At 44.9% G+C, this 60948-nt stretch overlaps 3 protein-coding genes across 3 annotated transcripts; all 3 read right to left on the minus strand.

Annotated features, from left to right (window-relative positions):
• Positions 1-37325: 37325 nt before the first annotated feature.
• Positions 37326-40672, minus strand: CCL16 (C-C motif chemokine ligand 16). Its single transcript, XM_014790946.2, has 3 exons — positions 40606-40672; positions 37866-37986; positions 37326-37437 (listed from the first exon to the last, which is right to left on the minus strand). The coding sequence occupies exons 1-3, from the start codon at positions 40670-40672 to the stop codon at positions 37326-37328; spliced, it is 300 nt and encodes a 99-aa protein (XP_014646432.2).
• Positions 40673-43148: 2476 nt separating this feature from the next.
• Positions 43149-45945, minus strand: LOC101396300 (C-C motif chemokine 14). Its single transcript, XM_087440197.1, has 3 exons — positions 45754-45945; positions 43809-43998; positions 43149-43365 (listed from the first exon to the last, which is right to left on the minus strand). Exons 1-3 carry the CDS (start codon positions 45836-45838, stop codon positions 43245-43247), a joined length of 396 nt encoding a protein of 131 aa, XP_087296323.1. The 5' UTR covers positions 45839-45945; the 3' UTR covers positions 43149-43244.
• A 7053-nt stretch (positions 45946-52998) lies between these two features.
• LOC147914954 (C-C motif chemokine 23-like) lies at positions 52999-56609 on the minus strand. The gene is made up of 4 exons (XM_087440198.1): positions 56379-56609; positions 54233-54280; positions 53660-53771; positions 52999-53283 (listed from the first exon to the last, which is right to left on the minus strand). Exons 1-4 carry the CDS (start codon positions 56452-56454, stop codon positions 53184-53186), a joined length of 336 nt encoding a protein of 111 aa, XP_087296324.1. The 5' UTR covers positions 56455-56609; the 3' UTR covers positions 52999-53183.
• Between the last annotated feature and the right edge of the window lie 4339 nt (positions 56610-60948).

Raw genomic sequence — 60948 nt, forward strand, 5'->3', positions numbered from 1 at the left:
CTGTTTTAATTGTTCCTTCACATAGCCCCATTAGTTACCAAACACGTGGGAGGCTGTGAAGCCTGGTGGTTAAGAGGAGGGGCTTTGGTGTTTCTTCTATTTACTAGCCTGGTTGCCTCCGGCAAGGCACTTAACCTCTCTGGTCTCAGTTTCCTCATCTATAAATCAGGGATGATATTAATGGCCCCTCCCACAGCTGTTGAGACAATTAAGTCCCCATAAATGTGCTTGTGCTTGTAAAGCTCTTAGTACAATGCCTGACACAAGTTAAGTACTTAATAACATTGGCTATTGTTATCATGTTATCATTAAGAGTAAGAAAATGGCAGTCCTTTTTAAGGATATTCTATACTTCAGGCTTTTCAGCAATCTATACCAGATCTCCAATTAATATGGATGAGTGAACTTTATTACAAAAAGTCTTTATTTTTAAGCAGATGGGTCAATTGAGGTTTAGAGAGGTTAAGTGCTTCAAGTCACATAGTCTAAAGTGGTAGAACTCAAAATTGAATCCAAGTCTATCTGGGTTCATGGACTTTCTACCACACTGCATTGCTCTATAGAAATCCCAAAACTTTTGCTAAGGCTCAATTTTTCCATGTGAGCTCTGTTCTGGTTCCTTTCTTTGATCTCAGTTTCCCTCTTTAAGGAAGCAAGGAAGGTATTTTCCTGGATACTAAATGTGCTGAGTTGGAACACTAGCTGAGGACGGCGGTAAGGGGACCCACAGATAGACCAACATGATCCTCATCTTTAAATTCTGGTGAACCTTTCTGCTGTGTGTGTGTGTGTCTGTGTACAAGTGGTAGTGGGGATGAGGGGGTAGGATGGTGGGGTTGCTGAGCAGGAATAGGCAATGGGTATGTCATTTTTTGATGAAAAAAGAGAGTCTTTTTCTTCCCTTTTTTGGTTCCAGTGGATTGTGGAGAGCAAAATAAGAAGAACCTAATCTAATTTCATTTCTGCCACTCACTTTCTCCTGTGCAAAATCAGGTTTCGGACTCATGGAATCAGCACATTCTCCGGCTCTAATGTACTGATTCCATGAGGAAATCAAACAGCCTGTATAGAGTAAACAGTATGGTACCTGGCACAGGGTGAGTGTTCAACGAATGGCGACTATCATTATGATTCACCCAGAATTTGATGTTCCTGAAAATTAGGAACACCTGTCTGTCTGACCACCACACTGGTGGTTGAGAGGATTTGGGGAAGTAATGATTGTGGATATGCTTAGGGGACTGTAAGGTGAAGTACAAACATCATGAAGCCATCTCTGCCCTCCCTGTCCCATCAGCGTGCTTCGTCTACACAGCTCAATCATTCATTATTCACTGTGCAAATTGTTACTGAGAATTGCTGAGAGCCAGGCACTGCCCTAGGCACCACGGACACCATGGTGAGCAAGTCAAAGACCCGCCCTCTGGAGCTTATGTTTGTTGTGTGCGGGGAGGAGGCAGCTAGACAATAACAGGTAAAAATATACTCTTTTATTGTGGGTCATCTTTTCGCTGGTCTTAACTCCCTGAACACGGTAACAAAGTCCTAAGCTTTTTCTTTTCTGTTTGTTTTTTTGCATTCTCCCCCTGCTTTCCAACACATGTCTTGAACATGATGGATGCTAAATTAATGCTGGTTTAGTCTTAATGACCTCTTATAGCGTCTTGATTAAGTACCTGGGCTGTCTAGAGTTGGACTCCTAGGTTCAAAGCCCAGCTCTTTTACTTACTAATGCTGACCTGGAGCAACTTGCTTACTTTTTCTGGACCTAAGTTTATTTATCTGTCAAGAGAGAGATTGGTTCCAACCTGTTTTAGGTAGTGGAGCCCTTTAAGAATCTGATGAAAGCTGCGAACACTTTCCACAAACATGTGGAGACCTACACAGATGCACACACATGTAATTTTGCATATGAGGGGTTCATAGACCCAGCAGGCTCATTGATGGACCTCTCGAGTTCCTAGGCTGGTCAGCCCTCATACCTCCTGCACCCCTTTTCCTAGCATATTCCTCTGTAAAGTCAGCCACACTCCCTCCAGCCTAGCGCAGCCCCTCCTTGCCCCGCCCAGTCTTCTTTTTTCCTCTTTCACTCAGTTTTTTCCTAAGCTAAGCTGGCTGCCTGCCCAGCCTCACGCTGTGACGTTGGGAAACCAAAGGCAGGCAAAGAAAGTGAAATCTCCTTCCATCCAGATTCCAAAGCTTTGCTCAGACCTGGAGTTCCCCCCAGGACTGTGTGGGGAGCAGCTCTGGCTCTTCTGGCTGCTTTTAAAAAAATGTCCAAGGCAGGGAATGTCCCTCCATTCTCTAGGAACCCCAGTCTGTGCGCTAAGAGAAGCCTGAGGCAAAGTCATTTCCTCCCGAGGAGACTTCATTTTCCTCATCTGAAAACTGGAGAGTTGCTCCCCAGTTGTGTCCCTCCCTCTCTGCCCTTGTGTATAAGTGTAAATATTTCCCACCCGAGCCAGTGAGCTGCCATCTCACCCTTCCTTGTTTCTGTAAGGCCCTGCTTGGGGTAGGTGCTCTGTTAGTGCCGTTGGAAGATGTGTAGGAGGCAGCAACCCCAAGGTGCAAGTTGAGGCCTCCCAGCAGGCTCAGGGGACTTGCCCAGGAGGAGGCAGGATTCAAACCCCTATCCAGGACTCTTCTACATTCTGCCCTTGCCTTTTGGGCTAGCTCTGGTTTGTCCTTTTCATGTCATTCTATTCTGCCCCCTCATCTCCCCTCCCTATATACCTCATGTGCATTTCACCATGTCAGAGGTACTCACTATGACAACTGTTCTCATAGTTCCAACCACATTCAGGCCAGAGGGTTGCAGCTTCGCATCCCCCCACTCTTCTCACCTTCACCACACGGGACAGTGACTGTCTACACCCGCTTGTTTTCTGTAGCTGGAGACCACATGTCGTGTATTTATTGATGTGCTCAGCCGCCTCGGGTTACTGAAGGAGCCCACCGCAAGGTGCCTTGGGGGGCAGGGAGCCCTGGGAGCGAGACCCAGGGGAAGTATCAGTTCTCCAGAATTGCTGGTGACAAATGATTTTAGGTCCTACTCCTCCTGACGCACTGGAGTCTGCTTTTTGTTTCTGTTTTCTTCTGCATGTTTGTCGGAAGCTTCTCCTTTCTTTCTGCGTATTCCCAGAGTACCCCCTCTCTCCTGCTGTCCCCAGCCCTCAGGGAACGCCTGGTGAAGACGGACAAACTTGGGGTTGAAATCAGACAGGTCACTTCCTCTCTGTATGTCTTTGGACAAGTTATTAACTGTTCTACGCCTTGGTTTCCTCTCTGGAAATGGGGCCAAGAATATCCAGCTCCTCGGACACCTCAGAGGATTAAATGAGGCAATCCGTAAACTGCCCAGCACGGTTCCTGGCACAAGTAGATGCTGGGAAAACAATTCCTTCCCTTCCTTTCCCCAAATGTCCAGGCTCCAGCATTTCTTCCCTCAATGTCTCCCCCTCCCAGTAGGGGTGTTCATCTCTGCTCAGTGTTAGGAGACGTGGAGGCGGGCGAGGGGGAGTTTACGGTGATTTTTCATGAGCTGTTAGGCACTACGTTAGAACTTTAGGCATTATTTCACTTATTTGGAAGAAAACGCATAGAAAACAGAGATGACTCAGGCCTGCCCTGAGCTCTCCCGCCCTCTGTGCTGCAGACTTCAGAGACTGAGCCTGATGCTCTGTCCTTCACTGGATTTCTCTCTCTCTGAGCCTGGCCGTGGAGTGAGACATGGTGCCCCCTTCTCCCTTCCTGGCTGTCCCCACAGGCCACCATACAGACCCTTTTTCAAAGAGTTTCATAGACAGGCTTACAAAGGAAGTGACACAAGTTTTAGAATTTTACAGGACTCTGAACTCTGTGGTTGTAGTCTGGATTCTGCCCCTTTTTTGGGCTGGTCCTGGGAAGCCCCTTGGCTTCTTGCCCATTGCATCCATTCTCAGGGAGGGGGGTACCCAGTCTCTTGCTTCTCCTCTAAACCCCCTGCACCCACCCCCCTCAGCACTTAGGTCTGCAGAGCCTTCAAGTTGCAATAGGGACCATAGAACCTCCCCAGGTATTTGCATTTTTGAGGACCCCCCCACCCCCCGCCCCGAATGAGGAAGTCCCCTTGGGAAATTTCCTTAAAACGGGATTTGGAAATTCTGCACCTTAGTCATTCCTTGTAGAGGCAGCTTTGGCCTGAAAAAGAGCAAGGGACAGGAAATTAGAAGACCTGAGTTCTAGTCCCAGTTCAGCTCTAAACCTAGTTGGGAGATTTTGGCAAATCACTTGCCCTTTGTGGTCCTCAGTTTCCTCATCTAGGAAATAGAGGTTTGACAATATTATTTCTGAGGACTTTCTCAGTTAAAAGATACAAAACTAAAAGATACAGGGGCTGGCCCAGTGGCATAGCGGTTAAGTGCGCATGCTGTGTTGCGGCGGCCCGGGGTTCACAGGTTCAGGTCCTGGGCGCGCACCGACGCACTGCTTGTCAAGCCATGCTGTGGCGGCGTGCCATATAAAGTGGAGGAAGATGGGCACGGATGTTAGCCCAGGGCCAGTCTTCCTCAGCAAAAAAAGGAGGATTGGTGATGGATGTTAGCTCAGGGCTAGTCTTCCTCTCTCTCTCTCTCTCTCACACACACACACACACACACAAACAATACAAAAAAGTGCTGGAGGAGAGTTGGGGGTAGGTGACCTGTTGCCCCTAAAATCGGTTTACATTGCTCCTCCTACAGGTAAGGCTGAGGGGTATCATCCCTTCTTTCATTCCCATCCTTCCAAGCCTGAGACTCACCTCACCACTTAGCTCATGAACTCCTCCTGTGAGCAGTACTGCGTTCATCCATTCGTTCACTGCTCTACCCTTCCTCCATGCACTCCTTCATCGTTCCATTCTTCCACCCCTCCATTCACTCATCCACTTTTGTATCTCTACATCTGTGTCATTTAACATTCATTGTTTATAAGTGCAGAAAACAACGTTGGCTAACTTAAGCAGGAAGGTAATGTACTAGGGGTAATGTTGAGTAGCTCACAGAATGGATAGCGCATTGGAGAACCTGCTTAGAAACAGGATGGCGAGAAACCAGAGAAGCTCTGGGTATTTAGGCAGCAGATACTACCTGACAGTCTCATCAGGGTACCACTGTTGAAATGAATGTCCTCCAGCCATTTTTCCTATCCACTTCTCAATCTACTGAGGACTCATAGTCCTACGGTAGGGAGGATGACCAGGCAAGCTTGTGTCATATGCTTGCTCCTTGGCTGGGAGAAGATAGAGCACCTGATTTGCAGTACTACCGACACTGTATACCCTGGGGGAGAAGTAATTCCACAAAAGCATGTCAAGGTGATATTTGGAAGGGGTAATGGATGCTGTGTAGAAAAATAAAAGCTCAAAACAAACAAGCAAACAAACCAACCAATACTCTACCCACCCATCCACCCATCCACCCACACACCCATCCATCCACCCATCCACCCACACACCCATCCATCCATCCATCTACTCACCCATCCATCTATCCATCTATCCTCTCAGCCAACTGAGCAGCACACCTTTATTAAGCACCCATCATGTTCCAGAGGCCATGCCAGGCACTTAGATACATCGCGAAACCACCCATCAGAAACATCCCAAAAGTCTCCTCACAAAGGATGTATCTACGGACCGAAACAAAGATAAGGATCTAGGGAAAGGAGTTCATGTATATCATGTATCTGAGGGTTCCAAACAGCACTGCTAGGGACACAGTGGCTCATTCTGGATGCGGGCAGATAAGGGATGATTTTTGTGGGCATCTCATACTGCCAGGAGATTGCTTATCATGGGGGCATAACACAATGTGGCCAGGATTAGGCACCAGAAAACCTGGGTCTGCCTCTAGCCTCTGCTGCTCTCTGGCTTTGGGCAAGTCGGACCTCCTTTTCCTCCTCTATAAAATGCGAAGAATGAGTATAAGAACCCCTGCCTTGTCTAACTCAGAGAACTGCTGTGAAGGTGAAATGAGTTAGTGGATGTGAAGCCACTTTCAAAGTACAAAGGAAGAGAACTGTTTTCACCATGCTTACTTTTTTTTCCAGAGTGGCTGATGACAACACCCATGGCTCATATGCTACTCTTTCCTGCCCTCACTGCCCACCACTCAGCGGTAACCATGGAGAGGATCTGTTGAGGTTTTCAGTTCCGTAGGCTGGTGGGTGAATGCCCAGGGTAATCACTGCTACTCACCTCAGAGAAGTGGATAGTCAAGGCTCTGTGGGCCTCAAGTAGGCTGGAAATAGCAGCTGGGTAAGTGTGTATGTGTGGGAGCAGTTCCTGGTTTCTTGTGGGTGGGAATGAAATGATGAGGGGAAGCCCTGTACCAGGTGGGTGGCCCAACTATTTTCAGCTCACAGTGGGAAAGAGCTGGGTTCTCCCAGTTGCGGCCAAGTCAACACAAGAGACTACAGCTGAGATCAGAGGATGAAGTATATGTTGTCTCAAGGAATTAGCCCTGGTCTTACAGGGTTTCAGTCCGTGACCCTGGGTGAGGCATGTCAATTCTCTGAGCCTGCTTTCTCATCTGTGAAATGGGTGGCTTGCCTGCAGGGAGCAGCCTGTTGGTGGTGCTGGCTCATCTTTGTCACTTGCTGTTCTAGGATGAATGTTTGGGCCAGGCATGGGCTTGCTTGTCTGCCCCTCAGTTAGTCTCTTGCAACTAACGGTCTTTTCCCCACATAAAAAGCACTCTCGGGCCGGCCCCGTGGCTTGCCGGTTAAGTGCGAGCGCTCTACTGCTGGCGGCCCGGGTTCGGATCCCGGGCGCACACTGATGCACCGCTTCTCCGGCCATGCTGAGGCTGCGTCCCACATACAGCAACTAGAAGGATGTGCAGCGATGACATACAACTATCTACTGGGGCTTTGGGGGGAAAATAAATAAATAAATAAAATTATAAAAAAAAAAAAAGCACTCTCTGTGCTGTCTTTCATTGGTGGTGGATGACACGTTGTTACGACCTCTGTGGAGGACAGTTTGGCAAAATCTATTAAAATTTTAAAAGCACATATTGTATTTAATAAGCACTAGCAATTCTACTGCAAGGAATTTATCTAACATATACTCACACATGTACAACATGATATATATAAGATACTCATGGTTTGTAATAATGAAGATTGGGGCAGCCTCATTGGCCATCAAAAGAGACTGATTAAATAATTCAGGTCCTTCCATATAATGAAATGTCAGGCAGCTACTAAAAAAGAATGAGACAGCTCCCTACATGCAGATACGGAATGATCTCTAAGATACATTAAGTAAATAAGCAAGGGACAGAATGGCTTATGTAGTATGCTACTGTGGGAGATCAGAATTGGCGACCCCAAAATGTGTCTCTTCGGCATGAGGATTATTTTGGGCTGGTTACTTTTATGAAACTGTGGAAGGGAAAGAACCTCTGGAAAGTAGAAGTTATCCTTTGTAATAGATATTTACATTTATAAGGGAAATCTCCATTTGTAAAAGTATCTCCCTCTCTGTACCGGGAAGAAAGGGGGATGACCTTCTCTCTAGAAACTCTTATCAGTGCAGAAGGCAAGGACTTAAATCTACATACTCTTGTTTACTGTGTTTTCTGGTAATTTCCCATAGCTGGCTCCCCCGTCCCCCAACATCCTCCTTTTCTCTAGCTGAAGGTAGTATTTAAGGTGTGAACCTCCGCCATCTTGTTGAGATACTCAGTTACCCATTGGGTCTCTCCCATGTTATACATGTTATAAAGCTTTGTTTGATTTTCTCCTGCTATTCGGTCTCATGTCAATTTAATTTGTAGCCCAGCCAGAAAGGACCCAAGGTGGGTAGAGGATAAGTCTTCCTCCCCTTCAGTTTGGCGACTTGGACGGGATAAAAATTTCACTAGCTGGATGCTCTTTGCTCCTGGACTACTGCAACTGAGAGTTCCTGGACCCCTGACAAGAGCCAGGAGAAGTAAAGTGTTCTTACCATGTCAGTCTACCGGATCTCTGCCTCCCAGAAATAGTCACTATTTCTCCTTCTCTCTGTCTTTTTTTGTCATTTGTCATAAGACACAGGCACCTCTATAAGCTTGTTGTCCGGCCTTCTGTCTTGTTCTATGTCTTGAGAGCTTGGCTTTGTGACCTTTCTAGTCTCTGCCATCTGGAGGATGTGTGTACTTGGGGTTCCAGGGGACAATCTCTTTGTCCAGCTGCGCATGCTCTCAGGGAAGTTTGTCATAAGGGGTCCCATTTGCTTTCATAAGGGGCCTTTTGTCATCTCAACCTTCATTGCTTGTTGTGCTTTCTTATTTTTGGGAGTGAATTCTCTGGATCTCTTTTGGGAACGCCTCTTGCATACATGGTTAAACTTTGATATGAGTTGCTGCTAAGATCCTACTCATCAGTGTGGCCAGATGATGGATTGTTTAAATTGGGAAAACTTGTAAATTGGGGGAAAAAAATGGGAGCTCTCTCATAATTGTCTTATTGGTACCAATGAAAAGGCCAGATTAAAAAAAGGAAAACATTTTTCTTTTTTTTTTGTGAGGAAGATCAGCCCTGAGCTAACATCCATGCTAATCCTCCTCTTTTTGCTGAGGAAGACCGGCTCTGAGCTAACATCTATTGGCAACCCTTCTCCTTTTTTTTTCCCCAAAGCCCCAGTAGATAGTTGTATGTCATAGTAGCACATCCTTCTAGTTGCTGTATGTGGGACATGGCCTCAGCATGGCCGGAGAAGTGGTGTGTCAGTGTGCGCCCCGGTTCCAAACCCGGGCCGCTAGTAGTGTAGTGCGTGCACTTAACTGCTAAGCCACGGGGCCGGCCCAGGAAAAAAAAATTTGACTAGTCTTAAAACCCTGACTCAGGTTACAATTAAATTGAGAAAATGTAAAAGTATAAGTGTTGATAAGATTATAAAGGTTGGAATGTTTGAGCTAATTTTATATGAAGAAGTTATAGCAACTTTGCCTGAGTATATTTTAAAATGTCTAACTGGGAATGCTTCCCTTGTCCAAAATTATAAGACCAACACCTATTGATAAAGTCCTAATGAAAACTATTTTAGAGGTAAAAAAGTTAATGGAATTCAGATGAAATTTTGTAGAAAAACTGATATATTTATGGGCTTTTATGTGATGTGATTGTATCTCTTTTTGCCTGATTGTATTATAGATTGTATTATGGGACTAGACATCGTGTCTCATTGGGAAAAGAGAATGTTTCCCATGCCTGATTGTAAAACAGCATATAAATCTGCCCTTCAGACAGTGGTAATTAAACTTAGAAAAAGGAAGTCAATAGGGCTGCCTGAGCCCACACCATATGAGGTAAAAACTAGAGGCTAATATCAGGTGCTGATAAAGAAGATAATGGGAGCTTCCCCCTGCCAAGGTCTAGGGTTAAATTGTACACTCAGAAAGGTGCAGACTTTTAAAAATGTGATACATTGTCCTGAAAGTTTTAGAACATACAAATCTTTAATTCACCTCTTGAGTTAAAAACTTCCCTGATATAAAAAAGCAATTGGAGGGGCTGACCTGATAGCATAGCGGTTAAGTTCGCACACTCAGCTTCGGCTGCCTGGGGTTCACAGGTTTGGATCCCGGGCGCGGACTGATGCACCACTTGTCAAGCCATGCTGTGGCGGTGTCCCATATAAAGTAGAGGAAGATGGACATGGATGTTAGCCCAGGGCCAATCTTTCCCAGCAAAAAGAGAAAGATTGGAATGGCAATGACTTGGCAATGGCAATGGATTAGCTCAGGGCTAATCTTCCTCACACACAAAAAAAGCAATTGGAAAAAAAAAATGTATCTGGAAGGGTGGGTCAACTTTGTCATTCAAACTGTAATCCAGTTCTTTAGGGACCTGGAAGCAACTGTCTTTGTCTTACAAATCTCTGCAAGGTCAGAGGTAAGGCTTTGGACAGCAGTTCAAAGTTGATTGAATCAAGAGATTGCGACATGAGATAAGGCAATGTGCCCCAGGAACTCCATCTGGGAGAAAACTTGAGTGGTTTCTCTGTGCCTTTATGATGTAGATTTCCTGCTCCCATCTTTTCTATGACCTGAGTGCCATTCTTTGAAATGTAAATGTTTCTCAGAAACTGGTGGGTTTTGTATTGCATCTGATTCATAACAAAAATTTAACGTCTCTATGTCTACCTCTGTATGTGTGTCTATATGTGTGTTATGTATGTGTGGTATTTTACCTCCAGATGGCCAAAATAAAGAGCTCTGTTTAATCGACTTAAAGTCAGTGCTTACATGTCTTTCAAGTTAATGAGATATGAAATAATCTTTGGTGAATGAAAGCTTGTTTAAGTTTGTTGGTTTGATTAAAATAGACATGTCCTCAGAGTTATCAGCATTGAATATGATGCAGACATGTTATCCCTATTACAAATTTGTCAGCAAAATAATAGCTTTATTTATTTATTTATTTATTTATTTATTTATTTTTTTTGTGAGGAAGATCAGCCCTGAGCTAACATCCATGCTAATCCTCCTCTTTTTGCTGAGGAAGACTGGCTCTGAGCTAACATCTATTGCCAATCCTCCTCCTTTTTTTTCCCCAAAGCCCCAGTAGACAGTTGTATGTCATAGTCGCACATCCTTCTAGTTGCTGTATGTGGGATGCCGCCTCAGCATGGCCAGAGAAGCGGTGCGTCGGTGCACGCCCAGGATCCGAACCCGGGCCTCCAGTAGTGGAGCGCGCGCACTTAACCGCTAAGCCACGGGGCCGGCCCTAATAATAGCTTTAAATGATAGTTAATTTTGTCTAATGTCTCATGAAGTTTCGTGGGTAAACATGATTGTTGGGAGCAAATAATTTAGATGTAAATGAGATAAGAATTTAAACCCTGTAGCAATAATTATATTTTATGACATGTATTTAACAACTTCCAAAATCTTTTTGATAACTTGCTTGACTTTGAAGTTTGCTAGGTTAAATTAAATGGTAAAAATTTATTGAGTATTTAGATCATTTCCAAATAAGATAAGATATTAGATATTAATTACTAAATATAAGCTTATCTACTTTTGACTTCTTATTACAGAAAAACTAAAAGGTGTTTTGGGTCTATTGGTAAACATGTCTTCTATTTAATTAAAAGATTGTAGTATAAAGTAACATGTTTCCAGAAATTGTGAAAAGTGTTTGTAGGTTTATCAGGCCACAGAATACTAATGTAAAAGAAAGTTTATAATTGCTTACTTCTTAAGTTTTTACTTAAAAATTAAGGTTTCTAAGGGTTAAAATTCTAATATGTGATTAAAACCACTAAAAATTAAGGAAAATATGTTTGTGTTCAAGGAAAAATATATATTTTCAGTAAAAAAATGGAAATATTTCTGTTTGTTTTGTTAAGAAAGATAAATTTGTCCCAAAGTACTAGGAGGACAGAAAAGAAAGGCATGGAACAAATTCTGAATGTAAAAAAAGGTTATAGAAGGTTTGTGAAAAAGGAATTTAAGAAGAGTTTTGTACATAGTTAAGTTGGCTAAGATTAAAATGAATCTAATTAAGTAAATAAGTTTTAATGTCAAAAGTAAGCTGGTGCAAAATTAGAATTTGTTTTTTTCTCTCTCTGGTAAAAGGACAATTTCTTAAACTTTTAGTCTGCTCTTGCTAATGAGATTATAAAGATCTTTTCTTTGAATAGTTTACCAGAGGGGTAGGAATTTTGTGTTTTATCAAAATAAATTTCCTATATTGTTTTTATCAGGTCTTTAATCACAGGTGCTAAGGTTTTTTGTATAGCTATGTAATTTTCTACATTTGCCTGAAAATCTTTGTCTCCATGGTTAAATAAATAACTAAACATTGTTTCATAGGGACCTATGATATTGTGTGGGTAAATGTTATTGATATAAATTTTAAAAAAATTATATAACATTCCTAGAATTCTGATCAGTCCTGGTTATCAGTGATAATTCTAGTGATTATCTTCAAGTGTTATATGTCACAAAATAATCAAGTTTCTTTGTCAAATGTTGTTTTTAAAGTCTTTTGTTGTTTACAGACAGTTACTGTTTTACTCTGGTGCTTTTGCAAATGTTTTCATCTTCAGAGAGATTCATGGAAAGGACTCTGGCACTTACTCAGAATACTGGTTGCTGATAAACTTTCAGATTATAAAACTGAACTAGGTATAAATTATAACACTATAATGGAAAAACTAATGGCCCCATAAAACTGCTAACAGAAGATTAAGATCAAGAATCGATTACACAGGACTGAATGAACTGATGAGGATGATGATAATTTTTATGATTTTTCGTTTGAAATATTGCTGATTTTTTAATGTTTTGTTTTCAGATTTAAGGAAAACTTTTTCTCTTAAGCTAACTATGACTTATAGCAATTTGGTAAATTATACTTTTGTAAGCAGAATTGAAATATTTATCTTTTTCTCTCTACCTGATCCATCCAGAATTTGGAAACTCTTTTTTCTTTTTAATATTTTTACTTTATTATTTTTTTTGTGTGTGAGGAGATCAGCCCTGAGCTAACATCTGCCAATCCTCCTCTTTTTTTTGCTGAGGAAGACTGGCCCTGGGCTAACATCTGTGCTCATCTTCCTCCACTTTATATGAGACGCCGCCATAGCATGGCTTGCCAAGCAGTGCGTTGGTGTGCGCCCGGGATCCGAACTGGCGAACTCCGGGCCGCCGCAGCAGAGCGTGTGCGCTAAACCGCCTGCGCCACCGGGCCGGCCCCAGAATTTGGAAAATTGTAGTAAGTAAATAATCTTATTTCATGGAAATATAGTTATTTGCATATGTTCAATAAGAATCTGTTCTCCTTATAACAGGACACAATTGGAAACATTGGTTATATTACCAAAGCTTTGACCGGATGTTATATTTGAAAAAAACATACAGACTCAGATATGACAAGACAGCTTTTTTTTTTTTTTTTTGTGAGGAAGATCAGCTCTGAGCTAACATCTGAAGCCAATCCTCCTCTTTTTTCTGAGGAAGCTTGGCCCTGAGCTAACATCTGTGCCCATCTTCCTCTACTTTATATGGGATGCCACCACAGCATGGCTCGACAAGCAGTGCATCGGTGCATGCCCGGGATCTGAACCCGAGAACCCTGGGCAGCGGCAGTGGAGCATGTGTATTTAACCGCTTGCGCACCGGGCCGCCCTCACAAGACAGCTTTTGAGAGACAAAGATTGGACTTTATGGAATAAAGCCACTTGGAAATATTGGCATGGTACCTTATGTACAGCATTCCAAACAACACTTACTGGATAAGTGAGGAAGGCCACTTATCTGGCAGGTGAAGGAACCTCGAAATATTTGGGGGAACTTCAAAAAGAGAGGAATTCACCCAAATCTGTAGGTATTGAAGGCGAAGGTGGATGACAAAATCCTTGGCTTGGCTTTTCCGGCCTCAAGAGGCCTTTAAAGTTCATTTGGAGATTCCTTATAAAAAGTTCCAGCAAAGCAGATTTAAAAGAGCCTATATGATCAGTTGCTATTCTTGCTGTACTTATGTAAACAATTGGGCCCAATTTATTGAAACTATACTTAATTTGCAAACCAGTTAGTCTTAATTTGGCTATCTTTTACAAAGAATGAGGGTGATTTTACAGAGAAAAATTATATTTCAGTAAAAACTATAGTACGCATTTGTGGATATTAGATCTTAGTTTTGTTAATTATCTTTGAGATTTTTGTTTTATATCTGTTGACTGGACTGGATCCTGAATTCTTCTAGTCTCCTGAAATATCTGGCTACAAATCTCCAAACTAAGGTTTTTGATTTTTCCCGTCATTTTCATTTGGAATCACTGAGAACTGAACCTGCCCTTTTTCCTGAAGCCTTGCAAACTGAAGCTGGAGGACTTGATATAAACTTAAGAGAGATTAACCAATGACATCAACAGACACATTTTAAGCTGCAAAAGATGCTTTGACGCTGACATCTAGAAATCTTCTCAATTGGCTATCCTCCAAACTCAGAAACTGGTTTATAATTTGCTCCAATCATTAACCTTGTTTTTCTTCTGTTTCCATAGAAGTGCTTCTTATTAAATACCTGATTGCTTGCTTCCACAATATAGGCCTAACTTTGGGAGCCCACCTGCATCACCGCCTTCTAAAATGAACTTAACTGGACTGATCTATTATCAGGACTAAGAAATATGTTCACTGAGATGGAACAAATCTACCAACTCAGCTTCTGGACTGTGAAACATCTTTAAGTTTCAAAGGGCTGTGAAACTTCTTAGTTTCTAAGGCAGGACTGTGGGAGATCAGAATTGGCCACCCCAAAATGTGTGTCTTTGGCATGAGGATTATTTTGGGCTGGTTACTTTTAAGAAAGTGTGGAAGGGAATGAAGCTCTGAAAAGTAGAAGTTATCCTTAGTAAGAGACATTTACATTTATAAGGGAAATCTCCATTTGTAAAGGTATCTCCCTCTCTGTACCAGGAAGAAGGGGGGATGACCTTCTCTCTAGAAACTCTTATCAGTGCAGAAGGCAAGGACTTAAATCTGCATACTCTTGTTTACCGTGCCTTCTGGTAATCTCCCATAGCTGACTCCCTCCTCCCCTTTAGCTGAAGGTAGTATTTAAGGTGTGAACCTCCACCGTCTTGTTGAGATACTCAGTTACCCATTGGGTCTTTCCCATGTATACGTGTTATAAAGCTTTGTTTGATTTTCTCCTGCTATTCGGTCTCATGTCAATTTAATTTGTAGCCCAGCCAGAAGGGACCCAGAATGGGTAAAGGATAAGTCTTCCTCCCCTTCACTACATAGGTTTGTTGAAGAAAAAACTAGACTCATCTATGCTTGCAAATGCATAGATTCTCTTATGGAGGCCCATAAGAAACTGGTAACAGTTATCTTCCCTTCGCATTAGAAAGAGTAATGGAAGGGAGGCCTCGGGACAGGGGTAAGAGAGAGACCACCTTTTCATTGTGTACCATTTGGTATCTTTAGAATTTTCTATCATGCACATGTCTGATCTATTTATAAAAAGTCATTAGGAGGGGCCGGCCCCGTGGCTTAGCGGTTAAGTGCACGCGCTCCGCTACTGGCGGCCTGGGTTTGGATCCCAGGTGCGCACCGACGCACCGCTTCTCAGGCCATGCTGAGGCGGTGTCCCACATACAGCAACTAGAAGGATGTGCAACTATAACATACAACTATCTACTGGGGCTTTGGGGAAAAAAAGGAGGAGGATTGGCAATAGATGTTAGCTCAGAGCCGGTCTTCTTCAGCAAAAAGAGGAGGATTGGCATGGATGTTAGCTCAGGGCTGATCTTCCTCACCAAAAAAAAAAAATAAATAAAATAATAAAAAGTCATTAGGAGGGATGTGCCCAGGTGTCTGGGGAGAATTCTCATGGAGTTTCAGTCCCAGTCTTAGAATCTCTTTTATTCCTCAGTCCAGTGAAAGATAAGGTCCTCTCAGTGGGTTCTCTGAAGTGGTATGATTCACCCACTGGTTCATCCCTGCCCTAGACCCCTCACCCCACCCCTCACCCCACCCTTTATCCTATCAGGGAAGTGGGCTTTTTAGAATCACACTTTGACCAAAAACAGGCCTTACATGCCTTCTCCCAAAAGAAGAAGAGTGACATTTGATCTCCGTGAAAGGAGGGGTAAATCATTATCTCCTCCGACAGAGGGTGTTGCGTAATGGAAACAGCACCCGCCTCAGAGTTGCGCAAGCTTTTGTTCAAGTTTCAGCTTCTGCTGTTTAAGCTGTGAAAACTCGAGAAACTGCCGTGATCTTGCTAAATGGTTTCCTCATCTGTAAAATGAGATGGCTAGTACTGAACTCGGTGACTGGAAGATGAGATGAGGTCACTGTATGCGGTGCTGGCACACGGCAGGTGCTCGGTAAATGGCAGCAGTTGTGCTCACTGTCACTGAGGTCAGGTCAACCTGCTGGGGCCCTTTATCATGAAGAAGGGAAGAAGCAGTAGTGGTTGGAACTGGGCCCCGCTCAGTAAACACTGATGGCCCTTCTCGGCTTGGCTCCTTGCCCCGTAAAGGTGAAAAAGGCACAGTGCTTGGCCACCAGGGGTGCACGTTGATCAGATGGTCTGGGAGAGCCTCAAGTTTGCAGCTGCCTCTCTGCAGCTCTGAGGTCTGGAGACAACATGGTCTACCACAAGGTGACTGTTTTCAGGATGGACTCGGCATTGGTGTTCGCAGTGGGGACTCTCTTGTCAGGGAAGAGGCTGACTTGGGAATGAGCAGGAATCCTGGAGGCTGCTCCATGAGGATGGGGCCTCAGACCAGTAGGGACCTTGGGAGCAGCCTGCCCCAGCATCAAGGGTTATTATCGCCTGGCTCCACAGATGACCCTGCAGCACACGGGCCTTTCCTGCCACATGGGAATTGTTCTGAAAACAGGGTTCGCTTCCCAGCTGCAGAAACATAGCTCCTTCTCCCAAGATGGGCGGTGGTGTTTAGAGTAAGGCGGACCTGGGGTGGAGTTCTTGCCTGGATGTTGATTCACTCAGCGGCTATGTTACTTAACTTTGCTGAGCCTGTTTCCTTGTTTGTGAAATGGGGATAATAATGTTACCTACTGTTTACTGTGAGGATTCAAAGAAATGTATGAGGCATTCCAACAATGTTGTTTTAGTAGAGCTGGCTAAAGTTGAGCTGGTCTAAAATGTGGGTGAAAATCTTCTTAGGGAGGGAATTACCCTTTGGCTTAGAGGAAAAAAATTGCTTAATGGTAATGTTTGATTATAAACAGGGAGACCCTGTACCTCATCCCATCCCTATCTATATTGCCTAGAGAGGGCTAAATTGTTCTGCATAAGAAAGAAATAAGATTGGGAGTTGTTCACGGTCAGTGTGAGAGTTGGTATAGGGTTGTGAGGGAGAAGAGAGGACATTTGTAGGGGTCCCAGGTCTTGGGAAGAAAATCATGCCAGGGAGAGATTAATTTCTTCTGGTGGGGAATGGCCAGTGGATTTTTTTTTTTTTTTTAAAGATTTTATTTATTTTATTTTTCCCCCCAAAGCCCCAGTGGATAGTTGTGTGTCGTAGCTGCACATCCTTCTAGTTGCTGTATGTGGGACTCGGCCTCAGGATGAACGGAGAAGTGGTGCCTCGATGCGCACCCGGGATCCGAACCCAGGCCACCAGCATCGCAGCGCGCGCACTTAACCACCAAGCCACAGGGCCGGCCCCTTGCCAGTGGATTTTTAAGGCAAGGATTTTTATGGTTAATATCCAATTTCAACTTCTCACCTGCATTATTCTGTGCTACATTCAGAACCTATCTTATGCCCAAATTTCAGTAAACGTCTGTTGACACCTGATAGGCTTATATCAGTGTTCTGGGGGAATGAAGGAATGAGGGCCCTGACTCACATGGGGTGAAGCAGCATGTGAAGAAATAGAAAATTCAGTGGAAGCTGGGACTTGGAGGAAGAGCTGCCAGGATATGACATGAGCCTTCAGTTCTCCCTGGGGATGTGGACGGGGTGAGACTCTTGAGTGCTTGCAGTGTCTGAGATGGGGAATGGAACGATATTTTGGATATTCTGGTGAGGCTCTGGATGACCCCATAGCAGAGGCTGCAAAGTGTGTAGCTTAAAAAGGATGGGGAACGTGCTGAGACTCACGGCGTTGAGAACTGGGTGGGGCAGAGGCAGCAAGTGAGGGACCACGGGCCCTGGCCAAACCTAGAGAACAGACCACAAGTTTCCCCAGTGGTGTCACTGGGGCAGTCATGAGGGTTCAGAGGCAAGGTGAGATGAGTCATACCTCAATGTGACCTTGACTGAAGCCAGCAGGCTGAGAACCATGTCCCTCACCCCCAACCAAGGCCACAAGGCTCCTTAAGTGCCCTCTGCATCCTGAAGCCTTCTTGGCAGGTAAGAAGCACCCCTGACAAGGAGTCTGAATTCCACATTGGCCGCGGATATTTACCTGAAGTGTGTCTGCTTTATTCCAGAGGAGACAGTTTTCCAGTGTTTCTTCCACCATTGGTGGGAATGGATGTTCCAGTGTGAGATCAGTTACTGAAAATAAAGAGAGCCGCTTTTTTTTGTATAAGCTAAGTTGTAACATGTAAATTTGTGAAAACGCGAGATGATAAATGCTAAAGAGCCACCCCTACTGTCACTTATACACACACAATCCTACAGCCACAAAACCACCCTCTCGTGCTGCAGATGCACAGGCTGCTTTCCAGCTTCAGCACTGCAGACACTCAAACCACTGGCATTTCTCTCTTCAAAGCCTGGTTAGTGCTTCTGAAAACAGGAGGGAACCTCTGACTGTTGGGACCCTCCCTGTATGTCATGCAGCTGTCCCGGGATTGTTTCAACCATTTTAATAAGGCTTAATTTCCCCCCAGGGGCCAGGCAGGAAATGCATCCTACTTTCTGGGGAACTGTTTTGTTAAAAAAAGAAAGCAAGAAAGAAAAGAAATGGAAAACATGGAGGCTGCGGTTGAGTCACATGGAGGTGGGGCTGGACCCCAGCCCACGGATGTCAGGTTGGCTGGATTTTCTCTTTATTGTTCTGAGGAACTTGTCCTTCCCCCTTCTGTTAAATGGGGGGTGATATTAGACAATTCTTCCCTCAAGGCTTGTTGGGGAGATTAGATGAGATACCATAAGGAACTTAACAGGGCCTGGCACATCGTGAGTGCTTGATACAAAATAGCTGTTATGATTTTGATTATTCTCCCCCACTCTCTGTACTTTTGGTGTCTCTTTTTTTTTCTCTCACAGCTCCACTTTCTCCACCAGTGAACAGGTGAATGCTAATACCATTAAGAATCTCTCCTGTGAGGAAATGGGAACTTTCCAGTTGGGAATGAGGGGCTCGTCACAGGGATCGTCATGATCCCACAATTTGGGCAGCCAAGCCAAAGCAGCATGGACTTCCCACCTCCTGCTCCTTGAAAACCAGCTCGACCAGCTACTCGCTGTCTGACCTTGGGCAAATGGCTTAACTTTTCCGAGGCTGTTTCCGTATTGGTGCTGCGAGGATGATACTATACTCCATAGTGTGGCTGGGAGAGCGAGTTGGCATACTCTGTGTCATGGGCCCGGCCACACGCTTGGCACATGGCAAACGCTCAGTACACACAGCTGCTTAAACGAAAATGATGCAGCTCGACTGGTCAGGCAACAACCTAGGAGTCGTCCTTGACTTTTCTTTCTCTTGCACCTTTCATAGGTTAGGATTCCCCAGAAGCAGACCATGGCATACGGATTTCAGTGCAAGTGGTTTACGGGGAGGTGATCCCAAGAAGTTCCAGTAGGGAAACGGAAAAATGAAGCATAGAAGGGAAGGAAGCCATGGCAGGGTTCTTTAGTGAGCAGATTTCCATCATAATGGGGCCACTCAGACTCAACCCCGCTAGGGACCTCTGGGAGACTGTGTTGAGCACGTCTCAGAGTAGTCCCCGCTGAGGGGCCAGAGGCTGAGTGATTTGCCCACCAATGCTCGTCTATCATGGATTGAGGGCTGCTTTCAGGGTGAACTCCCCAGCATTCCCATCTTGCTGCGTGTGGGCCATCTTGCTCCCTGTAGCCAGGGAGGGCCCTCAGGCAGAGGTGCCTGTATTTGCAATGGAGGGATCGGCCAGCAGTTGTGTGGCCCAGATTCAAAAGATGAGCTGGACCAATAAGATTCCTCTGTCGGAGCCTTGGAAATTGGGAAACGGAGAGACTGGGCAGTGGAGGCCTAAGACATTTCTCAGCCAGTACCCCTAGAAGCTAAGCTGGGAGTGTAGATTCTGTGAGGATGGGCCTCAGGACCATGGGGAGGGCTGGATCAGGCACTGACAGGTCCCATTTGGGGGCCTTGGAGTCAGACGGACATAGATTTGAATCCTGCCTTGGTCACTTAACAGCTGTGTGAGTTGGAGCAAGTTGCTTCAACTCTCTGAACTCTCCATGGTTTTCTCATATGTCATATGGCTATAAGCCCTGCAAGGTAGACATTAAGATTAAGGTGACATGTGTAAAGTGCCTGATGTACAAAAGATGTATAGTGAGTGTTATTTCCCTTTTCATTTCCAACTGCCCCACCTCACACTCCTTGGAGCTGGGCTGTGATAGGGTTGTGGGGTTGGAAATGGGTTTGGAATCTGATGCTCCTTAGGAAGTGACGGAGGAGAACACTAGCTAGAAAAGGGGAAGTGGGGGCACTTCCATGACTCAGAATTTCCACTTTCAGGACCTGGAGGGCAGTCATTCCTCCTGCCATTGTGAGATATAAGCAGACAACACTGAGTAAGCCCAGGACTTGTCACTCAGTGGGGAATTTCTGGAGCTCGACTGGAGAGGAAAAGGCTCCTCCCTACCCCCAGGGGCTGGCAAGGACTCTGTTCTGCAGCAAGGCAAGAACAGAGGCAGGTGGGCACCTGCCAGTCCTGTGGCCAGCAACCACAGGCTGCTCTCCAAGCCAGGAGGGAGGCAGCTAGAGGTCCTAGTGTGGTTCAGCCACAGGACTGGGTCAAAGGAGTTTGTGGTCAGACCAGGGTCACAGGGAAGCCACAGTGGGAAACCCTCAGCTCAATCCTGCTTCCCTCATGGGTCTCCACACCAAGGACATAGGGTAACAAAAAATTAATGAAAATTATGCAAGTATAATACAAACATGGAAAAGATTCAAATCATCATAACAGATTCAAATAACGCAGAAGTGCCCAGAATGGTAGCTAGAATCTATGTCACAAACTCAGCTTTAAAGGAAAGAAAACTTTACATCTATAACTTAATTTGATGTACATTTTTTTTTTTTTGCCAGGAAGATTAGCCCTGAGGTAACATCTGTTGCCAATCCTCCACTTTTTTTTTTTTTTTTTTGCTGAGGAAGATTGGCCCTGGGCTAACATCTGTGCCCATCTTCCTCTACTTTTTATGTGGGATACCTGCCACAGCATGGCTTGATAAGCAGTGTGCAGGTCTGCACCCAGGATCTGAACCCATGAACCCCGGGCCGCTGAAACGCAGCGTGTGAACTTAACCACTATACCACTGGGCTGGCCCCTTGATGTACATTTTTATCCTGTCCTTTTGCTGGCTTGATGTGAAACTTTGACCTTAGCCTTTCTGGGGTATGCCCGGGTGTTTGGGGGGCCCATATGATGATCTGCCCCCACAGGTTACTGCTGAGCCATCTTCCCTGGGGTTAGTGTGGCCTGTCATCTGGTGGCATTCTGATAGTTTGGGGTCACACTTGATGACACGGAGACCTTCCCCAGGGCTGCCCTGGCCCATCTGCCTGGATGTTCTCCCAGCCCTTCCTCTTCGGGGTCTCCCTGCTTCCTTGCAGTGCTGCCGGGACGCACATGTGGCACCTGCCTCCTTCTAGCCCAAACAAGGACTCTCCTTTTGGCTTGGAAGAAATCCACACTCCTTAATAATTCTGGTGAAGACAATAAAAAAATATGCTTTGAATCCTCTTTTATTCTTTCTGCAGAGGGCTTAGGCTTTTAGAACACACAAGCCAGAGACTCTTAGCTTTGCTCTCTGCCCTGCCTCATCTCTCCCCTGAGAGGGGTGGGGCTGCATGGTATGGATTATCTGCTTGAATGAGGAGTGGGAAGAGGGGATAAAAATAGGAAAGTACATCAAAATATCCTTCCAGAGAATAAAACAATGAAACTTGTCTTCCAATAGTGCTCCCTTACCCACTAGTGACTCCTATGAGCAGTTTGTTCTGCATTTGCATGAATGTATATTTGGTAATCTGCATCAGTCCCTAAGAGGGTAATGTCCCCTAAACCCAGGGGCATTTCTCCACCTCCTCCCCACACCCACTTTACCACTTGAAAAATGCCGTGCTAGGAAGCAGTAACCTATAGCTGGACAATCGAAGGGGTTACATCAGCCCCCTCTGCACAATCCCAGTTGCCTTTCTCCTGATAGTCACGCAGTGTCTTCCCAAGGGAGCAGTAGCAAATTGCTGTCTCTGCTTTGCCACTCCCTCAGTCCTCCAAACCCTGAGCTCATTATTTAAAAAAAGATTAAAGTATAACTTACATAGAATGAAGTGTATAAATCTTATAGCTTGATGAATTTCTATCTGGTGTAACCACCACCCAGATCCGGGTAAAGAACATTTTCACTCCCTAGAAGTTTCCCTCATGTTCTTTTGTGGTGACTGTCTGTCCTGCAATGACTGTCCTTGAATTTCACGTAAATGGACACATAACATTACGTACTCTTATGGATCTGACTCTTTTGCTCCAAATCATGTCTGTGAAATTCATTCATATTGTGTTTATCAGTGGTTTGTTCTTTTTCATTGCTGTGTAGTATTCCACTGTATGGATACACCATAATTACTAAAGCTGAACACAAGCTTCTCTGATTTCAGGTTTCCCTCCAACCTCTTTGCTGAAGAGAGAACTTCATGACACGATGCTATCTGCTTGTTTTCCCTGACCTCTCGCTCTCTACTCCTCTGGGGATGGAAGGGGCAGGGTTTCCAGTTTCTCTGCCTGTCTCTACATCGTATCTTCCTCCTTCTGAGGAGGTGTTGGCCCTGCCTTCTTTTCTTGGGCCACCTAAGAAGGGGCAGGGAGAAAAAACGGTTCACCGAGGAGGAGCTCCAGCAAGGTGATCCCTGCTGCTGAGTTTGTGCGGGACTCCTGATTGGCGAGGGAGATTGGAGAGGGAGAAAACAGGCCAAAGGAACAGAAGAAAATGATGGGAAGGGCTCTGGACTTTCACAAGGCTGTGGTGTTGCGGTTGCGCCAAGTTTAATCAGGTCTCCCAGGAGCTGGGGATCCAGAGCTGGAGTCTTGGTTACGTACAAGAATGCCCAAGGACAGAAGTCATCTTGGTTCTGAGCCCAGTGCAAAGCAGGGAAGCAGGATTGACTTGGAAAGGACTGGCTGGACTGAGTGGGGGAAGCAGGCCTTGGCTGCTGGACTGGAGAACAGGACTTCACTTGAGAGGTGCCTGTTCCCAGGAGGCCCTGTCAAAGAGTGCCTGACAGGCAGGATAGCCTTCTGGGGGCATCAGACAGCTTCTGAGGGTCCTATGGCAGCAGACGACTTTCTGGACCCCACTAAATAGTGGGGCACACCCTACTGAACCCGCAGGCAATACTTGGGAGAAATGAGTTTGTCTGCAGAGGCTGGGATGAGAACTAGACTGTGGCAAGTAGGGACACCTCTCCTCTCTGAAACTTTCTGCTTTCTGGCACCCTCATTTAAGCGCCCAATTCAAGCCTGGCCTCTCCAGGCAATCCCCCATAATCCATAATTACTCTCCTCTCCTCTCAAGAGGATCCTGCTACCTCCAGCCAGACATCAGTGGGAGGGCTTATTAATTTTTGGTTGAAAGTGGCAGGAATCTAATTCAAATGAGCTTAATCAAAAAGGAAACAATGAATCATGTAACTAGAAAATGCAAGAAGTTTCAGGCTTCAGGTCTGGCTTGGATTCAGAGGCTCAAACAATGTCATCAGGGGTTTCTTGCACTCTACTCTTCATCTCTGCTCCTTCTGTGTGTCGCCCAGTTTTCTTCTTCTGAAGATGGGCTTCCTTTATGCAGAGGTGAGAAAGGGATGACGCCATCAAGTGTTCGAGTCTTTCCTCATTCTAGTCCAGCCAACACCAGTAAAGAGCGAGCTTCTTTCTCCAAGTGTTTATTACCAACCTCAGGGAAGGACTTGTTCTGGCCCTGTGTGGGTTGTGTGTCCACCTTTTGGACCAATCTCTAGAGTTAGGTGTGGAAAGTGTCCTGCAGACAGATAATCTCATTAGGATCATTTGGAGGGCAGACAACGCTGTCCACATTCACTGTGAGGGGTGGCTGTGGGATAGGGCACACTTCCCTCCACTTCCCTGGCTCTTTATTTCTCATAACACCACCAGCAAGGGTGTAGGGACATATCAGACTTCCCTGAAAGTTTTGGGGAGAAGTTGGATGGTTTATGTCGCAGCGGTGCAAACAACCTAGAATGAAACATTGGACATCCCTGGTCTTAGACATCCTCTAGTCTCTCTGTCACTGGAATTTCTTTCTGCTGACCAGTCTCCTCCCATGTTGCCTGGTCTTTTCTCGTGTTCCCCAGCCATCTCTCCTTTTTTCTCTGCTTTCCTCTCTCTCAACTTCTTGTCCACTTTGTAGGCAGAAGAGTTTAGTTTTTGCTTCTATTTCTTTTCCCCCTTCCAACCTATGTCCTAAGATTCTCATCTTCCATTCACTCTTTAATTGACCTTTCAAAGTATGTTCCTAAACAAGAGCAAATCCTTTTTAAAGAACAACTCTGATGCCAGCTGTTGGGATCATTTGTGTTTTCATCTCACTGTATCATCGTCAGTTGAGGTCAGCCCTAGGCCAGAAGCTGGATCCATGGGAATTCTGTGGGCAGACTTCCTGTGATTTAATGACATTCACTGGGAAGAACGAGCTGGCTGTATGTTAATTTATTCTTATGTGTCAAAAGTACAACAGCTCCAGATAAGGGAACTGGCTGAGTTTCAACACTAGTTGTATCCAAATTGAAGATCTGCTTGTCAGATAACAGGCAATGTGCTGTTGATGCAACTGGAGTTTAAATTATACACATCTTGATGAAAGTTATTACATTTCTCAACACCTGAATGATCTGTAAATGTAATTTAAAGGTGACACCAGGAAAGATTTTGTTGTTATGTTTTTATTATAGACATGGCCCCTGAGGAGGTGCAAAGTCGCAGTCAAATACAAGTACGATATGAGGGGCGATGAAAATCACCCTGCCCCTGCCTTCTTTTCTCATCCTGACCTCCCACACCTGAATTACTCTTTTCTACCTTCAGGCTCAGTTGCTTGTTGGTGAGAAAAGCAAGGCTGACTTGAGGATGCCTAGGGGCTGGGGGGGCCTTTTCGAAGTTGGACCCTGGGCACAATGCCCCAGCACTGGTCCTTGGCTCCAAGTCACACAGTTCACCCCCAGGTACCTAGTACCATGTTTGGCACATAAAAGGTGCTCAATAAATAGCAGTGATTATTATTCCCTGTGTTCTCTTTTTTCCTGCCACGAGTTCCAGTTAAGAGAACATGAGTCCTACTTTGACCTGGTTTTGAGTTCCTGTTACTTGTTCTTCACTGTCTGTTCTAAGGGGATCGAGGTCCTGTCTTGCCTTGAATTCCAAGCCTGAGTCTTTCCCCAGTGTCTCCCCATCCATCCACCAAGGATGTATACCATTTTGCAGGACTGGGCTTCTGGTCTCATTCCAGTTATAAGATCTTAGTCTCTGGTCTCTGAGTGGTTCTCAAAACTTCCTTAAAGACCAAGAATTGGTCTTGCTCTTGACACTGCCTTCCAGGAGCTTGGACCACAGACTCTGAGCCCCGTCTGGGTTGTCCTCCTGGGCAGATGTGTCCAGTATCGCTGGACTGTCTGGCCTTGGGTATCTCCTGCCCGGAAATTCTGTGGGGCTGTGCTCAGCTTGGCCCCTGGGGCTCTCTATTTGCTTGAGCAAAGATTCAGCCTTGTCAATCCCTAGACAGCATCCTTTGGCAGCCCAACAGGACTCCACCTTTGGCCCTGAGGCAAGGCCTGGTCCCAGTGTCTGTCTCGCCTTATAGGGCAGCTGATAAGTAGGATGTGGCGATGTGGTAGGGAGGACTGGTTCTATGACTTTCCTCATAACTACCTGTCTAATTGGCTGAGAACCGTCAGCTCTCTACTCATCTGTATTTCTTGTCATTATTTTCCCTCCCCCTCCTCCTTTTCTTCCTCCTCCTTTTTCGTGAAGTCAGTGAAGACTCTGATGATAATAATGACAGTAACTCAAATAATAGTTAGTAAAAACAGTATATTGAAATTTATTGAGCTTTAATTTACCATGTGGCGGGTACCATGCCAAGCACTTTAAATGAATCATCTCCTTTAATCCCCACAACAGCTGTATGGTGGTGGTATAATCACCAGTTCCATTTTGTAGGTGAGGACACTGAGGCACAATGAGGTTAATCAAATGGCCCGAGGTCACGTAGAGCTGGAGTTATGATAATATACTGTGTGCCAGGTATACTTGATCTGATTTAAGCCTCACACCTACTCTCCTGAGATAGATGTTGTTATTATTCTTCCTAGTCTATAGATGCAGTGGCTTAAAAACATGCCCATAGATTCTCTGGTGTTTCTCCCATCAAGAGGTGGAGAGTATGTCCTCTGTCCTTGAACCTGGGCAGACCTGTATGACTCTCTCAATAAACACATGTGGAGTGACTCTTGAGGCTAGATTGGTAAGGGTTATGCAGCTTCTTGCTGTTCTTTTTGAGATACTTGCTCTAGGAGCCTTCGAAGTGCAGCTACACTTCGAAGGTTGCCATACTGGGGGGAGAGAGAGAGAGAAAGAAAGAGAATCTAATTCAACCACATGATAGACCCCAAACCAGAACCTCCCAGCCAAGCCTTTCTGGAATTCTTGACCCACAAAAGCTATGAGAGATAATAAGTAGCTGTTTTAAGCCCTCAAGTTTTGGGGTGATTTGTTATATAGCAAGAGACTACTAGAACTTGATTTGAACCCAGATTTTTCTGACTCCAATGCTTCCCTTCAATAACACCTTATTTCATAAAAAAACTCAGCTCCCTCTGCAGAGCATTCAAAAGTCTTGACAGTCTGGTCCTGGACAGTCTTTTCCACCCAAACTCCAGTCACAACTGGAGTGACTTCATTGTGAAATGTGGAGAAGAGGAAAGCATGAGCTTTGGAGAGAGTTGGGTATGTTCCTCCTCTTACCAGGTATGTGACTCTGAGCAAATTACTCAATCTCTTTGAGTCTTGGTTTCCTCATTAAACTGTCTCTTCTTGGGATTCATATATGTAGGCTCTTTAAGGCAGGAAGAGAGGCACTGAAACGTGGGGACTTGTTTTAGGATTACTGTGAGTATCAAAGGAGATACATGTTCTTTATATCGATTAATTTATTTAATCCTCTGCAACCTGGGTACTATTACGGATAGAGGAAAATGAAACTGAGACTGTGACAGACTTGTCCAGGATAACACTTTGTGGTGAAATGGGTTATTCTTCTAATTCTTCACACCCTTTCAGCAATTGGCTAATACATCCTTTGCTGTGTGACTTTGTGGTGTATTTTTTCACCTCTTGACTCAAGGCTCAGCCATGAAATTTGATTTGGCCAATGAGATATTAGCGGATGAGACCAAGAAGAGGCTTGAAAAGTACATGTGCAGTCGGGACCATGTCTCTTATGCCTCTGCCATCACCATGAAAGGACATGCCTGGGCTAGCCCAGGGCTCCCAGGAAGAAGGTGAGAGACACAAGAGAGTAAACATCAGCTCAGAACTGAAGAGGTAAAAATCAGTCCTGTTAATAATCAGACTGTGATAACAGATACAGATAAGCCAAGCTGCAAACCAACTGAAAACACTGTTTCCCTAGGGTCACGTTATATTTTAAAACTTCTAACAGTTCCCTTCCTGAGTGATAATTCTTTCTTACCAATGACTTCCCCAGCCTTAATTCATTCTTTTTTTTTTTTTTTTTTTTAAAGCTAGATTTTTTTTTTTTTTTTTAAAGATTTTATTTATTTTATTTTTCCCCCCAAAGCCCCAGTGGATAGTTGTATGTTGTAGCTGCACATCCTTCTAGTTGCTGCATGCGGGACTCGGCCCCAGGATGAACGGAGAAGTGGTGCCTCGATGCGCACCCGGGATCCGAACCCGGGCCACCAGCATCGCAGCGCGCGCACTTAACCACCAAGCCACAGGGCCGGCCCTTTTTTTTTTTTTTTAAAGATTTTATTTATTTTATTAATTCATTCTTCTCACTCCTTGAACAAAGATAACTGGGATACCCAATTGCTAAACTAATCCCAGCTTCTAATCCCTCCTCAGAACCATTCAGCAAAAGCTAAAACCTCACAAAAAGCCCCTTTCTACACTTTCTTACCATATTTTGTGTTGTGCACTGTCCTTTCTTGCAGCAAGTTGAATAAACGTAACTTTGCTGGACTATAGTGTGTTTCTGGTGGTCTTTATCATATGCGCTTTATAGACAGATAGCAGAGCTGAGCTGCTTCAGCCAAGCCCAGTCTAGATTATCCAACCCTCAGCCAGCTGAATAAATACTTATTGTTGAACGCCACTGAGGTTTGGTGGTTGTTTGTTGTGCAGCAATAACTAACTGATACATACACGTAGTTAGAGATGGAGCTCAGATTTGAATTGAGATATGTATGACTGCAAAATCTAGGGTCACTGCACTGTACCACACTGTCTTTTTACAAGAGCCGTGTGTGATAGCCTCATATGGTTATTTGGCCTCCATCATTGCCTGTGCTGTGGTTTCTGACTTCTCTGTACAAGTCCACTTGACAAACTGTATGATCTTTGATATTTGAGCCTGGCCTGAAGGGGTAGGTGGCTCAGTCTTTGGTTTTCCTTAAAAGGTTTACAGGATGAGCAATGCATTAGAGCTAGATGTGTTGACCTGACCCTTCAGGCACAGTAGGGGTTGTGGTGAACTCTGGATTTGAGGATGACTTTTTGGTCTTGACAGACCACCCAATTTTGCTTTCATGACTTATGCTATGGATCCTCAAAAGGCTTTAAAATGTAATCACCTTTTCATAACACTGGTATTCTGCCTGGATAACTGCTTCTTAGGCGTCCAGCCTGAGAATAGAGACATCAATCATGGCTGTAGATAGTGGTTATTTCTGACTCTCAGTCTCCCAGCTAAGAGAGTCTGGGGTCCTCATCTCCCTCTTACCCTCTGAGAAGGGTTCTGGCTGATTTGGTTTTCCTGTGCTAAAGCCATTCTGCATTTTGGCTCTTGGTGACAAGTCAGCTACTGTTCCTACCAGGGGCAAGGCTGATCTCACTGAATTATTGATGCCATGGTGAATACCCCCATAGAGATAGAAAAAAATCTCTCACTTATTGCTGTTTCAACTTTTTTTCTCGGATCCCCAAAGTCATCAATCTCCTTTCTGGGGAGAGGCTCTCCTGGGGTCTATTTAGGAGACAAATTAGATAACCCAGTGTCGCATTCAAAAGACCAGCCCCCCACGCACTAATCTAACTAGTCTAACTAGTCCTATATCTCAATTTTCTTCCGCAGAGTGAGATTCCTGTCTCCCTTGGACACATCCCCTAGAGGCTGGGGACAATGTTTGCTTTTCCTTTTTGTTTGAGAGTCTTAATTCCAATATACCCAGTCCTCTTGACTGTTTCTCACTGAAGGCCTGGAGGCTCCTCTGCAGAATCAGGTCGTCAGAACAACTTCAATAGTTTACAGCCTATTTAATTTAATTTCTCTTTGGCTTACCGGCATGTTTAGCTGAACTAAGTTCTATTAACTCTGGGCATGTATAAAAGCAGTCCATTTACTGAGTGCACGGATCAGAAGAAACAGCTGGAGAAGGCATTTGCTACTGAGATCCCCTTCCTATCCCTCTGGTTCTGGCAAGGAGACTGTTATTGATGAGGCATACCTTATTTCACTTGTGGTGACAAATTTTCTTTCAGCAGTTTAAAGATGTTGCTTCACTGTGTTCTGGTCTGTGTGGTTTTCCATAAGAAGCTGTCAGTCATTCAAATTGTTTTCCTGTATGCAATGTGTCATTTTTCTCTCCTGCTTTCAAAATTTTATCTTTTCTTTTCAGCATTTGGCTTTGATATATCTAAACATGGATTTCTTTGAATCTATCCGGTATGAGGTTTGCTGATCTTGAATTTGTAAATGTATGCCTTTCACCAAATTTGGGAAGTTTTCTATCATTTCTTTAAATATTTATTTTTACTCCCTTCTCTCTTTTCCTTCTGGACTCCAAGTATTCATAGGTTAGGGCTTTTGAAATTGTCTCACAGATCCCTGAGGCTCTATTCATTCTTTCCTAGTCTTTTTTCTTTTCCTTCTTCAGATTGTATGATTTCTATTAATATATCTTCAACTTCACTGACTCTTTCCTCTGTCATCTCCATTCTGCTATTAAGTTCATCCAGTGAATTTTTAAATTTCACATATATTTTAATGTTATTTTTTAAGAGCAATTTTAGCTCTAAAATTTCCATTTGTTTAAAAAAATACTTTCTGTTTCTCTGCCAAGATTTTCTATCTTTGCATTCATTATGAACCTATTTTCCTTTACCTCACTAACTATAGTTATAGTACCTGCTTTAAAGTCCTTGTCTGATAATTCACTATCTGGTTCATCGTAGAGTTGGTGTCTATTGATTGTCTCTTCTCTTGAGACTGGGTCACATTTTCCTGGCTTTCCATATGTTGGAATGATTTTGGATTGTATCTTTGACAGTGTGAATGTTATGTTGTGGAGGCTCTGGATTCTGTTATCCTGCCCCGAAGAGTGTTGCTGTTTTTGTTTTAGCAAGCTGTTAACTTAGTTAGATTCAAACTGCAAACTTTCATGACTGCAGTGGATGGCAACTCAGATCTCAGTTCAATTCTGTAAGTTTTAGCTGCAAGCTGCCTTCAGTTTTCCCCGAGTATGTATGGTTCAGGAGTCAGGGCTAGAAACTTGGGCTAAGTTCCAACAAAGAATTTGGGGGTCCCTTGTACTTATTTTTTTTCTGTGTGGGGCTCCCTCTCACTCTCCAGTGGCCACTATTGCCTCAGGCTCCTTTCTCTGGTTCATCTGGCCAGAAAGACCACAAAGTTTCTTCTTAGAATTTTAGCCGTTGGCATTCTTCACAGCAACTGCAGTTGACCTCAGGCCAAAGCCAGAGAAATTAGGAACTCACCCACGCCTGTTGCTTGCTTCAATTTTCAATGCCCCTCTAAAACTTGCCTGCTTTTGTACAGTATCTCAAGCTCTCAACTGTATTTTCAAAATTTTGTCCAGAGTTTATAGCTTTCATTTGCAGAATAATCAGTTCATTAGGTACGTTAGGTGCTCAATCCTTCAGGCTGGAAGCAGAGCCTAAGGTGATAAGTTCAAGTCAAATTGTTCTTCACGGTGGGTCCTATTGAAAAGTACAAAGTTGTCTTTGCACTCCTCACCATTGCCTTTACTCTGCTTTATTCTTCTTTATAGAACTTATCACTACCTGATGTTATGTATATTTGTGTATAGTCTCTCTTTCTTCCCACTAAAACGTCTATGAGAGCAGGATCTTTATCTGTTCTGCCTCCATGTGGACTGAAAGCTTCAGCTCTCTGCAAAAGGGGAAAACTCTGGGAGAAGTGGGAAGGTGTAGGCACCCGGAGGGGCCATCTCTGCACCTGGGCTTTTGCATAAACTCATCTTCCTTCTTAGACACAACCAAGTGTGCGAGCCCTTTAAGGAACACACGGAGACTGGTCATTGTGGCTTTAGCCACTGGGTGGCGCTGCCTACTAATTTTCCCAAGATCAAGGTAGACTGGAACTGCTTTTCAGTGGCGGCAAACCCTAACCCTCCAGGACCCAGCTTAAAATATCATCTCCATGGTGACACTTCCCTGCCCTGACCCCTGACCCACAGCCAGAAGGGCTCCATCACAATGACTTCTGAATGCGTCCCCTGTCCTCCCCAGGCCTTTGTATGAATTTCATGAACAGACATTTAGAAAGGTCATCAGGTGCCAAGGGCCCTGGGTCGGAGCAGGGTAAATCAGAAGTGGTGGTCCCTGCCCCTGAAGGCAGCTTTTTTCAACTGGGTTCGAAGACATGCTTTGGATATAATGGATGAACTTCTTTCCTTTGCATCTAGTGTGGTGCTAGTTATGCATCATCCTTAGGAAAATTGAGAAAATGGTCACTTAAGTCTTCTGTGTTCTGTGTTTCAGATGAGAAACCCCTTGTTACAGAATCTGGAAGGGAAGACTCCTTTTTGAGAAGATCGCAATGGGGAGAGAAGGGGAAGTTCTGGGTGTAAGCTTAGGATTAAAGTAACTGTGCTCACAAAAGATTTCTTGATCCTGCCACCCCTGACTTGGTTCTTTTTCTACTGGCTTCTCCTCTGTTATAATTGGCAATGTGGGCACTGAGAATGGTCATCTTGCCTTTACCAGTGATAACCTTCTGGGCTGAAGCAGCCTTTCTCTGGGAAGGGAGCCCATGGTGCTGAATCTCTGTTGTGGGCCAGGCACGGTACTGGGCACTTTACGTATGTTAACTGTTGTGATTCTCCTACTAGCCTGTTATCATGGGTGTTTTGGCCTGTATTTTATAGCAAAGTAAAGTGAAGCTCAGAGAGGTTGAATACTTTGCACATCAACAAACATGCTCTAAATTCTCGCATCTTTAAGAATCCTCCCTAGAACCCATATCTGCTTCTGGCTCCTGCCCTAAATTTTGTTTCCCTTCACAAAAAAGTTCTTAGAAGAGTTGCCTGTGTAGAGTCCCACTCCTCACTTCCACAACCCCCATCCTCTCTCCTACCCCCTTTGTTGGGCTTCTCTGATGAGGCTTTTCTCATCAAGGTCACTGATGACCTCATGGGTCAAATCCAATGGCCATTTCTCTATTCTTCCTTCATCTGTTGGCAGCACTCATTGCATTTGACCACTCTCTCTTTCTTGAATTATTTTGTTCTTTTGGCTCCCAGGTTACCACGCTCTTCTGGTTTTCTTTCTATCTCACTGGCCACTCCTCCGTTCCATTTACATGTTACTCCTGCTCTGTTCTTTTTCTAAATGTTTGAATGCTCCTGAGCCCATTCCTCCCTTACCCATTGCACACTCAGCTGACCCCGTCTGGTCCCATGGCTTTATATCTCCAGCCTGACCTTTTCCTGGCATTGCCCAATCACGTAGCCAACTCCCTACTCAACATGGCCACATAAGTACTTAACAAGCATCTCAAAATTAACATGGCCCAAACAGAACTCATGATTCTACCCTCACTCTGCTTTTTTCAGACTTCCCCACCTCTATAAATTGTATCAACATCTAACCAGTTGCTCAGGCCCAAATCTTTCTCAGTATGTCTTTTAAATTCTATCTCCCAAACAGTTCCCTAATCTGCTCACTTTCCTCTATTACCACCACTTCCTCCCTGGTCTACGCCACTGTTATCTGTAGCCTGGACTGCTGCAGGGGTCTCCTTTGCCCCCCAGTAATCCATGTCTGCACAGCATCCAGTATTTCTTTAAATATGTAAATCAGATGATCTCACTTGGCTGCTTACAAAAGTCCCCACTGGCTTTCCACCTCCCTTGAGATAGATGCACACGCCTTACCCTGGCTTCCAAAGTACTCCTGACCTCCTTTTGCCTTGCTCCTGCTCATGCCACTCTCCTGCTCATCCTCCACGCTCCAGCCATACAGCGCCCATGTACCAAGCTAGCGCCTGCCCAGGGCTTTCGCACTGGCTGGGTCCTCTGCCTGGAAAGTTTTCTTTCCCTGGTCCTCACATGGCCGATGGCTCTAGTCATTTAGCTCTCAGGTTGCATGCCACACTTTCCTCACCACCCTGTCTAAAGTAGCCATGCAGTCATGTCCCTGGATCTTGAGAGCCCTTGGGAGTCTTTTCACTTCCCCAATGCTACAGTCTTGGGGAATCCAAAGCTTCCACAAGACTTCTGTGAATCCCCAGGGATGTACTTCTCATTTCTCAGTCTCTAATTCCTTGTTCTGGGGGTGCTGGCCCTGTCTCACATCTATGTAACATTAATGGGGAGTTATCTCCCTTGTCACTTTCCCCCAAACCGCTCGCATCAAGTATTCCAGGAGCTAAATATTTGACAGAAATTTTGAGGCTTCAGGGAGGAGGGAGGTCCTGGTGTTCACTGCACAGTCTCTAGCCCGTCTCCCGACTCCTCTCTCTACCCTCTCTGACTCTCAAAGGCAAAACAGCTCCTCTTCTTGGTTCACCTAGAGCAACTTCACCCCTTCCCCTGAAGTCTTGGCTTCAGTCTGTAACCATGTCCTGGGGGAGTTTCCTGCCTTAACTGGGGTTACTGACACACTTTCTTAACAAAGCTTGTTTCCTCCATGCGAGGGATTTGTGTTCTAGCTGCTAAAAGAATAACAACATTTTACTGTCACAGTAAGAGACAGAATTGGGACTTGAACCTAGATTTGTCTATCTGAGTTTGGAGCCAATGCCTTTAAACTACTGCATCAACTGTGTCCCCCAAACACTACTTCAGGCAGCTGAGGACTCCCAATGGTTGCTCACACACACGTGTACGCACATATGTACTTTCAGGCCAGGGAAATGCATGCTCACCTGGCCCATCTCAGAAGGCTGTTCTGAAGGCCGAATAACATTTCTTGCATGCCTGCCAAAGCTAGCCTCAGGACATCTGTCCATCTGGTTCAAATCCAGTGTATTAGACAGCTGCGCAGAGAGGGGACGTGCGGCCAGACCTCTCAATGCCAGGTGAAATGCCCTTTGTACTACCCTTGCTAACTAAAGTCACTTCCTTGCTTTTTTCCCTTCCTGTCCCACCCACCGGTTTCCCCATGTTACTGTGTGGGTCCTTCACCCACCCTGAGCTACCTCTTTCTCTGACAAATGAGTGAAAAATCCCACTATTCTAGGGCTTATTTTCTGCCCTCTCCTAATCATCAGCTATGTTCCACAAGGCTGACAGTCACGTAAGCTGTTTGGGTGTAAGTTTATGTGAGTGAGTTCTTCACTTTAAGATGATCAGGGCTGAGAGACTGCTATGTGTCAGAATGAGGCGATCCTTTCTGTGTTTATGTGTGTGTGTGTGTGTGTGTGTGTGTGTTTAAAGCCAGGCATCTATCTATCTTGAAAAGACTAGGAATAGCCCTCTTCAAAAACAATTGAATGCACCTGAGAAAAGTATTTCTGGTTCTGAACCATTAGGAGTTTCTGGAAAGCTTTATATTATGTGCTGGGATGGGGATTTGACTTTGTATGTAGACATTCAATTAGGTTTTCCGACTGACGTCTCAACCCTGAACTCTTCTGAGGGACCAAAAAAAGAAGACAAATAACAACATTTCTGCTCCAGCTTGCTAGAATTCTGGCCTGGCTCTGGCCTATACTTCCTGTTTTTAGCCCCATCCTGTCCTTTAGGACTTTGAACTCTGGTTCCCTGGTTTTGACCCTCATGCTGGCTAAGGAAGGATTTTGAAACTTCCTGCTGCTTCCAGTGTACACGCTGAACCTGTTCTGGCTCCTGTCTCAATCCAAGCTATGCCACCCCTCCATGTCCACTCTGACCTCTGCAAGCAAAGATCTGGGCCTGACTACATTGTATTTGTTAGTGATTCTATCATCCCTGGGCTGTGAGCTCCTGGAGGGAGAAGTTTGATCATGTTTAGCTACAACCCCTTAGCTTTGACAGCAAGGAGGGTGGAGAGAAGCTCCTTAGAGCTTACAGCCCAGGAGGGCCTAGAGCAGGTAGCATTGGCCTCCTGTGGAGGGACAAGGACAGTAAGCGGATGGTCAGAGCCTTAGGCTGTTACCCGCCTCTGAGCCCCTGCCTGGCCAACGTGGTGATTGATGGGTCAGGTCACTGTACGATTTAAAGTGCTCTTGGCATAAGTAGCAGAAACCAAGATATGTTAATTCTGGCTCACATAAAGAAAAGGGGGATACCCAAATGTCTATGGATGATGAGTAAATAAACAAAATGTGGTAGACACATACCATGAAATCTTATTCAGCCTTAAAAAGGAATGAAGTCCTGACACATACTACAACATAGATAAACTTTGAAAACATTATGTTGAGTGAAATAAGCCAGTCATAAAAGGATAAATACTGTATGATTCCACTTATGAGGTACCTAGAGTAGTCAAATTCGTAGAGACAGAAAGTAGAATAGTGGTTACTAAGAGCTGGGGGAGGGAGGAATGGGAAGTTGTTGTTTGATGGGTACAGAGTTTCAGTTTTGGGTGATGAAGAAGTCCTGGAGATGGATAGTGGCGATGGTTGCACAACAGTGTGAATGTACTTAATGCCACTGAATTGTACACCTAAAAATGATAAAAATGGTATGCACGCACAAACCAGAACTGAACTAAACCAACAAAAAAAGTTATTCCAGAGGTACTAAATGCCACCATGGTCCTTCAGGAATTAAAAAAGCAAAAAACTAAAAGGAATAATGGGAAGAATGTTGGGGCACCTCATGGAACTGGAAGACCAGGTAAACCTCCAAGCCTGGGTTGACGACAGGAAGCAGGGCAGCTCCAGGGAGTTCACAGACCTCTTCCCTTGGGATGCTGCCTTAACAGCATCTGGTATGTGTTTCTCTGGTCCAAATTGTATCTGTCTGAGAGTCTGATTGGCCAGCTGGGGTCAAGTGGCCATCCGGTAGATCAGCTTCAGTTGAGGCGGGGAGGCAGGCTTATGCATGTATTACCGCTGGGGGCCACTGGGGGCAGTTATGGGTCACTTTACCAGAATCCAAGTCATGGAATGGCCAGTTTTCAGAATAATCACGTCACCAAGTTTATTTGTTTCTCTTAATTATATAGCTTTAATTGCCTGATTTTTGTTTTGCTTTCACAAGAACATTTTGGGGGAATGTTGAATTTTATTTGAGTCAGTTCCCTGCTGTTGAGCTGGAGACAGAGGCGTAGCAAGAAGAAGAGATATATGAGTATATAGGTCTGGGTTTGGTGCCATGGAAACTCTCCAGCCCCCAGTGTTGACAAAATTCTCAGGGGAATGTGGAGAAGCCTCTGAAAAAAACTGAGGTTAAGTTTCTTCCACTCTTACAGAAAGGAGACAGGAAGTTAGGAATCAAGGTGGCAGTAAAGGAAATTTTATTTATTGAATGGTTGAGTTTTGGAGCAAGATTTTTACCCCCAACATAGTCTAATGCCCTTTCCCTACCCTGCAAAGCTTAGTGTGGGAGCTAGAGATTCACACTTCTTCTTTTGTTTTGGTACTCTCTGTACCCATGCCACCCAGGGGAAGGCCAAATAGCCATGGAGGATCTAGCAAAGCCTCTGCAACAGGGACAAAAATCATTAACACGTGAATGTTCCCACCCTGGCCTGTTAAGAAAAAGTTATGTTTCAAAAGAAAAGAATAATAGAAGAAAAAAGAGATCTAGAAAAGGGACAACGATGGACAGGAAAAGTCAAGAGTTCTGTGGGGATCTTAGTGACTCAGAGGCCAGAAATGATCTGACTGGTTGGAAGCTAGTGTCTTGGTGTGAGGTGAGCAACTGAAAGCAGAGCAAGGAGAAGGATGTGAAATGTTTTTCTGTGTATTAAGAGTGTATCACTGCCCACTTCCCTCACTTTTGGCATTTCCTCCAGAGATTGAAAAAATATTCAAAATGTTTTTAATTACTTTTTGGATCGCTGGCCTTCTTCTCTGAATGTGACTCTGCCATTCAGACCACAAGGCTGCCCGTATTTTCACAGGGTTACATCCTTCTTTCCCGAACATGGGCTCCCCCCGAGGCCTGATCATCATGGGGAGCTGAGGAGCTGGGGTTGGCCTTTCTAGGATCTAATAGTTTTAACCTAGGCCAGGTTCCTGGAGGGTAGCAAGCGTAGGTTGGGATTCTCAATGTACTCTTGGACCCATTTGTCATTGGGGTTGGCGCAGATCTCTCGGTTCTTTTTGGTGACGAAGCTGGGGAGGAAGAGTTGGACTGTCATGGGCCGTGGAATAGCGTGGGGCTTCAGTCCGTACTCTCCACTTCTAGCTCACATGGGGCTTGCCTCCTGCTCTTTACCACCTCCCCAGGCCTCCACCCTCTGGGTCTCCTCACAAGGCCTCCCTCTCTGGCCTCTAGACCTCATCATCCCTTCTTTGAGTCCCTTCCCCACTCAGCCTAAATCCTCAGGCTTGGGTTTCATTAAGGCTGCCATTTATTGGGCCACAAAGCTATAAGTGGCAAAGTAAGAATTAAACTCAGGCCTGTGCTGTGAGATTCAAGCTCAAGCCCTTAACCACTACTCCTCTGCTTCTAGGATGGAGACTTCTTAGTTCTGTACCTCCCATTCCAGCCCTGGCTTCCTCTTCCCTCTCCACAGGAATATCTGCAGGGAAGTGCTTACATGATTGCTGGCAGGTAACAGTTGAGGGCCCTTCTGTATCCCACCACCAGTTTCCTTGGCAGTACTTTCTCATGATACTTCATGCAGCAGGTGAGTGAAGCATTCACCGACTCAGGAATTTCTGAGGGAATCACATTGAAAGCTGAGCCAAGGATGCAGAGAGGGAGCCCATGGCTGCCCACCTCCATCTCCCACCTATTGCATTCCACTCCTCTGATGGCAAAGCCATCTGTTAGCAGGGACTGATGATAGCTTAATAGGTGATAGAAAAAGTGAAATAGATGAACCCCTCTGGGAGACATACAAGGAGAACCTTCAGCCTCTGAACTGAGTTTCATCAAGTACAAATGACTGGGTTATTCACATTTGATGATGAACCAGGACTTGATTTGGCAAACGTGTATTGAGCTGATCTAATATATCAGGCTCTATGGGGGTCAAGACAGGAGGAAGACCCAGTCACAACTATTGAATACCTTACAGGCTAGTCAGGGTAAAAAGAGAAAGTGAAAAGATAAAGGCTATGACAGAATGTGGTCTAGGATAGAATAGAATTTAACACAAGGTACTATGGGAGCAGAATGAGGGCACCTAACCCAGCCTGGGTGGTAGAGGAAGAAGGCCCATAGCAGGTGGTTCCTGAGTTGATTCTTGAAGGATGAGTTGGATTTAGACAGACAAAGGGATTGTAGAATCTGGAAGAAAGAAATATATGAGGGCCTGAAGGTGGGGGAAGCTCAGCATGTCTGGGGAGTGCTGAGCAGGTTCCGATGGCTGGAATGCAAGGTGAGAAGGAAGAAGTAGAAAGAGATGATATTGAAGAGAGAGAGGTGGGCCACCACACCTTCTGAGCTGTGGTAGGGAGTCTGGATTCTATCCCAGAGGCATTAGAGAGGCCGAGGTCAGGAAGGAGGGTGAGGTGGAGCCATGAGCAAGAGAAGTTAGGGCAGGAGGAAAGTGTTCTATTTGGGCTTTGGGGTCAGACATCTTGGGCTGGAGTCTTGACTAAATGATTTGAAATATGAGCAAATTTCTTAATCTCTCCATCCATTAGTCTTCATCCATTAAATGAGGGTAAAATGATACTTATGTCCTAGGATCGTGGTGAAGACTAGTTGAGAAAATGCTAGTAAAGCCCTTAACTCAGAGCCTGGCACACAGACAGGCTCAGTCAGTGTTTGTTATAATTAAGAGCAAATGGTGGGCCGGCCCTGCGGCTTGGTGGTTAAGTGCGCGCGCTGCGATGCTGGTGGCCCGGGTTCGGATCCCCGGTGCGCATCGAGGCACCACTTCTCCGTTCATCCTGAGGCCGAGTCCCGCATACAGCAACTAGGAGGATGTGCAGCTACGACACACAACTATCCACTGGGGCTTTGGGGGGGAAAATAAAATAAATAAAATCTTTAAAAAAGAGCAAATGGTAGTAATGACCACTCTTTTGGCCTGGAAATGGGCTGATTTCCCCTCTCTTTGATCTTCGCAGGATGCTGGACTTGGTTGTTTGTTAGTGCTGTGTTTCCCTTGAGCTTCCCTGACTACTCATCAGTTGGGGATCTTATATAGGAGGATAGGCAGAGACCTCCCTCAGCCCCCAAACTTGCAGAATGTAAATCCCATTGCAGCCTGAACTCTTGCTTCCAGCTGATGGCCAAGTTGCAGACATGTTGAGAGCACCATTTGGGTGATCCATGCTTTGGGTGGGCCCTTTTTCTTCCTTGAAGACTGAACCCTTTGCACTGGCCTGCTCGACCTTCCTGAAGGGCATTATTGCCCCCCTCCCACCCACCAGAGGCACCTCTGCACTCAGTGACATTCATGACCCTGGTTCTCAAGGCAAAGTTTACAAAGACCAGGGGCATCCTGAGAGTGCATGGGCAGATTACACGGTGTGCGCGACCCTTGCTCCCCTGAGTGTTTATATAGGCAGAGTCCTGCCAGACTACATGCCAAGGGAGAGAAGAAGGGCTGGGGCAGCCGAAAGCTGGTATGTGGAAGGCCTGAGTGTCTTGGTCCCTTTCCTGTGACGGTTCTCATAAATCACAATAGAGGCAGGGGTAGGGAGTGGGCAAAACAAGTCATGTTCTCCATAAGTTCCAAGCATCCCATAGTTCTAAAATCTTTCAACCCCTTTCTTCTTTTCTATAGAATTTATTTAGACCTGGGCTGGGGGATGGAGATGGGGGCCATGAAACCCCCAAACTGCACACTTGGGCATCCCATTAGGACTTCTTTTGGCTGCCATGATAGTCCCAGCAATCTATGCCAGACACTGAAAGGAAGGGGTGTCTAGGTTCAGTCTCCCCATTCCTGGGCTTAGCCTCAAACATCATTTCAGCCTGCCTCCAAAGCTCTCCTTGTCCTGCTCTCCCAGAGCGTCTACAGCTCTTCTCACCCACTTGCCTTGCCCTCCTCTTCATCGCATGCATTTATTATTGTCTCTTCTGTTACATCCTTGGCTCCTCCTCCTAAATGATCACTCCTGCTCTCCATCCTTGAGACTCCTGATGTAACCTTGACCCAGCTTCCTAGAACTGCCCAACCCCAGAAGGATCTGGACCACAGCCCAGCTCTACTTACAAAGGGGAGAGTTTGAGGATAGCAGCTGTGCATGCAGGAGGGGAGAGGCCCTGGGGCTGAGGACAGAGACCTGACAGAGCTCTTGGTGTCACCTTGCTGCCAGCTACCCTGTTCCCCTTTCTCATTGCTGCCCTACAGGGACAGATGGACTCACTTTACTAGCGGGGAAAAGCAGGAGTAGTGGTGAGGATGAGGATGAGGAGAAACAGGGCAGCCACGGAGACGTTCATCCTCTCAGTGGGACAGTTCAGCTTCAGGGAAGGGCTGAGTGGAGATGTCCTGCTTGCCTCTGGTTGTCCGCTCTCTGACCTCTCAGCTCTCTGGACTCTGACCACTTTGCAGCAGGTGGAGGAGAAACAACGGGCCTCCCTCAGTGTTTGCTGAAAGGGAGGGCGTTGGAGGGCAGGGCCTGGCACAGAGTTGAATTCAGTAAGATTTGAATTCATGTAATGGTAAGAACTCGAGGAAGGGAATGTGCGGCGAGTGTGTGCCGTGCGTCAGGCACTTTGCATGCCCTGTTTTGCTTAATCCTCACAGTAGTGAAGTAGGGATTATTTCTCCCGTGTTATAAGTGAGGCCACTGAGGTTTAGGTAGGTTAAATCAATTGTCCAAGGGCACATAGGTAGGAGCCAGATAGGCAGTACTGAAAACCAGATCTGTGTGATTTCACCACTTTACCTGCCACCATCTCTATGTCGGGGAAGGGGGAGGGAGGGTTGAAGGGCCCCGGTTTCCCCAGGTGACCAGTCTTCGGGAGGGTGAACATAAAGCAGGATTAGAGAGAGCATAGACCGAGGCAAGGATAGCATTTAGTGATGTCTGACAAGGATGCCCCCCATCCCCAGTGCAAGGACACATGATTGAGCTCACACTCTTTCATGTCACAGATTGTGCTGCTAATACTCCAACAACGTGCCTGATCCTTGGGTCCCCATCTGTTGCTAAGGTGTTTGGCTTATTTGTTGATGTTCACATTTATCTCTTTGGACTTTGGACTTTGAACCAGTTTTAGGTCTAGTTGGCTGATCTCTCCTGTGTGCCTGCAGTCTGGGTGTATCCAACCTGCCACCATGGCCAATCATGACCACAAGGGTGTTGCAACACCATGTGCCTGACTGTCTGCTTCTGTCCCAGCGTTCCAGCTTCTGCCCTCTGGTTTTGGTGGAGGCTAGACCTGCCCCTCAGCGTCTTCTCTCTTCAGACTGCCTCAAGACCCTGTTCCAGGTTGAAGGCAGTGTTTGGAGAAGAGACGGAAGATATAGGGGTTGTTGCCGTTGACGGACTGTGAGCTTTAGAGGCATGGGGGAGTGTTTCAGGAGATGAGAGCACGGGGAGACGGGGGCTGAACAGGGAATATAAAGATCCTTATGGGCTTGCTATTTGGTGTGACTGCTCATAAATAGGGGAAAACATAATGCAATCAGTCCTTGTGGATTCAAGACAGTTAATGGTGGTAAAGCTGTAGGTTTCATGGGGGTAGGGAAGGTGTGTATGTGGGGTACCCAATTGACCCCTGTTTGTGGAGGCAAGGAGATTTGAGGAAGCCTGGTTATACCTTTAGTGGGCAGGCCCCCTCTTGGACCTTGTCTGTGGAGGACTGCAGGCCAGGGGAGGGTGGCTATAGTGTCTACACTGGGCGTGCTCTTACTCAGTATGCATAGCTCCTCCTTGAACCCTGAAGATGGGTCTGAGAGCCTTTGGGGGCAGCTGGGTGTTATTTTTGAAGCATAAGCCTCCTCTTAATTCCTGTCTCATTCCATTCATCTATCCATCCATCCATCCATCCATCCATCCATCCATCCATCCACTGATCCATCTCCTGAGCACCTGGTGTGGGTCAGACTTTCTGCTAGGCCTTGTGGGGGACACAAAAATGAGTAAAACAGTATAGTACAACCTGATGTATGTAGGTGGACTGGGAAAAATTAGATACAACACGTCCATGAGTCATTCCTGTTCCAGATGGCAGGGAACAAAGGCCTTGGAAGCAGCACAGAAAAAAAAAGGGCTATGCGTGTTCGGATCCTGGGTGCAGCACCCATGCACCGCTTGTCCGGCCATGCTGAGGCGGTGTCCCACATACAGCAACTAGAAGGATGTGCAACTATAACATACAACTATCTACTGGGGCCTTGGAGGAGAAAAAGGGAAATAAAGGAGGAGGATTGGCAATAGAAGTTAGCTCAGGGCCGGTCCTCCTCAGCAAAAAGAGGAGGATTGGCATGGATGTTAGCTCAGGTCTGATCTTCCTCACAAAAAAAAAAAAAAAAAGAAAGGAAAAGAAAAAAGGGCTATGGAGTTTGATTGCTGTGGAGAGGCCTTTATGAAGATTTACCTGCAAAGTCAGGTGATAATTCTTAGCTTTACGCTTGTAAAGCTTAAATAAGGTAATGCACATAGACTGCTTAGCAGAGTGCTTGGAATTAGAAGGTGCTAGATAAGGAACGGTATCTGTTATTATCGTGGTTATTATTGTGTAAAGGTGGCCTTTACACACCTTTGGAAGAGAGAAAGAGAGTGTCTTTCTCTCTCTCTGCTCAGCTTCCCACTCCCCCCATTGCAGGCCTGACCCATCTTTTGCACCAGGTTCTGGCCAAACTTCTACAGAGTAAGGCTTGATGCTGAGGGCGCCACCCCAGGCTGGGCTCACCAGTGTCCTCAAGCTACTGTCAAGAAGTAAATTCAGGAGAAATGAATGAGGGCAGAGAAGGGCATGTCTGGTCTTTAATTCAAGGCGGGGCAGCTCGCAGCAGGTGGCTGGGGCTGAGTTGGGAGTGGGAGAGGGCCTTGGCTTCTTCTCTTTAAGATTTTGAGCTGTTCCCTCCCCCACTTCTTCTGGTCACCTCCAGCACCTTGATGTAGTCCTGGACCCAGGCATCACTGGGATTGGCACAGATGGAATGGCCCTTTTTGGTGATGAAGCTATGGAGCAAGAGGGAGAAGGATTACAAACTGAGGGTCCAGCAGCTGGGAAGTGAGAGCACATCCTCCCTCACAAATTCCTCACCCACCCTAGACTGGTTCTCCTTCCTTTGTTAGAGGCAGCCCAGGGCCAGTCTCCTTTCTGAGACATGATTTCCAGCCCCTGAGGGCCCCTAGATCCATCTAGTCTCAGTGTCCCTGCCCAAGAAGTGCCCTCCTGCCTTCTCTTCCCCTCCCCTAACACCTCTCCATCCATGGGGCTAGCTTCTTCCCGGCTCCTAGCAGGCCCCAGACAGGCCAAAAAGCACCCAAGTTGCCTCTGTTGCCTGTCTCTGTGTCAACACACCTGAGAGGCACCCTAAGGAGTCCCCATTTCCTATCCTTCCTGCCCCCCGCCCCCAGGCCCTGCTGGCTCTCTCTCTTCCTGTGTGGATGCCACCTACACAACTCCAGGCTTGGAGCACTGGCTGCTGGTCTCATAATAATGTGTAATCCGGTTACGTGGGATTGTGCGGGTAATGTAGCTGAAGCAGCAGTCCGCAGGGTAGTGAGGTCCTCCTGAGGAGAAAGTGTGCTGGGAAGCCCAGACTGGGTCCTTGTTAAAGACGATACCTGCTAGCTGCTCCTGTAACCCTAGGGGGTGGAAGAGGGAAGGAAGGAGGAGATAGTCATGTGGAATTCCGGATAGGGCTGTGGAGAAACTCAGTTCTCTTATCTCCCTCTCCATGCTATTCCTCTGGCTCCTCTTTTCCTCCTCCTTCATGAGTAACCACCCTCCTTTCCATTCTTCAGCCCCTCCTAGAAAGACTGGCTGATGACTTTCAACTCTGGGATTGAAGACCAACAAAGCCCAGATCTTCTCGGTGAGCACAAACCATCCCTGAGGGGCAGAATTGCAGAGATGCTCCAGATAGGAGGAATATTTGGAAGAAATCCCAATAGGGATTGGGGCACATGGCATTTGAGACCCAGCCCCTCCCAGTCCCCCCATCCTGCCCGTGTCCCCATTGAACCCATACCCTGCAAAGAGGGAAGGATGCCCACACCAAACCCCAAAGACAATGGCCAGGGAGTCAGGACATCCAGATTCTAACCCCACCTCACCTTGCTGGCTTTGTGCCCCTCACCCTTTTATTCCCTTCTCAGTTTCCTCCTCTGTCAATGAGGCTGTTGGACTGGATTGGTGGTTTTTGTATGGAGCTTCCTGAGGCTCTGGGGGCTTCAGGGACTATCTTGGAGGTACTGATGCATTTGAGTGTGGAATCTTGGGTATCGGACCCCATTCAATCCTGTTTTTCTGTTTTACATATTGGGCCTCTGTGTAAGACTTTGCTTGAAGAAAAGCTTTCACGGTCTAAAAAATTTTTTTAATGACCGGATTAGGTGATTTTTCAGTTATTTTCTGATTCTGAAATTTCATGGCTCTTATAGGAGATGCAAGAGGGTGATAGCAAGGTCACACCAATCTTGAATTATGGATGCAGCAGGGATGGCGTTTCAGACCAAGAGCCCTGTACAAAAAAGTACTTGCTGTGGTTATGGGATGGAGTGATTGGGGGTGTGCATGGTTATGTGACCAACCTGGACAGAATGTGAGTGTGTGTCATGGTGGCCTCAGGGGTCACTGAGGGTGGCCAGATGCTTGGGTGGAAAGGGAAAGGTCTGGTCCAATTATCCAGCACCATTCCAGGCAGCATCCTCCCTCTCTGAAGAATGGAATAAGGGATCCCCTGGTGCCCGAGACCCATTCCCCCCATATTCCTCTGAACTGAGGAACGACTTTTCAGAGAGGCAAATCAAACTCTCCAGATTCTCATTAACTTTAGACTAGCTTTATTCCAACAACCTTCTATGTTTCCCATCAGTTTCTGAAAGGGAAATGAGGTAAAATTGAAGGGTGAGGAATGGTTCTGGTTGTCTGTAAAGACAGCTCATCCTAAGAAATAAGCTGAAAAAAGGTGGCCTAGGCGAGACCCCCACTGTCAAGTTTCTCCAGCCCACACCTAAGTGATGCTGTGCTCACGGAGTAGGGCTGACCCTGGAAGCAGGCTGGGCCCAAATCTCAAGAAGCAAATAGACAAAATGGCCTTGAGGGTTTCCAAACACTGCTCCTCAGTCTCCCTGGGGATAATGTCCCAAAATGGGGTGGGCCACTCTTTTGCTTAATGGCAAAGAGAGATGAATTGAGCCAGTGGAGAGGCACGCTGGCCTCACTCCACAGCCTTGATGGAAAGGGGGACTGGTCTTGGGGAGGGTGAAGAGGAAACCAGTTTAAGAAGACACCAGACCTCCTCCGAGAGCTCCTCCTCCTAGTGTCCCCAGCAACCTTGCTCCTGCTTATTTCCCCAGAGGGAACAGGTTGGAAAGAAGACAAGGCATTGCACTCACGTGAGAAGGATTCAGTCTTGGACCCTAAGGTGACGGTGATGATGATGAGGAGGAGGAAGGAGACGGCAGCCACGGAGACCTTCATCGTGGAGGGAGCTGCTGCAGGAGGAGAGCTGGCCTGGTAGGGGCTTCTGAAGCTCCTGGGCTGAGGAAGTGTTGAGAAATGATCACTGAGGCAAAATATTTTTTAAGTCTAGGGAACTAAGATATCAAAGGGAAGTAGAAAGCAGCGGATGCCTCAGTGACTTCATATCCTGCACATTTGTTGAGGGTGGAGTGAAGGAAGCATGGAGAGCCAAGATTTCAGGGAGGAAATTGCCTTCCACTCCCAGTGGGAGTAAGTTTAACCCTTTGATATAAGCCCTTCCCTAGGTGTAGACCACGAGTATAGGGGCTGGGGTCACTGTCTTAGATGCAGCAAAAGATCTCAAGGCTGAGATGTGTCCTCTGCCCAATTCCAGTTCTGGGCCTCAGAACAAGGCCGTATGGGGGCTGGACATTCAGGATCTGTTCCTCTGGAGATCAGAGGGCATTTGGGGTAACAGGATCTGGTCTGGAGCTCCCCACATCAGGTCTCACCAGTCGGGGCTAGGAAATCCTCACTTAAACACTTAGGTAGAACCTAAGGCTCCCAGCCTCATCCCTACCCCCTCACCATACCCTGGGGTTGAGAAGCACCGAGATGCTCAGTAGATAATTTATTTAACAAATACTACATAATGGTGGCTATACAGACTAGCCACTGTCCCAAATGTTTTATGGCTATTAGCCCATTTAATCTTTATATCAGCGGTTGAGGAAACTGAGGCACAGAGAGCATAAACAACTTGCCGAAGCTTTGACGGTGGATAAGTAGAATCAGGGTTCAGACTCAGGTGGTCTGGCTCCCACGTCTGTGTGCTTAACCACTATGCCACGGAGAAACATGGGAGCCCCAGCTCAGCTGTGTCTAAAAACATCCTGGCTGGCTTGGCTTCTCCACCAAGCCTTTAGTCTCAGCCCTTTCTGAGCTCAGGCTGTGGAGCCCTTCGGGACCTTCTCCTGGTTTCTGCCTTTCATTCAGAGAAGCTTGATGAGAACCTTAGAGAATAACTGGTTCAGGGACAGCTAGAAGGTTTCATTGATTAGTGGTGGACTGGAGCTCTGTGTTGGAAACTATTCTGAGGCCACGTCCGTGCACCTCAGCAGGGGTGCTGTGACTGACGTGTGGTTCTGTCGCGGTGCAGCTCGCATGCTATGTATTTGCCAACCTTAGATTAGTCTAAACTGGCCATTTACTGAGGAGGAAGCTGGGGCTCAGGAAGAGCCAGTAACTTAATCATGTTCACAAAACGGTTTGGGTGCAGGACAGATCCTGCTCTACAGACAGCCTAGTGGCCTTTACCATGCTTTCTTGAGAGCGCTTCCCCTATTCTGCTTGCTGTTGTGGTTAGAAGGCTGTTTATATCCTCTCTCCTGGACTGGACTCATCAGGGCAGGGAATGTCTATTATTTATCTTTGCACATTCACACAGAGCCTAGCACATAGCAGGCGATTTATAAATGTTTTAGAGGAAGGATGAATAAGTAAATTGAGCTGGTCTAAGTATGTTTATCTCACAGGAAATGGCTGAATTCTCACACTTAGGTGCCAAGACAGTAATTTATTAGAAATTTTCTGTATTTGTTATCATCAATAACAACACTATTTAAACTCCTCAAATCAAATGATAACAATTGTCATTAGGAACAATGTACGGAAATAAGTTGTTTCTGGGAAGAATATGAGTTGGAAAGAAATAACGCTTACTTTTTGTTTTTGTGGAGATTAGCCTACCTGCCAAGTTGTTGTTAGGAGTCTTACAGGAAATTCCTTTATTTTTCAAGAAATTATTGAGTTCCTGTCTACAATAGTCTGGATATGCTAATTGCTATAATAAACAACCCCGAAATCTGAGGGGATTAATTAAATGAAGGTTTATTTCTTGCTCACGTCACCGTCCAGTGTGAGTCAGCAGAGAGGTGAGGGCGTGTGTGTATGTTGGAGAGCGCTGTTTCATGCACCCATTCAGGGATCGAGTCTTCTTCTATTTGGTGTTACCACCATTTTTCAACACAAGGCCTCCATGTTTGCTACGAAACGGGAGAGGCGGAGGAGGATTGGGAAATTTTCAGGGGCCAGTTCTGGAAATGGTATAAATTACTTTCACTCATACTCCACGGCCAAAATGAAGTTACGTGGCTCTAACTTAAGGACAAAAGCGTGGAAGATGTAGATCATCTGTGTGCCCAGGAGGAAAAGGGAATGGATCATCATTTCTTTGCCCCAATATCATATGCCGGATCCTGAGCTAGGCTTGGAGAGTGGGAATGAAGATGACCTTGACCTCAGAGGACTCATAGCTTAAAGGACTCAAAAAAGTAAATGAAAATTGCAATATATTGGGATGAATGGAATTTAGTAGCAACATAATTAGAGACCTTAAATGTTCTCCTATTGCCCACTGGTTGAGTATGCAGTGCCTGTTTAAAAAATGTTAAATATGTTGTTCAAAACAACACATATACATTGATTTTTAAAAATTGAATAATACAGAAAGGGCGTGTGGGACATAAGCTTTCTGAGTTCTTGCTCGTCTGGAGAAGTCATTACTCATCCCTCACACTTGATTGATGTTTTTGCTGGGTGTAGAATTCTACACTGAGAATATGAGAATATTTTTTTTTTGGAACTTTTACTTGTGGTGATCTGGTTTTTCCTCTCTCTAGAAGATTTTAGAATATATTATTTATCCTCGTTTTCTTACTTTTTGATCCAGGCTCATCTTATACTTTGCCCCAGCTCTGGAATCAGCCGTTTCTCCAATGAGTCCTGGTTCCTGTTAGTGGTGAATGGTTTTGAGAAACCAAGGTCTGGGTTCTTAGGGTGCTCATTGAATTGCTTAGGGAATGGCATTGCTTTTAGGTCTGACCTCTCAGTGGACAGAAGTAGGAAATATATTGAAGCATGTATGCATAAGGGTGTGTACAGTTTCCTACTTATTTCTATGTATTTTATACATTTATAGCAATTTCTATATCATCTGTCTAGCTGTATGACAAGCCAAAGTTTATACCAATACATTCAATTCCAAGTTGACACCACAGGGTTTATTTTAGTCTTCCCTTTCTATATGTTTCCCTCTTTACCCTAGCAGAGAGAAACCTGGCTCCCATTAACCTCAATATGTTTACTTGTTGGCTGCATCCCCTGTATGTAACAAACCTTTTGGCTGTACTAGCTGTATGCTCGGTCCCAGCCCCACTGGCCTCAACCATGTGGGTCATGCCCTCTGCCCCAGTCCAGCCTGGTTGAGTCCTTAGTTGAGCCCCCTGGGCCACATCAAGATAAACGGCAATGAGCTATGTTACTTTCTAAATATTGTCTGTGGTTCTAAAAGTGAAATAGTAAAAATATGGATGTTTCCATTTGCTATTTTATGCCTTGATTTCTGTGCAGATCTAGTTAGGTTTTTATTTTTATTTTTTACAACTTTTAAGCACAGTATTTTTCTAGGTATTTTGCACAACTTCCAAGAATTTTACTTTAAAAATTCAATATTGGTTGTTAGACTTATTTAGCCATGTTTAAACTTTTCCCAATTATACATTTCTTTTATAATTAAGCAGCTTTGATAAGCTTCATCATAAAAAATCAAATATCAACACAAATCAAGAACTGGCCTATTTTGTTGTTTGTCCTTGAAAAGACAATGAAGATTCATTTTTTCAATTCTTTAAAATTATTTTTTGGTTACCAAAGAAATATGTGCTATTTATAAAAAGTTGCAAACAATGCTAAAGTTACAAAGTCAAGAGTAAGAGTTCCTCTCCAAATTTCCACTCCACCCTGCAGCATCAGCATTACCCGAGAACTTGTTAGAAATCCTGATTCTTGGGCCATACCCAGTCCTACTGAATTAGGATTTCTGGGAGTGGGATCCAGCAATCTGTGTTTTAACAAGCCCTCCAAGTGATTCTTCTGCATCCTAAAGTTTCAGAAGCCCTGATCTATAGTAGAGCTTCCTAAGTGGTGTGCTTTAGATATTGGTCTCTCTAGCCTGTGGGCAGCCTGACTGGGGCCTGGGGAGGCCTGATCCCCAGGCTGGTTGCCCTCAATACAAACAATCTCATCATTTTAGTACAAGGTTACATAATAACTTGGAGACTGAGTGATGAATTAGATATGATTCTTGCACACAAATGTCCTATCTTTTTCTTCTTTTCAGTCTTCTTTCTACACTGAAATATTCTTGAAGGTCAGGAATCTAGTTTGTTTTGTTCTCATGGTTTTCCTAAAGCCTACCACAATGTGTAACATAAAGTAGCCACTCAATAATTATCTGTTTGAGTGACAATAAATATCCATCTCAGGATTCTAGAGAAAGGGAGATGGGAGCTCTGGCTGGGATAGTGAGGGAAGGTTTATGGTGGCACCTAAAATGAACCTTGCAGGATGGGTTGAGTTTTGCTGGGAATTGTTGAGAGGGGGTGCATTTCTGGCAGAGGCACCATAGAAAGCGAGGAAGCGAAAAAGAACATGCTGTTTTTGAGGAACTGTGAAAATAGAGCATGTATTATGCAATTGACCTGGACATAACATGCCATTGTCCCCTCTAAGACCACAAAGATCTTCTATGCGTGACCAGATGTTTGGTCTGAAAGGAGTCTCGGTTTCCATCCCTCCTTTCTGTTCAGTGGCCATTGTCATGACCCAAAGCCTCGATTAGGAGACAGTTGGCCCTCTGCCATCCACATTGCTCAGGTGGTCTATGCTCTCCATTTCATTCTTCCGAGCTAACAACTTGACCAACCAGAGAACGCAGTGAAACCATACACACTTCCCTTCAGTCTGGCACAGTTTTAATCCAACAACTCTAAGATTTTCATCAAGGCTCTGAAACAAAATCTCTACGGAGAAGCCAAAAGCTGCTGTTGCCATCACTCAGTCATACATTCAAGGGCTCGGTGGGTCAATGTTAACTCAAAGCTTTTGAATTCAACAGAATATAGTGAAGCAATGAGGGCAATAGGAAAGATCATAAATGGGTCAAAATATAGGCCAGAATCCAGAGTATCTGTGTTCACCTCTTTCACCTCCCCAAATCCCATTGAAATGACAGAATAAATATGAAAATAAAAATAAATTTATAGTAGCAGTAGGGAATCAGAAAAGATGACATCAGCTGACCATAAGGTGAGAAATTTCCATTCTATATAAAGGACATGCATCAGGCTGATGGCAAAATACAAGGAGGCTGAAAAACACTTGTATCCTCATATAGCTGAAGGAGAAGATCATTGAAAAGACATTTTCTCAGCAGGACCCTGGGTAACACAAAGATCAGAGTCTGTGGTGTTGGTGGAAGCAGGTGTCCATTTCAGGACAGTGAGGTGCAGGGTTTGATCCAGGGTAAAGCTACAAGCACAGTTCTCTAACTAAAGAAGGATGTCTGCTGTGAGAGCCTTCTAGAGGGGACAGTGGGCCGGACAGAGAATTGGGCAATGACCTGGGTAACTTCTGGTCAAAGACAAAAAGACGCACCCCTCTACCCCCTAGAAATGAAGCTCTCTGACAACCTCAGTGAAAGTCTGACCAGTCGCACCCCTCCTTCCTCCTCACCCAGCAGAGCAAGGGCCCCTACAATCAGAATCTGTGTTTACAACCAGGGAACTAGGGATTTCTACTTATGCTAGAACAAAGGCATCCCTGAAGGAGTGAAATGTTCTCAGGCATTCTTCCCATTCACTGGTCCACCATCTGGCCTGCCTGCCTGTTTACCCACATCTCCTAAAATGGTATCTCTAAGTGAGGTCCTGGACCACCTGCATAAGAATCACCTGTAATGCTTGTTTAAATTGTATACGTCTGTGCTTACCCCTTATCCCCAATCATCTCCTGCTCATCTCTCCACTCCCAAATGATGGAGTAAAAGAAAGTTTTCTAAGCTGTAGTCAAAACTTCAAAGATTAGCTATTTTAGTAGGAAGGATAAGATAAGACAAACTGTGAATTTGTGTTTAATCTCTTTGGAGTTATAATAATTCCCAGCTTTAATCACTGTCTCAGGATTTTTTTCTAATAGTGATTTGTTACTATAAAGGATATTTGGTTATCAATCAGTTTTTTCCTTATTGATTTTTTATGGCAAATCACCCAAAAAGTAAGCATAGGTTTTAAACATTTTTGGAATAAAAAAATTTTGTTGTTTAGAATCTAGTCCTTTCGTCTGAATTTTATGAGACAGTTGACCAAGATTTACTAATTATAAATATGTGTATATGCTTTAATAGATATGAATATAAAATTGATATTAACTCCTTCTTTAAATGTTTTTCTTAATATCTTTCAGCTTTAAGAAGACATCTTTTAGGAAGTTATATCTATTAAGAAAAAACATCCAAAATGTAGAAATAAGGCAAAAGGATGACTGCGGCCTTTCAATGTCATATTGGAACATTGTCTGAAAGGTCCACCCCAGGATTCCTTAAATCTGTAGGGGGAATGTGCTTTTGATTGGTATTCTATTTACTATTGACTAGGTCCCAGACTTTGTGAAATTACATGTTAACTTGTAAATTTGTGTCTAGCACAAATACAAATGATTTTTGTCTAGTAGAAAAGATAATCCCAAAAGTTACAGTTTTATTGCCCAATAAGATATTAATCTGTTTTTCCTCTAACCTAAACATTTCAGAATGTCATCCCCAATTAACTATATAAATCTCTGCTCCTCAGGTGATGTCTGAATCAGTTTAATGGTTCCCTCAATAATGGGTTAAATACATCTTTAACACGTTTTCAATCTATATTTGAGTGAATCATATTTTTAGGTATTTAAAAATACTGTGATGTCTCATTTTGAAAAAAACATGAGTCCAAAGTTCAGCAATTCCTACAATTCCTTTTTCCCCTTAAAGTTCAAGTAATGTTAATTTGGATACTCCCTCTCTTTTTTTTTTTTGTGAGGAAGATCAGCCCTGAGCTAACATCCATGCCAATCCTCCTCCTTTTGCTGAGGAAGACCGGCTCTGAGCTAACATCTATTGCCAGTCCTCCTCCTTTTCCTCCCCAAAGCCCCAGTAGATATTGTATGTCATAGTTGCACATCCTTCTAGTTGCTGTATGTGGGACGCTGCCTCAGCATGGCCGGAGAAGCGGTGCGTTGGTGTGCGCCCGGGATCCAAACCCGGGCCGCCGGTAGCGGAGCACACGTAACGGCTAAGCCACGGGGCCGTTCCCTGGATACTCTTTATTAATGCATTGATTTTATAACCAGAACAGAACAGTAATTGTTGCTTTAAAAAGATAATTCAGGCCAAGACACTCCCAGGAGGTAGTTGGGGCGAGAGAGAGAGAGGTGAGGTGGCTGGCACCTAGTGTTCCTTCTGCTCAGGCAAGACTCATTTTCCTCAGGTCCTCGATAAGCTCAGATTCAGGTGCGTCATGCAATCCCGAACCCGCTTTTCCAGGGGGTTGGCACAGACACGCTGCCCCCTCTTGGTGAGAAAGCTGAGGAGCAAGGGGGAGAAAGGTTACAGACAGAGGAGGGCTCAGCAAATAGGGGTGGGGAGCCCCCTTCTCCCTGCCCCTTGGATTCCCCACTCAGCCCAGCCTGTTCTTTCCTTTCTCCGCCGCAGGAGCGCAGAGCGTCTCCTCTTGGAGGCCTCTCTCAGCCTCTGAGACTCCCTGAGTGACTCTGGGAGTTTCCTTGGGCAGCTTTGCTTCTGCTTTCTCCTCCCTTCCCTGGCCTCCCTCTTCACTGGGAGCATCTCATACCGGATGCCCTGCAGGATCCCTCCCCTGACCTGGCAGGATCCAGACGGTAGGACTTTTGCGGACACCAGTCCTCCTTTCCCAAGACATGGCTGGTGAGCTTGGTACTTACATGACACCGGGCTGTGAGCACCCACTCCTCGTTTCATAATAATCTTTCATGACTTCACATCGGATTTTTCGTGGGGTGTACGCGAGGCAGCAGTCAGCAGGACTGTGAAAGCCTGAAGCAAGAGAAAGGGCCATTTAAGGACTGTCTCTTTTTGAGGAAAACTAGATCCTTTCCCCCTTTCCTCCAAAGTACTAGAGAGGGTGAGAAGGGCAGGACTGGAAAGGGATGTTTTCCTTCTCTGCCAGCACTTGCTGGCATCGCCTCACTTCACTCCCCTTGCAGGGCCACAGCGGGGCTAGGACCATTTCTCCCAGAAGAGGAAGGGTCTGATGCCTGCAGGAGGCGTCCGAGAACACCCTCTTCTCCAGGTGAGCCAACTTGGGAGAACCAGGTGGAATAGAGGTCATCAATGGAAGAGGGACCCATGGAGGGTGCTGATCTTCCTTGGAGACCTTCCCCACCCTCAAAACCCTCCTCCTCTCCCCCAGCCCTGTAAACAAGGTGGATTGAAGCCGTTGAGCAGATCTGTACCCGCCGGCTGCTTTTAAATATATGCTATAACTAAACATTTACCTTCTCGAGTTATTGAGACTTCAGGCCAGTGCATCTCCATCATGGATTCTATTTGGGAGAAACAGACAAGCAAAGGAGAGACATCACTGGGAGGCAGCATTGTCTCAGTATCTCCACCTGTCTCATTCCTCAGCCCCATCCCCTGGTAGGGAGGCAATGATGCCGGACCACTGGACGCCTGTCTGGGTTCTAGGCCTGACTCCAGGCTCATTTTTCTCTGTTAGGGCCTTGAGATTTTTCAGGGAACTTTTGAAAATGTGTGAGATGTGAAAACATTCTATTGACTTTCAAATACAAAAAGCAACCTGCAGATCTAACACGAATAAATCAATTGAATAGCTACATAATGTGATACAGTCCACAATACTTTCTACACATATCTAAAATCCACGGGGTTCTGGAAACGGGAAAACTTTTCATTATCTGATTTATCTGATTTGGTGGCACAATGTCACCCAAAGTGAAGTGAGACTATTTACACTCTTTATCTATTTCATTAGTATAAGTATTTTTATGTGTTTGCTGCAGAAATATTACTGTTTGATTAAAGTATGCTTCCCAGACTCTGCCAGGAATGTTAAGTAATGTTCAAGTATGTGTTATGTTTTACAAAATATTATTTATTTTTTTGAAAATGTGGTAAAAAATACACAATATAAAATTTACAATTATGTTAAAATTTACCTTTTTAAATGTGCAGTTCAATAGCATTAAGTACATTCACATATTGGACAACCATCACCACAATCCATCCATGGATCTTTTTTCTATCTTGCTAAACTGAAACTCTGTACCCGTTCAACAATAACACCCCATTTCCCCCTACCTGAGCCCCTAGAGACCACCATTCTATTTTCTGTCTCTGAATTTGACTACTTTAATGGTCTCATATGAGTGGAACTATACAGTATTGGTCCTTTTGTTACTGGCTTATCTCACTTATCATAATGTCTTCAATGTTCATCCATGTTGTAGCATGTGTCAGAATTTCCTTACTTTTTAAGGCTGAATAACATTCCATTGTATGTATATACTCTGTTTTTTTAATCCATTCATTTGTTAGTGACACTTGGGTTGTTTCCACCTTTTGGCTATTATGAATATTGCTGCCATTAGCATGGGTGTACAAATATCTCGTCATGTACTTGCTTTCAGTTCTTTTGGGTATACATCCAGAAGTGGAATTGCTGGATCATATTGTATTACCTTTTTAAAACCTGAAAAATTCTGCATTCCAAAATACATTAAGCCCAAAGTTTTGGATAAGGGATTGTGGACTAGCATTATGCTAACTAGGAAAACACAACTAACCTTTTAGTGCGTTTCTTATATAGATACATATGAATTATATTTAATGAGGCATATGTGTCCACTTCAATGTGCTTGATATGATGTGTGTGGTACTTGCAAAATGAAGTCTTAAATGGCCTTGTCTTTCCATAACAGCTTCCTAACTCCACCACTTACTAGCTCTGTAATCTTGAGCAAGTTATCTAAGGTTTCTACGCCTGTTTTCTCACTTATAAAATGAGAATAATAATAATAATAATGTGCAAAACTATATAAATTGCTGATAGTCTACCCCCCAGGGTTGTTAGGAGGATCCAATGGATTAGTATCTATAAGACACTTAGAACATGCCTGCTTGCACCTGGGAAGAACTAGACATTTATCTGTTAAATAAATAAATAGAACGGTTAGGTGGACTTGAGTGACTCACTTGCTGGCTTGTCCCATTTCCTCTTCAAAATGATGCTTTTACACTAGATAGTATATAATAGTTCTAACTGTTTAATTCTATGCTTCTTTTTACAAATTTACAACTTTACTACAGTTCTTTTCATCCAGCACATAATGGTCCAAAGTCAGCTAAGAGAAGATATCAAATAATTCTGGCCACGAGAAGGGAGAGAATTGTTTTCCCAAGTGGGACTCGTCATCTGTATACAGTTTTCCCCAGAGAACAAAGGCTGCAGACAGAGGTCTATACCCTACTGCTGCTGCTTTTAAATAAGTGCCAAAATTCACATCCATGTCTGGGATGGGAGCAGTCACAAGAGGACAAAGGTGTCGCTCTATGTCTCCTCTCCGGACCTCGAGTTAACCATCGACCTGGCCACCAGGCGAGAAGGCTCACTGAACTCACCGTGAATGCGCTGGGCCTGGGATCCAAGAGCAGCAGCAACGATGAGGAAGGACAGGGCAGCTGCAGAGGTCTTCATCTCCCCAGTGCGCAGGCAGAGCTGGCCTCAGGACTCCTGGGCTCTCTGCTTCCTGATTCCCTGGGCCCCCAGCTCTGCCTTTGTATTTATATAAGAAGAGGAGGAGGATCAGAAAGGCACAGGGCAGAGGTCAGAACGCTGTTGTTTGGGTGTACAATAGACAACATGCTATTTCTAAAAAAGGGAACAAGGCTTGGAATGCAACAGGAAGTAGAGGGCAAAGATGACTTGGGGCTTTTCCAACTGCCCAATGGATACAGGCAAAGAGAATGACTATTTTTTATATTGGTTTTTTTTTTTTTTTGAGGAAGATTGGCCCTGCGCTAACATCTGTTGCCAAAATTCCTCTTTTTCTTTTTTTTCTCTGCAAAGCCCCAGTGCATAGTTGCGTATCATAGTTGTAGAGCTGGAGCTCTGCCATGTGGGACGCCGCCTCAGCATGGCTTGATGAGCGGTGAGTAGGTCTGCGCCCAGGATCTGAACTGGAGAACTCTGGGCCACAGAAGCGGAACCGGCGAACTTAACTGCTACGCCACCAGGCCGGCCCCTGAGAATGACTACTTTAAGAAGGCTCCTTCCTCTAGGAGATTCATTTAGTCCTCCAAATCAGCTCTAGGAGACACAGTATCATCTATCGCCTTTGGTTCAGTGCGTATACTGCATTCTGGAGAGGTTCCAACCCTGAAGTTTGTTGTCCTCTTAGCTAAATCATTAACACCCACCATTCTCTTGTTCTGGCTGCTTCTGGGTGATTAAGTATATGGTAATATCGGTGGCTCCCATATGCCCGCTGACTCATGTCTTTTGCTATAAAATGGATCCCTTGGCCTGAGGCGATGTTGCACAACTACCATACTGTCTGATCAGGCATTCTGTAAGTCCTTGGATGACTGGGCTGGCAAAGACATTACCGGTAGGGAAAGAAAACCCACATCTGGAGTAAGTGTCATTTCTGCAAAGGTTAGATTTTTCTCCCTTGCAGGGTGGCAGGGGTCCAAGATGATGAACATGTCACTGTATGACTGTATTTTCTCTTTGAGGGTAGTGCCACGTTGAGACTTGACATCTGTCTCTGCTGCTGGAAGGTTAGGCATGCCACAACGGCAGTAGTTAAATTGGCCTTGATGAGAGACAGTCCGTGCTGTTGGGCCATGCGTAACCCCCATCCTTGCCACTGCAGCCTCTCTGTCCATGGGCTATTGCACTAGCACTGTTGGGGCTGAGGGCAGCGGCTGGCTGACATCTACAGAAAAAGTCATTCTATCCACGTGCTCACTGAATTTCTCCTTTGTCGTGAATGCTCTCCATTGGCTTCCAAGCCCCTTTAGTCAAGAGTACTAGGGATCTGGTACTCAGGGCTGGCCCAGCATGACTGTAACTCTAAACATCCACTCTTGTGACAATCACCGTTCATGCCTCAAGGGAAAATGCTTCTCCATCTCTCTGCCCTATGTCCTTGAAACGAAGCACATCTGAGTCCAAATGCTGTCAAGGTTTATGGGTGTTGCTGCTGCCAACACTGGAGACACCCTCCTTTGGACTGCTGAGATTTGAGCAGCAGAAGCCTTTAGGTAAGAGAAAAGATAAACCTATTAACTTGTCAAGACCTTTCCTGTCAGAAAGCATGAATGCCATAGGTTCTTGCATAACAAAGTGTTGTTCCCCTGTAGTGCTCAGTGTTCATTTTCTTGCTTCTTTTTGTGTTCCAATCTGTAGCAGTGAAACTCCCAAATTTGGACTGCATATGCAACAGTTTCACGTGGTTGCAATACGAAGCAATTCATTTTACGTTTAAGCTTGTTTGCTAGTTCATTTATAAGTTTAAAATATTGGCACACCTGACATGGGGCCTCCTTGTGGATTCTTGCCCTGGGCCCTGTAAATGTTAGCGGCGGGCCTGACGAGACCCCACAGAGACAGGGTGGCTGGTGAGGTGACCCCCTGGGCTACACTACCTCTCCCGTGTCCTTACTGTAAATACCTGTGTTTGGAAATAATCTGTGCCTCTTCCTTCCTTGTGCATGGTCTTAAATGGTCTCACTACTGCACATGGGAAAAAATTTTCTTTTTAAGTAATAAGGGGAATAACAGACCCTACCAACTTGTCTTGTTTCCCCTGATGTCTGTAAGACTGGGCCCAGGCAATAATATCCCCTTAAAGAGTCCCATAGCTCAAGTCTATTCTATGTTGTAGAATTGAAACTGCTCTGCGGTCATAAATGGATGAGGTCCCTCAGATGTCTTCTGACCATTTCCTGTACGCCTTATTGATATCAAGTCAACTAAAGAGGTTTCAATTTTGCACCAAGCACTTCTCCTAACTCTAGCTTTATCAGAAATTAGGTCTTGGTTTAAATATTTGACTTATTCCTTCCTTTGGTAGATTCTTTACAAAAATGGCTGCAATAATTCCTCCCACCCACTATGTGTGTATTTGGGATGTCCCTTCCCCTGCTGACTCTGGTCTTGGCTATGTGACTCACTTTGGCAAACGGGACAGTAGAAAATGTGATCCAAACAGTGATTTGAAAGGTGCTGGCACATTGAGACTTGTGCTATTTTTCTGCTGGGAACCTTTATACCATTATGTGTACCAGCCCATGCTAGCATCTTGAATGTTGAGAGACCACGTGGAGAGAAAGATCCCCAGATATCCAGCTGTCCCAGCTGAGAGGTCATGCAAGACCATCAAACCCCAACTGAGTTGCTTCAGACCGGGAGAACCATCCATCCTACTCACAGAATTGTGAGAAGTAATAAACGCTTGATTTTTTTTTAATTTTAATTTTTTTATTGATTTTATTTTTTTACAAGCTGTTTTAGATTCATAGCAAGACTGAAGAGAGGTAGAGAGATTTTCCATATACTCGCTGCCCCTACACATGCACAGCCTCCCCCATTATCAATATCCCCCACCAGAATGGTACCATTTGTTACAATTGATGAACCTACATTGATACATCATAATCACCCAAAGACCATAGTTTACGTTATAGTTCACTCTTGGTTTGGACAAATATATATTGATGTGTATCCATTACTATGGCATCAGACAGAGTATTTTCACTGCTCTAAAAATCCTCTGTGCTCTGCCCATTAATCTCCCCCGCAAACTCCGGAAACCACTGATCTTTTTACTGTCTCCATAGTTTTGCCTTTTCCAGAATGTCACATAGTTGGCATCATACAGTGTGTAGAATTTTCAGATTGGCTTCTTTCACTTAGTAATATGCATTTAATGTTCCTCCATGTCTTTTTCATGGCTTGATAGCTCATTTATTTTTAGTGCTGAATAATATTCTGGATGTCTGGATGTACTACAGATTATTTGCCCATTCACCTACTGAAGGACATCTTGGGTTGCTTCCAAGTTTTGAATATGCTTCCAGTTATGAATAAAGCTGCTATAAACATCTGTGGACAGGTTTTTGTATGGACATAAGTTTTCAATTCCTTTGGGAAAATACCAAGAAGCATGATTGCAGGATCGTATGGTAGGAGTATGTTTAGTTTTGTAAGAAACCACCCAACTGCCTTCCAAAGTGGCTTTCCCACTAGCATTTTGCATTCCCACCAGCGATGATGAGAGTTTCTGTTGCTCCCACCCTTGTCAGCATCTGGTGTTGTCAGTGTTCTGGATTTTGGCCATTCTAATAGGTGTGTAGTTGTGTCTCCTTGTTGTTAATGCTTGTTTTAGTCCACTAAATTTTAGGGTGGTTTGTTATGCAGCAAAGCTAATTGATAATTTCCTCTTTGGGCCATGAAGTTTGGCTAATCTTCTTTATAAATTTGCTTAAAGCAAAAGTAACAGTTCTTTATTCAAGAGGAGGTTTATTCCTTTTTTTTTCCGTTTTGTTATTGAGGAAAAATTCACGTAACAATATTAACCATTAACCATTATACAGTGTGCGATTTAGAGGCATTTAGTACATTCATGATTTGTGTAACCATCATCTCTATCGAGTCCCACAACATTTTCATCTCCCCAAAAGGATTCCCTGTACCCAGAAAGCAGTCACTCTCATTTTCCCCTCCTCAGCCCCTGGCAACCACTAGTCTGCATTCTGTCCCTATGGATTTGCCTCTTCTAGATGCTTCATATAAGTGGAGTCATGCTATATGTCCCCTTTTGTGTCTGGCTCCTTTCACTTAATGTTTTCAAGGTTCATCCATGTTGTATCATGTATCAGTAATTCATTCCTTTTTATGGCTGAATAATATTCCATTGTATGGCCATACCACATAAGGTTTATCCATTCATCAGTTGATGGACATTTGAGTTGTTTCCAATTTGTGGATATTATGAATAATGCTGCTATGAACGTTCATGTACAAGTTTTTGTGTGAACAAATGTTCATATATCAGGGTAATGCTGGCCTCATAGAATGAGTTAGGAAGTATTCCTTCCTCTTACTTCTTGGAAGAGTTTGATGTGTTAATTCTTTAAATGTTTGGTAGATTTCACCAGTGAAGCTATCTAGTCCAGAGCTTTT

Source organism: Ceratotherium simum, chromosome 16 (assembly GCF_057802395.1).
Source record: "Ceratotherium simum simum isolate JZ-2026a chromosome 16, ASM5780239v1, whole genome shotgun sequence".
NCBI lineage: Eukaryota > Metazoa > Chordata > Mammalia > Perissodactyla > Rhinocerotidae > Ceratotherium > Ceratotherium simum.

Bases quoted from the DNA above. Each gene is read 5' to 3' on its own strand.
- CCL16 (XM_014790946.2), bottom strand. From the start codon at position 40,672: ATGAACGTCTCCGTGGCTGCCCTGTTTCTCCTCATCCTCATCCTCACC. The intron at 37,987-40,605 runs GCTAGTAAAGTG...TGATTCCCTCAG, and splicing joins CACTACTCCTGCTTTTCCCC to AAATTCCTGAGTCGGTGAAT. The intron at 37,438-37,865 runs GTAAGCACTTCC...CTTCCTCCCCAG, and splicing joins TGTTACCTGCCAGCAATCAT to CTTCGTCACCAAAAAGAACC.
- LOC101396300 (XM_087440197.1), bottom strand. From the start codon at position 45,838: ATGAAGGTCTCCGTGGCTGCCGTCTCCTTCCTCCTCCTCATCATCATC. The intron at 43,999-45,753 runs GTGAGTGCAATG...TCCACCCCCTAG, and splicing joins CAAGACTGAATCCTTCTCAC to GGTTACAGGAGCAGCTAGCA. The intron at 43,366-43,808 runs GTAGGTGGCATC...CTTGCTCCATAG, and splicing joins TGCTCCAAGCCTGGAGTTGT to CTTCATCACCAAAAAGGGCC.
- LOC147914954 (XM_087440198.1), bottom strand. From the start codon at position 56,454: ATGAAGACCTCTGCAGCTGCCCTGTCCTTCCTCATCGTTGCTGCTGCT. The intron at 53,772-54,232 runs GTAAATGTTTAG...CTCTTGCTTCAG, and splicing joins AGTCTCAATAACTCGAGAAG to GCTTTCACAGTCCTGCTGAC. The intron at 53,284-53,659 runs GTAAGTACCAAG...CTTGCTCCTCAG, and splicing joins TGCTCACAGCCCGGTGTCAT to CTTTCTCACCAAGAGGGGGC.